The sequence below is a fragment of the Lynx canadensis genome, chromosome D2 (genome assembly GCF_007474595.2).
Source record: "Lynx canadensis isolate LIC74 chromosome D2, mLynCan4.pri.v2, whole genome shotgun sequence".
Lineage (NCBI taxonomy): Eukaryota > Metazoa > Chordata > Mammalia > Carnivora > Felidae > Lynx > Lynx canadensis.
In genome coordinates this window covers 87,088,554-87,160,642 of record NC_044313.2, presented here as the reverse complement: position 1 = coordinate 87,160,642, position 72,089 = coordinate 87,088,554, and the positions used below count along the sequence as shown (strand labels likewise).

The 72,089-nt window shown below is 49.3% G+C and overlaps 1 long non-coding RNA gene and 1 pseudogene across 1 annotated transcript; both read right to left on the bottom strand.

Moving 5' to 3' along the window:
* Positions 1-34,651: 34,651 nt before the first annotated feature.
* On the bottom strand, positions 34,652-38,910 carry LOC115527316. Its single transcript, XR_003972886.1, has 3 exons — positions 38,772-38,910; positions 37,934-38,106; positions 34,652-34,887 (listed from the first exon to the last, which is right to left on the bottom strand). It is a non-coding gene; the product is annotated as an uncharacterized LOC115527316 (long non-coding RNA).
* Positions 38,911-47,054: 8,144 nt separating this feature from the next.
* On the bottom strand, positions 47,055-63,875 carry LOC115526951 (annotated as a pseudogene).
* Between the last annotated feature and the right edge of the window lie 8,214 nt (positions 63,876-72,089).

The following is a 72,089-nucleotide window of genomic DNA, read 5'->3' as shown; positions in this document are numbered from 1 at the left end:
TGCCTAATCAGCAATCTGAATGTTAGCCGATTCGAGGTGGGGACATCGAGGCACAAGGAAGATCATGAGTTGAATCAGGGCTTACGAGAGAGCAAACTTTTCTGACTCAGCTCCATCTGCTGGTAACTAAAGATCCTGAGCCATATAACCCCTCTCTCCAAATTCCCATTCTACCTCTTCAGGCAAAATCACTTGTCTTGCTTGGCTCACAAGGGAGGGCATGATGGTCCCTGATCAAATCTCTGCTTCCACACTGGAGGTTCTACCTAAGCTTCCTTTCTTTGTGTTTTATATCCTCCTCAAGTACCCCCCTTTCTCTTATACTACACCTTGTGCCTCTGAAAAAGTCTCTGGAAAGATCTAGGCTTTGTTTTCTGTTATTCAAAAAATGTGGCTTTGGTCAGTAGAATCCTAAGGTGGTCCACGAGATGCCTGGGCCCTGGTGTAGGCCTGGCCTTTCTTAGTTACTCCATCGATGACTAATCTGGGTACCACTGGGAAGGGATTTTGCAGATGTTAATTGAGCCTCCAAATCAGTTGACCTTAACATAAGGAGACTATCTTAATCACATGAGCCTTTTAAATATGGGTCGAGATGTCAGATTCAAAGAAAGTCAGAATAAAAAAAGAAAAGAGAAAGAAAAAAAAAGAGAGATTCCAAGCATGGAGGAGATTCGATGCACAAGACAGTCTCTGTTGACAGCCTTGGGGATCAAGAGGCCACATAGTAAGTGGATGGCCTGTAGAGCTAGGACTGGCCAGCAGGTGACAGAGCAAAAGTCAATAGAAGGCCCATTCTTAGAACTGCAAGGAACTGAATTCTGCCTACAACTAGAATGATCTTGGGGGCGGATTGGTCTCTAGGACCTCCAGAAAGGAATGCAGCTCCAGCCAACATCAGGTCTTTCCTTTCAAGACCCTGAGCAGAAAATCTGTCACACTGTGTCCAGACTCCTGATCTACAGAACCGTGAGCTAATACATAGGTGGTGTTTCGAGCTGCTAAGTATGGGATAATTTGTTCCACAGCAATGGAAAACAAATATGGCAGCGTACCACAACCCAGCTTTAAAATAAAAACATTCCTTCCTCACCCAGTACTTATAAAATAAAAACATTCTGGGGCATCTGGGTGGCTCAGTCGGTTGAGCGACCCACTTCAGCTCAGGTCATAATCTTGCGGTTCATGGGTTCAGACTCCGCATCAGGCTTTCTGCTGACGGCTCGGAGCCTGGAGCCTGTTTCAGATTCTGTGTCTCACTCTCTCTCTGCCCCTCCCCTGCTCATATTCTGTCTCTCTTTCTCAAAAGTAAACGCTAAAAAAAAATAAATAAAAGAAATGAAAGAAAAGAAAAAACCTTCCTCCATTTATTTCTTTGGCTTTCAGTCACTATGCATACAGAGTATAAAATTTTTTTTTAATTTTTTTAACATTTATTTATTTTGAGAGACAGAGACAGAGCATGACTGGGGGAGGGGCAGGGAGCAAGGGAGACAGAATCGTAAGCAGGCTCCAGGCTCTGAGCCATCAGCACAGAGCCCGACATGGGGCTCGAACCCACAAACCATGAGATCATGACCTGAGCTGCTTAACCGACTGAGCTACACAGGTGCCCCAGAGTATAAAATTCTTAGCACGGGAACTCAAATACCATGGCTGTCTTAATTTTTTGAAATTAATTATTAAAGACTTAGTTCAAGATAATATTTATCACTAGTATGCCTCATGGTAGTAATATGACACTTCAGCCAGTGAATCTAGATCAGCAACTACTGAAATGATTTTTCTGTGCCACGTCTTACACAAAGTTAAATAAGAAAACTCTCAGACCAAACAGAGCTCAGAATTTACCCTACAAAATGGTACCCTGTTTGTCGGGGCACTAATTTATTCTGAGCTACTACATGAAGAAAGGCCTTACCACGGATATTTTTTTGGTATCAAATATCATCTAATATAATCCCCCCAAACTGCATAGATGAGAAACAAGAAAAAGGCTTTGCAAATTTCTTCTTATAACCCAAATTGTACACACACACACACACACACACACACACACACACAGATGACAGTCCTTCAATGTCACCAATTTCTCTGAAGCATTGTAACGGCAAACTCCTGAGACCCTGGCTATTTGCGACAAACTAGAAAAATGTAGATTCAGGAGGAATCTGGGGAGCTGGGCTTTCTGCAACAGACTGTAAGCCAAGTCATAAATTGAGGTGAGGTATGAAATAAAGGGGGAAAAAAGGGTGGACGTTGTGGTTTTGTGCCTATACACTTGGGGTCTGCAAGATAAATGGGCTGAGGATTTTCCTGTCCATTTCTGCTCTACATTCACACGATTAAAGTCATTAGTTAGAACACTCTACCAAGAAGCCACTGAGAGAACAGGGTTTTTCCCTTAAGGAAGAAGATTAAAAAGGAAGAAAAAGAAGGGCAAAGAAAATCCACGTGGAATACACAAAAATGTATGCAGACTAAAAACCAAGCCACTGGATGTCTGTTAATAGTCCTGGCTTAAAATCACATTTTGTACTCACAGTCTCTGCTTTCTGCATGCTTCAATAAGAGACTGTATTACCAAGGTGATACGGACGATGCTTGGCAAGGGGAGGGGGAACGTGGAGTGAAGTTATTCTCATAAATTCATTGGCTGGAAAATGTCTTACTCGCCCACTCCCCACAGGATGTCAGCTATTTGCACTCCCCTACACTCCATCAGTAGCCACGTCTTACTTCCACATCCTTCCCTGGCTTTGACCTCTACTATGTCTGGCCCGGACTGTAGAAGAGCCCGCCTGCTACCAGTTCTGCCCCTTATAGATCCACCCTTCTCACTGAAGCCAGAGTGCCCTTTCTAAATGCACATTTGGTCCCCTTATTATGTGCAGGATACCCCAGTATCCATAAACCTTCCCAGACCTTTCCATTCCCACGATGGTAAGATCCAGAGTCTTGCTGGGACACCCAAGGCATCTGGGATGTTATCCTTGGAAATCCAGTGTGGCCATCATTCCTCTCCCATGCTAGGCTCTGCAAGCCAGATCCACGTGTCTTCTCCCTCAGGGGCCAGATTTTGAGGATGCCCAGGAAGCGACAATGAGCAACAAAGTCCTCGTCTTGGAGGGATGACAGACTGGGGTGGCCAGCAGAATAGTAAAGAGCCACAATATAATCGTGGTTGTAGAGGATGTTATGAGAACAATGGTGGATGGAGTGGTACCCAACCCATACTCCAAGTTTCCAGGGAGAGGGGCTTTAGGGGTTCAGGCAAGTCTTCTGGAAGAGTCAAAGTTACTGGGAAAAGGGAAAAAGAACACTCTAGGTAGAAAGATCTGTATAAATTAAGACCGGCCTTTCAGATCTGACACCAGGGAGCCAAGATGGTGGACAGCTCAATGAATCAGAGGCCTAGAGTCAGGGAGGCTTGTGAGACAGCAGGGGTGTGGATGGGCAGGCTCATGGATTAGTGCAATTGCCATACAAGGGTTACAGACTCCAAAGCCTGGGAGGCCAGGCAGTTTCTATCATGAGTAAAACAGGCCTGATGAGCCCTATGGAAAACCAGCGGGCCTGTACCCCAGCGAGCGAGACGCAGCCCTGCTCAAATCCAGCCTGCTGGTCCCACTCGGAAGCACAGGCAAAAATGATGCCGGCCGGGCTTTCTCAAGAGAAGCAGGAAATCCTGGATGTGATGTAAAGTCTCCAATTTGTGAAATGCTGGCAACTAAATCATTCCACGAAGGAAACAAAAACCAGCAGTCCCCCAAAAAAGATACCTGTAAGCCATACACTGTCAAGTCTGGGGGTAGGGGCTGGAAAGGAGGATGGAGGGCCCAAGGGCTGAGAGGTTTTCTTACTTTTTACTCACGGATGAGAAAGCAAAAGCGAGGGAATAAAAAGCTGATTCCTAGGGAGGCGGCAGCAGCCAGGGCCCAGAGCGGCTCAGGGGGCGAGAATAAGGCTGGCTCTCAGATTCACTCCGCTGCTGGCCATTAGTTCATTGACTCAACAAATACTCATCGAGGACCCGCCATGTGCCAGGCACTGTTCCAGACTCAGAAAAACCAACAGTGGGCAAAACAGACAGAACTCCTGCCCTGAAGAAACGCACACTCGTGGCCTCTTTTCAGGGAAATGGGGGGGGGGGGGAGAAAGGGTGGGGGACAGTTTTCTGTGGATTCAGCAAAGGCTCCAGTAGACACAAGTTCACCCTTTCCAGCTTCAGTCCTAATCCCTTTTTTGAAAATCACACAGGATATACGACCAGAAGGCAGAAGAGGCCTTGAGGCTGGGCTCCGGCATCCCGGGACTAAGAAGGGTTTTGTCTCCCTTGTTGTCCGTTGGGTCCCCAGGATCTAGAATAGTGCCTGCACATTAGCCAGCTCTCGACAAACATCTGAACACACTGGACAAGCTGGGGCTTGGAAGTTAGCACTGAGATCCCAGGGGGGAAAAAAAATTCACTTAAGTTAAAAAAAAATTTTTTTTTCACATGAAAAGAACTTCTCATCTGCTTCTGGGTCTCTACTTGACGGTAGATAGCTAGAAGTGTATCTCAAAGGCAAAGAATACATCCCTCATTCTGTGAACAAGATTAGGCATTCAGGATAGGTGGAATCAAAACCTAGGGATCCGCTTCAAAATAGTAGGAAAAAAGGGGGTACACGAGCTTCTGACAATCTTCCTTCCACATTTCCATCACGCAGGACAATTACCCCCCTCGTCTGACTTGACTGTAATGTGTTTCAAACTTTGCCAATCCCAGGGAAAACAGATAAAAATCAGTGTCACACAAAACACGACTTAAGGTGGGGTTAGCTGGAATGGCTCCCTAACGCGTGGTGGGCAATGGTGACCCACCCCGTGTCAGTCTGGATATCTGCTTCCATTGATTTCAGGTACCTTTCGGATACTTTATAATCGTACGCTCACCCCAGCGCACATCCAATCGCACCGAGATAAATGAATCACCTCGGAGATGCGAACAGACCATTCCATCATAGAAATTCCCTGAGCGTTCCTGGTGCTCTGACCCCACAAGAAGTCGGCTCCCCGCAGGTCTTGATGATAAGATCCCCTCTGCCTCACTCGAACCAGAGCCTGACAGTGAGCCATATGTTACCAAGAGCCGATCGCTTCCCTTTCTCGTTTTTGGTTTTTTTTTCCTTTTCTTTTTTTTTTTTTTTTTTTTTTTTTTTTTTTTTTTTTCAACGTTTATTTATTTTTGGGACAGAGAGAGACAGAGCATGAACGGGGGAGGGGCAGAGAGAGAAGGAGACACAGAATCGGAAACAGGCTCCAGGCTCTGAGCCATCAGCCCAGAGCCCGACGCGGGGCTCGAACTCACAGACTGCGAGATCGTGACCTGGCTGAAGTCGGACGCTTAACCGACTGCGCCACCCAGGCGCCCCATCCTTTTCTTTCTTTTTAAAGGAGGAGGAAGGAAAGTAGCCTGTTTATTTCCAAACTCCCTTGCATCTGATTTGCAATAGGCTGGCATTTGCTGTTAAAGCAGAAAATTATAAGGAGGGCCTAATTGACCCTCCTGTGTCTTTGAAAAAGCCTGTCTGTGGTCTCTAATTGACCCTCTAGATACCTACGGAACAATGAATGAATCTTCAGGAAATAATGGAGGGCGATGATTAATAGCCCGGGTCTGGCTGGACCTCTGCCTCTCGAAGCTCTTCTCTCTGCACTGTGCTTCCTCCCTCCAGGACACTCGAGTCCCCGGATTTCATAAGCAGAGATTTATTATTATCGCTGAATAATACCCTGCAGTCGACGCTTTAAAAAATCGGACACATCGCGATTCTGTAGAGATTGGGATAACATTTATTTAAGCTGGCGTCCTCATTTTTCACCATGGCAAGGCTCGAAAGAGTGTTTCACTGGTAGTTGTGGGCAAAGTCGAAACAAGAGGCTTCTCTTAAGTTTCTAGGAAAATCACTCTAAACATAAAGTCCTTTGAAATTGTGAGACTTTTTTCTCCCCCCATAGAGTGAATATGTCCCTATTCCACCTGGTTCAGGTGAAGAATAAGGGTCTCCAGGAGTGAAGGGAATGAGAGTCATGATGATACTGGCAAGTGATGAGTGACATCCCTTTAGTGTCAAGGGTGTAATGGCCCCTCTTATACACTATCTTGACGACGACTCACAAAAGACCTGAGATGTAGATGATGCTATTGTCCCCTTTACTCAGATGAATGAGGTGGGGGGTAAAGACAAAAAGTAATTTGCCCAAAGTCACCAAACCCAAAGCTCCAGGTCTGTATGCTTCACAAATTTCAACAATAATTGCACCAAATGTACAATGTTAAAAAAAAAAAAATGGGACACATGGGTGGCTCAGTCGGTTAAGCGTCCAACCCTTGGTTTAGGCTCAGGTCACGATCTCACCATTCATGAGTTCGAGCCCTGCGTCAGGCTCTGCACTGACAGCATGGAGCCTGCTTGGGATTCTCTCTCTCTGCCCCTCTCCCACACTCGCTCAAAATAAATACATTTTGAAAGAAAGCAGAAGAAAAATGCTTTTAAATATGAGCAAGAAAATAAAAAGGAATGTCTTCCTTTTCTTTCAGCTTTGCTTAAAAATACTTCCTTTCTCCAGACAGGGTAGGAAGGTACATTTAAATTTAGACATATGTATGTCTCCAGAGGATTGGAGAAAGCCAGAAGATTTTTTTTTCTTGCAAATCCACAGCATTCACTATGTTTATAACTAAAAATTATTAAAAAGGAAAGAGGGAAAGAAGGAAACAAGGAAGGAGGGAGGGAGGGAGATACCAAAGGAGGATAGAAGGAAGGAAGAAAATGAGCCGCTAAAACGCTCCTTCTGAATTCTCCTTCACTCCTGCCTAGGTCTGCAACCTTCCTCAGAGCCTTCGATGGCAAGGGAGCCACAAGCTGTCAGCCAGGCCCCCCGCTGGGTGCGCTGGGGCCCCTCTTTTTCTTAGTCAGTGCTTTGTGGGGGAAGAGGCTGCCTACGCAGCAAAATTAATGCTTGGGTAAGGACTCCAAGTCCTGTGCAATCCGCGGTGCTCTCCTGCACCAGGGCCTGCTTCTGTCATCTGGAAGCACTGGGCCACCACTCGGCATCATGGGCTTTGGGTGGGCAGCGGGCATCAAGTCTGGGAGTCAGTAGGAGAGAAGAAAGGGGCTGAACGATCAAATCCGTGTGCACTGCATGGAGGACTGTCTCTCATGGAAAGTCCCGTTCAATGTCATGATTTTAAAGGCAAACAAGAAGGTCCTGGGGTCTTTTGTCCAGGCGCAAACCCCTCTCAGGGTTAGGAGATCCCTAGAGATGGGTAACAACTCACCTCTGGGCACACTTTTCAAACGTAAACCAGCCACTCTAGAGCCCACACCCCCACCACCTCCACCATGGGTCCCACACTCTGGCCACCATCCACCGGCCTGATCATCCCGTGGCCAGGTACCAGACAAGTAGGGCTTTGTGCCAGAGTCCCCCGAAATTATGCAAATTAGTGAGTCCTAAGCCTGCTTACCATCCTTCCCGGGTCCTTTCAGCAGAAATGACAATGAAGGCCCTTGCCCACAACGTCCCTTCCCCTTCCCCTTCCCCTCCTGGAGCCGACCCCTGTTGCCCCGCGGCACCGTGTGTCCCCTTTCTCTTGGGATCTGCGAGTATAATAAGCCATCTATTGGTGACTGCAGTCTCCTGACCGCCACACCTGGCAGTGAGAAAGCCCATCAGAACAGGAAGGAAAGGAGAGAGGGAAGGAAGGACAGGGGACGTAGGGAAGGAGGAAGAAAACAGGAAACTAATTAAAGAAGGAATTAAAGAATCGATGGATGACAGGAACTCAGAACCTGCTTTTCTTTTGGAAGACGAAAAACTACAAGAGTTGCGGAAGAAGCCTCCGCTTGGACTGGGGACGTACACGCTGGAGACACGGGTGGCAGCTACTCGTATGGCCGATCCGCCCACGAGAGACTCGTGTTCACTGCTTCTGAACCCCAGCCGCCTTGCTCAGGGGACCAGCAGAGAGGCTCACTTCCTTGTGTGGCTGACAGTAAGCATCCGATGTGGAGCCAAACTATAAAATACTATCAAACTATAAATAGACCCATACAGGTCCTTTTTACAGAACTCTCAGCGCTTTTATTCATTAAGATTCAGATGCTATGGAGGGTACAGACGCACCCTCCCCTCCTGGATCCCAAATAAAATACCCTGTATAGAAACAGATGGCTTTGTAAAAATCACATGACAGTCTGCGGGGTAAGACGACTTCATCAGAACGCTATCGTGGTATGATCTTTCTGGGGGGTGGGGAACAGGGAGGCCAAGGATGGCTAGGGCCCCACCCAGCCAGGGGCCCTCTCCTACTCAATCCTGGACGCCTCCCCGTGATCCCCGCTGCACGTACAAAGAGGCGGCTTTGCAGACGGGAAACCACAAAAGCGACACACCAGCTTTTGGGCACCTGCCCCTGGACTGGGAGGGGGGAAAGCGGTTTCCACTTATTTTGACGTCGAGCATCCAATAGAGAGCAAGCACGTTGGTCTGGTGGAAGGAGACGGGGCCTGCTTTCTCAGGGCTTCACGGGAGGATGGGCCACTAACAGCTTCGGGACCTGAGCGGGGGTGGCTGGAAGCGTCTGCTTCCGGCTGAGGGCATCCACCATCCAAGGCAGAGATGCCAGGAGCAAACGGCTACCACGTGTATTCATCTAGCTTCGGGGTATTCCTCTCCCTTGAAAGAGTGACAGGAACGTTCCAGCACTTGCAACAATATGATGGATGCCCCTGTCTCCAAGAAAGCAGGGAGACACAGCCTCCCATTCCCTGACTACACTGGGTCAATTCTGAGGGTTAATGCTTTTAATATATACAAAGAAATACGGGGTCAGATGACCACTGGCCCTCTTCTCTTTGAAAAACTCAGACCACGATCCACAAATGTTTAGTACACAAGTCACCTAAACAACAGTCGGGGGGAAAGACTGAGGTTTCTGTTTTCCTTAGGTTTCTTCCAAAACCAATAGCATGATTCCTTACTGCCTGCAGCATGGAATATACTGTCTGTTATTCAGAAGCCTAACTAGGTGGCATCTGTCCTCAAAAGACTTTACAACACACCCTTCTAAGATATTCGACAATTAACCCTGAGGCTTCCAGCCAAGTGAGGAGGCAAACCGTCTCCCCAATTCCTTTCTTTTGTCTTTGTCCAAAAAAAAAAAAAAATGAGGTCAGCCTTCAATCTTTTGGTTCCAAATCCTTATTCCAAACTCTTGATTTTTTTTTTCCCCCGAGTCGCATGAGTATAGAGAGTATCATGTCCACACTGGCTCTTGTTGTGGTTGCCGTTCCCAAAGGAGCCAAGGAGTAAGATGTTTGACGAGTAGTGCCATGGTTAACAAGAAATCCCAAAGCAAGGGCTTTGTGTTATGTCAGAAAGAAATGAAAATCCAAAAGACAAGCACTCATCCAAGATGGGAAATAGCATGTTCTTAAACCGCAAAAAATCAAACAAAAGTGATTTTTGAAATTACATCTCCCGAACTCATGCTCCAGGGGCCAGCAAACTATGACCCGCAGCCAAATCCTGTCCACCACCCATTTCTGTAAATAAAGTTTTACTGACCACACATCCATCTTCACCTGTTTACATGCATCTATGGCTGTTTCTACTTCGCTTCTCAGTTCAGCAGTTGTGATGGAGACCTGATGGGCCACAAAGCCCAAAATATTTACTAAGTGGCCCTTTGCAGACAAAGTGTGCAGACTTTGTCCTAGACCAAAAATCAGTTTCTATGACACTCTAGTTCGTAGGCTGGCTTTGTCACTTTTTGATTTTAAATAAAATGATCTAATAAGAGCATTTTAATGACAATATCAATGAATTATTACTCTGGAGTTAGGAAAGAAGAGAAAGTCAAAGAGCTTTTACAGACTCAACTATTCTTTTTGAGATACAAATCAGATATATGCCAGGTAACTGAATTCAACCACAAATATTTCTCGAACACACATCATGTAACTGGAGTTTTAAATATGGGCATTTCCCTTGACTGTGAGGAAAGAAACATTCCAGTTCTGCTTTCCTTTTTTTTTTTTTTTTTTTTCCTTTTCCCCCCAATCCATTATGCTCTTGTTTACTTTGCCTGGTCAAATGAAAAGCACTTTAAAGAGTCCCCGTCTGTGACAGGTGTCCTGCCTGACACGGGTTATGCATATACACTGTAGGTATTTGGAACCCTCAGGTCACCTACGAAGCAGTGCACGTTACCCCTAGGCTTGATATCCAGACTGTAGGATTAAGCCATTTAGAACGTACTAGATTCCTATAACATGTAGTGATTTTGTTCGTGTTGTTCGGTTTTATTTCCTGGCCCAGAATGATTTCCATTAGCTGGCTTGAAGATGAACCACCCCATCCCCTGACAAGAGAGCTTCGATCAGATGGTCTGGAGTGGCCCCATGGCTTGCTGCTACTGCTGCTGTCAAGGGACTGATTTAAGAGATGGATAAAAAGAAGACACAGAGAAGTCCAGATAGTGTGATTAATGGTCGATCCAACTTTCTCTGAACCGCATATCATGACTTCATGGGAAACCCTGAAGAGATTAAAGGGGGGAATTACATTACCATGAATAATATAAAAAAGTGATATTCTGTCTAAAAAGCTTTTGAGTGCAAGTGACTCGAACAAATATATTAACAGAGCTTACAGCAGATTCAATCAGGCTGAACGTTCCCCGGAATTTATTTTGAGATAAGCTTTATATATCTGAGATGTGAAGAATGAATCTATTCGTGACTGGCAGGGAAGCTATTAATATGCAGATTTTAATTCTGCCTTCGATGCTGCAGAAGTTCTATTGTCCCTCCCTTACCACTGGCAACCTCTCCCCACTACGGATGTAGTACACCTCTAAAAATCTCAATGCCCCAATTATGCTCTAGCAAGCTAAGATTTATTTCCCTCACTTTATTCTAACTTCCCCAGGTCAGTTCAAATTTGTATTACCAAGGCACCAATAAAGGTATTATGTTCAAAAGCACGACCTACGTCACTCATATCCATCCATCTGTTCGAAACCCCGAGTCAGGGGTATGACTGGGGTGGGGGGTGGGGCAAAACTTAGCAGTTAAGAGAGAATTCTGCTTTATAAAAACTAGGTGCACATTAACTTACAATTAAGCCATGATGTTCATGAGGTTACGGTATATGACGGGTTAACGGGCTGCAACCAAAGGCAAATATTGAAATGAAGGCGTTTATTTTCGAACCAACAAACCTGAACAGAACCATTACAATAAGTCCTATTAGCATTCCAGTTATTGGGCAAAATAATTTCCTCTCCAAAATTAATTAAATATATTGGAATGACCTGGAATCACTTCTGTGGCAAGCGGACAGAACAGCACTGCATGAAAGGCAAACTCATTTACAGTCAACTGGCCCATCAATTCCTTGACAGATTATGTTTAAGTTGATGGGAAGTGAAAGTTAAAAATATGATTCATCCAATAAGGCGGTGATGTGCTCCAAAGGAGTTTGCAAAGCAATTTTTAAAATAAACTCTGTTTTATTTTATTATTACTTCAAAAAAAAATAGGGATAGAATGCCTTTGGGCTGAGATAAAAACTATGTTGGAAAGTTCATAATTTAGAAAATTCTGATTCTGTCCTGAGTTGTCCACATTTTATTTTCCTAACCAGTCTGGACTTGTGTCTGTGGGGGGGAGGAAGATTAATAACACGTACGACAAGTAGAAGGAAGGAATGAGGTCCAAGGGCTTTTGCCAGGTTTTGGAAAGAGAATCAACGGCTGACTCTTGGTTCAAATCAGGTCCGCCATCCAAGCCTTTCTGGATCACCTAACGAACGGGATGTGAAAGTGCCTGAAGCCCTGATCCAGGCTCTGTGATCAGGAGGCACCGTTAGTACTAGTGACTATAGCACTTGAGAGTACACGAACTGTAGGGCCATTTGAACCTGGGGTTTGGGTGTCTGCTCTGTCACTTACAAGCTGTGTGACCTGAGAAGTGCATCTAGCCCCTCGGTCCCTCTCTTCGTTCATCTATAAAATGGGGATACTCACGTGCCCTCTTTTGTACGACTCTCGTATTAAATTCCAAAAGCTGACAGACACAAAACACTTCCCGTAGGGTCTCCAGAGTAATGGCTCTGCAAAGGTTAGTTTCACCCCCATCCCCATGGCTGGGGTCTGGCAGACAGTCCAAAAGGTCTGGTAGTACTCAACTTTGTGAGGCTTTTCTAAGTAACATGTTAACAGCTTGTCTCTTTATAAAGGTTGAGGTTCTGAGCCACTGAACCAGAAGAACCAGCAGTGTCTGCTGAACATACAGATTCCTGGACCCCATCCAGGATGTACCGAATTGGAATCACTGGAGAGTGGGGCCCAGGAGCTGATGTTTTTTAAATAGATTCCTAATTGAGTCTTGGGGACAAAGAATTTTTGAGAATTTCTTATTTCAACAAACGAGATCTAAACACAGGATCACAAACCATCACTTCTTGAGCAAATTAGCTAGCATTCCACAGCATTAGATGCGATTACACGAAGGGATGCAACTCTGGATCCCGTGTTCTTTTGGACCATCCCTTACCCTTGTTTTCCAGGAATGTGCCATGCAGGCCGCCTTTCAGTTCCTGGAACCAGCTGGAACAGGACCAGGCCTTAAGGTCCTGGTCACACCTACTGCTGGCTCTCCCAGTCGTCCTAAATCCTTCCCCTCCTGCTGAAACTCGTTTTTCTCCCTTTCATGCCTCAATTCCAAACTCACCACCTTAGGGAAGCTTTCTCCACCCCCTAGACAAAGTTAGAGTCACCCATTCTAAGCTGCACTAGGACCTTACGCTCCTTGTCACAGAATTAATCATCTTATGATTATTTAATTTCATGATTTTTTTTTAAAGGCTGTCTTTCTCTTCTTCCCGGAAAACTGATGGGAGGTGGGACTGTTTCTTCTTTACTAAAACATTCCTCATGGCCAGCACAGAGAATGGTATAGACTGAACTGTGTCCCTCTGAAATTTGTACAATGAATTCCTACCCCACAATGTGATGGTATTTGGAGACAAAATCTTTAAAGAGGTGATTAAGGTCAAATTAAGTCATAAACGTGGATCCCTAATCCACTGTGACTGGTGTCCTTGTAAGAAGAGGAATGGACAGCAGGGATGTGCCCAACAGACAGAAGGATTACAAATGAAGACACAGTGAGAAGGCAGCCATCTGTGAGCTAAGGAGGGGGGCCTCAGGAAAAGCCAACTCTGCCACCACCTTGATCTTGGACTTCCAGTCTCCCTCCAAAACAGCGAGGAAACAAATTCCTATTGTTTAAACCATCCAGTCTGTGGTGTTGTGTTGTGGGAGCCCTAGAAAACTAATACAGAGCCTGTTCCAGCCTGTATTGTAGGGAATCAATAGCTATTCCATGGCCAACGGCGACCATGAGGCCTCACTGGGTTCTCTCCACCTCCCTGTATCTGGGGAAATGAGACTGTTGAACTTCCTTATGAATGAATTAAAAGAAACAATGTGGTGACATCCCACGAGCAGAAGGCCATGGTGGTCCTGCAGGTACATGATTCCTGGAAGCAGAGCTGGGAACCAACACGGCATCCCGAGCTGGGACCTGGACCGTCACTTAGTGCCAAGAGCTCTCCTACAAAGCTTCTGACTCTGGTAAACTACCCCACCCTGCCAGAATGCTGCCACTGGGAAGGAAGTCACCACCTACTCAAACCACCCTCTGGAGTCCTAGGGACCTAAGACTCGGTCCTCTCAGGAATCAGCACACGCTTGTCATTTGTAGGTATCTGCTTAGAGAATCCTCGGTGTGAGGATGGGAACTGAATTCACATTTACTTTGTTGTCTTATTCGAGAAATCATCTCATTTTTAATAATCTCGTTTGAACCCACCGTGATTGCAGTGAGCTAGAAAATGGCTCAGAAGCCACGCAGTTCTGTCTCGACCACGGCTCTGCCACTTCACAGCTCTGTGACTTTGGCAGCCACGTAATTCAGTCAGCCATGGTTTCCTCATCGGCAAATGAGCAACCACGTACTTAGTAAAACAGACATGATGTCTACTCGATAAGGCTGTTCGAAGATTAAATAAGATAAGGGATGCAAAGTGTTCAGCACGGTGCTCTCAATAAATCACAACTATGATTGTATTCTTATTAAGGCGTCAGTTTTAGTATTAATAATTAATACAATAAATGTTAGCAATCACTGAGAGATGTCTACTGTTTAACAAGTATAACCAGAGAGAACACTAATATCAGTTCTCTGTTTCCTTACCAAAATATTTGCTCTCAAAACTCAATTTTCTATTCAGTGAAAAGAGCTTACGCTAGATCTTGGTCAAAATATGCAAGCCAATTAACTCATGGATATTTTGAAAGGAGAAAACACGGGTTTCTGGTCGACAACGTTTTTCTTACTGTAGTAACCTCCAAGCCCCACGACTGGAGGCTTTGAAAGTGACGAATGTAAGTCTAGGTAGGGATTATCTTTCATCACAGTGCTCTAATAATAATCTCTGCTTTGACAAGAAATTTATGGCAGGCTGCTAGAACGTTAGTTTATTGATGATTAAAGTATCAACTGTCCTTGATACAAATAAACGGGGTGTTTGAATCATAAGCAGTGAGACAGGGCACCCACGGGGCCCTGGGGCTATGCAATTTATGGGCATTCAATTCTCATCAATGTATTGTCAGTATACCCAAGGCATCTGACAGGTTCCTTTTTCGAGGATGGATGCTCTCTCCACACCCAAGGAGCACAAAAGAAAGCTAAGGTCTCAGCCTTAGAGTTTGGAAGCCCCCATTATCACCAAGGATTTCACATCAGGAACTGCCCTTGGCCCCAGGTTTTTCTATTCCAGGTCTTTCAGAATTTGGCATTCAATATAGTACTGAGGACAGGATTTGGCAACCGGTGGAAAGTTTCCATGATAGGGCCAGGCCTTCTGGTGAAGGTGCTGGGTAGAAGTTCCAATGACCAAGCAATGGCCCTCCGAGTTAACGCTGGAAAGGAGGGACCATCCTCACAGGCAGGGAATCGGCTGCCAATATGAAAGCCATGGGGGACCATGAGCAGATGCTCATGAGCAGATGCTGTTGGCTACCAGTTCAACAGCCATTATTCCTCCCTTCATCCTTGATAACAAATTTCCAGGCCCCACCCCCAGCCGAAAAGACTTCCTGACTTATGGGAGACAGTCTTGGTGGTCTCATTCCGGGCAGGTATGTGATACCATTCTGGCCAAGGCATCGTGGGAGGGGCTTCTACTGGCAGAGGCGTCTGGGAAGGTGCTCTTCACTCTTGAAAGTGGACCTGAGACAGGCACACTCTTATCTTTTACTGCCTCTGGTCATTCGTATGTGCAAGCGATTCCTGGGACTTGGCAACCATTTTGTGACTCTGAGCCTGCCTGAGAGGATAAACCAATGTGCTGGGGAAAACAGCAGAAAGTCAGAGCTAATCTAGGTGCCCGAGGATATTTTTAAGCCCTTGCATTAACCAAACCTGAAACTGCTTGAGCCCCAAACTTCTTTTGATGTGAGGTAATAAATTTTGCTATTGTTGTTGTTCAAATTACTTTTAATGGAACGTTCTCTTACTCAGAGCCAAAGGCTCCCCTTTGTAACATGACACCACCTTTCCTCCAAGGTTGAAAATACTCCTCTCCGTTAGCCCCAATACCTGTAACTACACAAAAGACTCACTTTCTAAGTGAAAAATACTCAGGTGAGTAGTAGCGAGAGTAGACATCCTAATTTAACTCGATTGCATTTGATTATTATTTCCTTCTTATCCAAGATCAGAAGGGCAGGGTGATAAAAAAAAAAAAGGGAGGAATGGCAAATTGGGAGCAGAGGATGCTGTCAGAAGCATGAGCCTGATAGGCACTATGGCACAGGACTTAGAAATCACACAATTAGACTCCTGGGAGGAATCCGAGATGTGGAGGAAAGGTACACAAATTCTGGACAGAGATACCAAAGAGAAACTTCCCCTAGCTTTAATCTCTCTGCGGATAGATATCTGAGGACATTTTGTGAGAGGGGTGGGAGAGACTCATTTCGAGGCCACTGGGCAGACCTATGGGTGGCAGTTCTCAGCCTGGGGGTCAAGCAGATCCTTGTGAGAGGCATAGCAAGAAAGAATGGAAAAATATTCATTTCTCCCTTTTCCTTAGCATCAAGAGGCTAATAATACAGTGGAGTAATGCCCTCAGGTAAACAAAACACAACACCTATATCTCCCAGCCTCCCTTGCAGCTAGATGTAGCCATGTGACTCATTCCTGGCCAATGAGATGTTAGTGGGTATTGGGCGGCACTTCCAGGAAAAATCCTTTGAGGGAACTGACTCAGCTGGAAGATTCGTCCTTCCTTCTGCCTCCCCCTTCCTTTTGCTTTCTGTGGCTTGGAAATCAAATAGAACTTAAGGGAAGAGGTTCCAGGAGCCATCTTGGATCAAGAGGGGAACTTTTGCGGACAGAAGCCAAATGGCTGAGAATGGTGGAACAGAAAAATGGAGGAGTCTTCGATGACTTTATAGAAACATCATGTCAGTCCTGGACTCGCTACTTCTTTTAGCTAGTAGCCATGGACTTCTTTTAAGTGGAAAGATAAACCCTTATGCGTTTAAGTCAATAATCCTTTGGGTTTTCTGTTGTGTGTAGGTGAGCCACGCACTAACTGAACAGTGGCATTTTTGCTATGCACAATGTCTGAGGCTTTTATTTGACTTCAACATTGGCTATAATACTGGCTCAGAATGTCTATAACATGTCTTTAAGACTCTTTAGGGACTCCTGGGTGGCTCCATCGGTTAAGCGTCCGACTTCGGCTCAGGTCATGATCTCACAGTTTGTGGGTTTGAGCCTCATGTTGGGCTCTGTGCTGACAGCTCAGAGCCTATTCCGATTCTGTGTTTCCCTCTCTCTCTGCCTCTTCCCTGCTTGTACTCTGTCTCTCAAAAATAAGTAAAAATTAAAAAAAAAAGACTCTGTAACTCTCATTCTTCTGCTAAAAGTCTGTGGATTCCAGATTCAAATGCTTCTTTTACTTTAATGAGAACTTGCAATGCCTAAGACCAAGCATAAGTTACACCGAACCAGACCCCACTGATCAACCAACCCCAGTTCCCATCTGTGCCAACAAGAAATCCTTTGTGGGGGTAACGTATTCTTCCTCCTCGAACCCACCTCCGGAGATCAGGAAGGTACAATAATCCCACCATAAACTCCTCACTCATGTATTCATCTTACTTTTATTTGAAAGTGGTTTTTCACACATGCTTTTGAAGTTATGAGTTTCCTAAGCCTACTATTCCCTGCATATGGTGGCACTTCCTTAGATAAGCCTACCTTTTGTTTTGTTTCCAAGTTCAATGGTACCAACCAACAGTATAGTCCCTTAATTCTTTTCTTTGCAGGCAAAAGGAGCATTGTTTTGGTAAAGACTTAAGAGTGTGCGCACACATCTTTTCTCTTCTCCTCCTAGGCCCATGGGGAGATTATACATCCCCTCCTTCTGCAAGGTCACGTGATTGGTTCTGACCAATAGGCAGGTGAGTAGAAGTGACATGTAGCATTTCAGACCAAAGCATACAATTGCTGTCAAGACCGACTCCAGGGGTGAGCAAAAAGGGCCCATCTGCCGGATAGTTTAGCTGTGACACAATGGAAATGTCAACCCGGCCCCCTCAGTGACTGTGTGTGCACTGTGCCTAAATAGCATCCCTTCCCCGTTCACACCCCTAATCTACACACACGCGGCACTCACATACACTTTTATACCAGGGAAGAAAAAAAATGTCCTGCTATGTTGCTTCTACTATCTTCCTTTCATTTCACTATTGGTTCTGGCTACAGAATAAGATTGGGCTAATGTCCTCAGGGATCAGACGGTGATGACTCCCAGGTCCCTCATCTGGGCCCTAACGGAGAGTCCCATCTCGATTTTCCCTGCATTAAGAAGGAAAGACAGAAAATGAAAGCATTTGGAGCTTATTATCTTTGCTTCTTGCAGAAATGCCTTCACTGAATTATGATTCAGGGTTATGCCAGTTTCGGAGGCTGATGGAAGAACTGTCTATTCAAAATGCATTTCTGTGTCTTGGATAAAATCACAGCGGAGTACGACTTCACCCTCCGGATCACCCAGGCCTCGCGTGTGGACCTGTGAGGGAGGTGCTTGTTCAATGTCAGGGAAAGCGTTCACCTCCGCCTAGTGGCTTGTGCTACACAGTTTGCGTTCCCTGACAATCGCAGGCAACACAGTTTGCTTCGGGCCTTACCTGTAAGGCAACCTGGGACCAAAGTCAAGGCCCAAGCCGAGAAACAGTTTTACCGTAAGTTCCAGCAACGACCACTGTGCCTTCTTCATAGTGTCTCTCTTTTTTCTTCTAATTTTCAGACTTGGCATCATATTGTATGTCCTCCAACTTGAGGAGCGCAGAGTCCTTCACTTCATACAAAGTCACGAGCCCATCCTTACCAAGGACCCACATGTAGGAAGTTGGTGCCAGAGCATCATTGCATAGGGCCATCTAGCCGGTATCGTTTATGGAGGGCCTGAGACGCCCTGATGGGGATTTGTCCTAGCCCACATTTTGCATCCTGAAATGTTTGGTGCCAGAGGAAATGTGAAAGATTTCCCTGGGAAGCATTCCTTGAGAAAAATCATGAAAATTAAACACAGGTGGATAGCGGGGGGGGGGGGGGGAGGTCTGCCTGATTCACACTTTTTCTATCCTCTGTTTAGAGAAACCCTCAGGTAACTGGCTTCAAGCAAGATGTCCGTGCATGAAAACGGTCCCACCAGCCCTTGACTGATTCTTCGAAACAAAACAAAACAAAAACTTTGACTACATTTTGTTCTTTCATATTAGAGAAGTAACACATGTTCACAAAAGAAGAGAAATCAGAGGCGGAGGGAAGGAAAAAGCACAAATGGTAAGAAGTAAGAAGCTGAGTGCTTTCTGAGCTCCTAGATCCGGGTCCAATCCACTCACATATCAGCCTGGGAGGCAGGGAAAATCACGAGTGTCACACAGCACATCACCTAAGGACTTAGGCGTGTACCAGCGCGAGCTCACTTATCCAATGTCCCGTCTCTCAGCCGGTTAGTGGTGGAGGCAGAATGTGAATCTGTGGCTATTTGACAAATTCCTTACCTTCACCCTGAAGAACTAAATGACACCTATGTAGCCGGCCCCACGGTAGGTATCTCGGTGTGTATTTTTTTTCAGTCATCTTCTGTGTGCATACCCATGTGTGTGTCTGTGTGTCACAAAAGTAGATGAATATGGTACATGCAATTTTGTAAACTGCTTTGTCACTTAAATTTCTCCAAATACGTTGAGATCTCTGCAGATTTTCAAAGGCCTCTGGAAGTCTAAATTAATTACATCTACTCACCACCCCTCCAACTCAGCTGACCATGACCAACTGTCTGTTCGTGGCGGACATAACTCTCATACAGATTTCTCCTGGATAAAATAAATAGGAGCTCATAGGAACTCAATGCTCAGGAAGGGAATCAGAAGCCCAGAGTATGGCTACTCTCCACAGATGTGGACACAGACATGTTCCATGGTCAGAGGCCCATAGTGAATAGCAGCATGAACGAATGGTTGGCAAATGGCCTCTTGCTTGTATGTCGAAAACAAAGCCAATTCTTTCCTCCTTTTACCCAAAATCAGTGGATCTCACGAACACCAATTATACCCACGACACGGACTGTGATCTATTTACAAGCACTGAGTGTGTGTGACTATCAGGCACAACACATATGTGCACAGCGAGGCTACCATCACACTTGGAACCGGAGCTCAGAATCAAGATTGCTCAGAAATGAATAAACGACTCCCTTAACAACTGACGTGGATAAAGCACGCGGATCTGTGATTCTTTTTTACTCTGGTTCTTCGCTGTAGGGCATTAATCCTGCGTAACATTCTATGGTTACTGCTTGTGGTTTTTTTTCTACCATACCTACATGGATGAATACAACCCTCCCCCAGACAGACGGTGACCATGGATCGGAAGCCAGAGAAACTGTGTTTTTGGAAAAAGGAACGAGGACTGTTGATTCTGCTTCTGAGACTGGATGTGTGGCTTGTAGCAAGAATGTGCGTGTGTGTGTGTGTGTGTGTGCCTACGCATGTGTGTGCATGTGTGCGCGTGTGTGCACATGCGTGCGAGTGCATGTGCATGTGTGTGGTATGTTGTAAGTGCAAGTCACAAATACTGGGAACTGGGAAAGCCCTTGTTTAAATGTAGTGCAGCGTTATAAATTTATATTGGATCTGATCCTATCTATGAAGGGAGAGTCAAATGCTCAATAGAGGTGCATTAATCGCAAGATAAAGAAAACGAACACATTCTAGCGTCAAGTGTAAATGCTCAGGGGGCCATCGCCTGTGTTAGATTATCTATCGCACTTCACCCCGACATTAGCATTAGTAATTAGCAGCTGCCTCTCTTTAGAGGGAAGGCATAGTTTGGTGAAGTGTAGAAATTCCATCTCCCGGAGGCCACTGCCAGTACAATCTGCACAGACTTGGCGGGTGTGCATCTGTCCGTACGTGGAAGAGAGTTTAGAAATTTGAAATAATGCATCTGTGTGCACCTTTAAATATAACGTCTTTGGACCCGAAGTCCTACTTCTGTCAACAAGAATTAACGAAATATCTTGCACTTATTCTGTGCCCAATTCTCATCAATGCAGAATGGCTTAATGGTAAGAGAAATGAGCTCTTTAAAATTCCACTGTACCTTCTCCCCCTAAATAATGCTCTAAGTTTTCTTTCCAGAACTCCAGTAGGTTCTGTGACAAGTGCACCTACTACATGCCAAGCAGAGAGGCAGAGCGCTGGGTATTATCACCAATTATTTCAATTAAGCCTCAGAAAACTCCTTTAGGGGGAGAACGGTGCTCACCGAGGCTCAGAAACGCGTCACCACATCACAGACCTACCGTGATCTTGTCTACGCACCTAATTAGAAATCCAAACGCTGCCATTCAGGTCAGCCCTGATGTATGGAGCACCTACTATGTGTGCCTTCCTGAGAAGGTCCAGGAAAATCGATGAAACCGTTGAGGTTAATAGGGGTACTAGCTTCTTAAATATCACACAACGCAAAACGATCATTTCTATCTCGAAATGCTTCTGTGGTCTCCCAACTGCCTCCTTACTCGGGCCTCTTTCCCCGTTCACCCCCCGGCTGGGGAAGGGCAGAGTTTGCTTGCTGTCCAAAGCGACTATTTCAGGTAATGGAAGAAATTGCAGCAGAAGAAACATATAAACAAGGTAAGTTTTCAAATGCATCTCTTAGGTACTATTCAGGACAAAATGAACGGAAATAAACAATCCTCCAATATCAGGTGACATATTTTATACTCTTTCGCCCCGTGTTTTAGGAAGGGAGCAGAAAGAAAAACGCTCCTAAATCAGGGTTTCAAAAATCAGCTGCTGGGATGAGAAACAAGATTAACCCGGTCCCTTAACAATCAAATTTATGACTAGTAAAGGGTTATGAAAGATTCTATCTCCGTGTCAGACGTAGGAAACACAGTCTTCGGAGCCATATAATGATACACGGCAGCCTGAGCGATAAGCTCGGGGAAGGGAGTGAGCGGTTCAAGAGTTCAGAGCGTGTTCGCCGGAAAGGTGTTCAGTTAAGGAGAGGGACCGGCTCCAGACAAAGGCACGGAAAGGTCATCTTTAGAGTCCGTTCGTCTTCATTACAACGGGTGAGCCTGTGGTGGGAGCACACACACCGCGCCTGGACCCTTGCACCACGATGAGGATGAAGACGACGCTCAACAAAAGTGAACACACAGCGGCGCTGGCGGTGGTGGCCTCGTACCGCCATCTGGCCTTCCCGGTGCGGGCCCGGCCGCCCGAAACACATGCGACAGGAACGGGTCCCCCCACCCCCACCCCCACCTTCTTCTTCTTCTTCTTCTTTTTTTTTTTTTTTTTTTTGGTGTGAGTGATAGATTAATTAAAGATTACAATCTATCTTCTTCTTCAAAGGCCAGAGAATTCGACTTGCAATCAGCAACTTAATTTTCTTTCAGGTAACTGCCAAACTTAAATTCATTTTCCCAAATAAAATAACATCCCCCATCCACGCAGCTCAAGATTCCATGTCCCAGGAAGACCGTGTTCCTGATGTGCCCTGCAACTCAACCCTCATCTTTCAGTTTTCAGGAATTGGGGGGAAAGGTGAATTGCATTTACTGATTATCAGCAGGCTGCTGAGAGAGAGCAGTGCTGTTGCAGTGGGAAAGAAAGCCCCGACCTGCGCCTGGGACAGCGTTCTGCGGGAGGCCGAGGCCAAGGGCTTGCCGTTCTGGGGTGCGCTCACGCGGCCGACGAGTCTCATCGTCCCTCCGAGCTCGTGCAAAACCAGCTGTCCTGACCCGGCCTCCTCACCACTCAAAAGGCAACCCAGCTCGGTCTCTGCCTGTCCCTCACCCCCACGTGCACTGTGGCAATGGGGGCCCAGGTACAACCCCAGTTCCCAAAGAACCGTAACAACAGCATAACTGAACTCCCCACCCTTGCTTGTGCATGAGTACAGGCTTTAACGTGCAGGTGTATTTCTAGCTGCAAGTGATGTGGTTTAGCCCCGGCATGGCAGCAAGAGAAAAAATGAGTCACAACGGTGATGAGGAGGATGACAACAACCACAGCTGGCTGGGCTGAAAGGCAGCAGGTATGGCAGGTATGGGCTCAGTATCCATAGTCAGGGAGAAAGCCAGCCCTATCTTAGGTCAGGTTATATCTTCCTAACCTTCCGACTACCCTCCTGGAGATGTACACCATGTATCACCAGGGTGTTTTGGGATTAAGGATTAAGTTAGTTTATAGATGGATAGACAGATGGTGAATGCATGGACGGACAGATGGATGGATGGAATGCCAGAAGGGGGGATGTTTGGAGGGAGGGAGGGAGGAAGGAAAGAAGGGAGGAAGGAAAGAAGGGAGAAAGGAAGGAAGGGAGGAAGGAGGGAAGGAAAGAGGGAAAGAAGGAAGGAGGGAAGGAAGGGAGAAATGAAGGAAGGAGGGAGGGAAGGAAGGAAGAAAGGAAAGAAGGAAGGAGGGAAGGAGGGAGGGAAGGAAGGAAGAAAAGAAGGAAGGAAGAAAAGAAGGAAGGGATAAAGGAAGGAAGGAAGGAGGGAGGGAAGGAAGGGAGAAAGGAAGGAAGGAGGGAGGGAAGGAAGGAAGGAAGAAAAGAAGGGAGGGATAAAAGAAGGAAGGAAGGAAGGAAGGAAGGAAGGAAGGAAGGAAGGAAGGAGGGAGGGAAGGAAGGAAGAAAAGAAGGAAGGGAGAAAGGAAGGAAGGAAGGAGGGAGGGAAGGAAGGAAGGAAGAAAAGAGGGAAGAAAGGAGGGAAGGAGGGAGGAAAGGAAGGAAGGAAGGAGGGAAGGGAGGAAGGAGAGAAGGAGGGAGGGGAGGAAGAAAGGAAAGAAGGAAGGGAGAAAGGAAGGAAGGAGGGAGGGAAGGAAGGAAGGAAAAAAAGAAGGAAGGAAGGAAGGAGGGAGGGAAGGAAGGAGGGAAGGAGGGAGGGAAGGAAGGAAGGAAGGAGGGAAGAAGGAAAAAGGGAAGGAAGGAGGGAAGAAGAGAGGAAAAGAAGGAAGGAAGGAGGGAAGGAAGGGAGGAAGGAGGGAAGAAAGGAAGAAGGGAAGGAAGGAAGGAAGGAGGAAAGGAAGGAAGGAAGGAGGGAAGGAAGCAAGGAGGGAAGGAGGGAAGGAAGGAGAGAGGTAGGGAGGGAGGAAGGGAGGAAGGAAGGAAGGGAGAAAGGAAGGAAGGAAGGAGGGAAAGAAGGAAGGAGGGAAAGAAGGGAGGATGGAAGGAGGGAAGGAAGGAGGGAAGAAGGGAGGAAAGGAAGGAAGGAGGGAAGGAAGGAAGGAGGGAAGGAAGGAGGGAAGGAGGGAGGAAAGGAGGGAAGGAAGGAGGGAGGGAGGGAGGGAGGAAGGAAGGAAGGAAGGAAGGAAGGAGGGAAGGAAGGTAGGAGGATATGGACACGGATATTTCAAAGCCCTAGCTGGCAGTTAGTACACAGCAAGTGCTCAACAAAAGGCTTCTGTTGTCACACTGAGCGCCCTGACCACACTACGGAGACAGGGAAATTAAGAAAAAATAATACACGTAAGCCTCTCCCTCATCATGTCATCAGCCTCCCCTCCTCTCCCTTCCCCATCCCGGTCACAGGCCTGGGAAGCCAGGCCTTAGCAGGCTAGGCAGGTACAAGCCTGGTCTGGGTGAGGTCGCACTAGCGGAGCGGGCCGCTGTGCACGCCGCTGTGCACGCCGGGATGTGTACTGGCAGCGGGACGTTGCAGGAAGGGAAAAGAATCAGAGCGAGCCTGAAGCAGGGAGTGAAAGCACAGCTGCATTCAAGGGTCACGTGGGTGGCCGATTGGTCAAAGGACAAAAGGCTGCAACTTCCCCGACCAGCCGGCCACCTGGGCCCACCGGGGGCAGCTTCCCCGCGGGACTTGATCACCCTCATTCTGGAAAGCCGTCGTGAACTCATTCGGCTGAGGACCTCGGACCCTGAAATCCACTGTCGGTGAGAACACACAGTCCCACGACGGAGAAGACACTTACAGTAAAAGCTTAATTTAGGTGGGACAGAAGGGAGAACGGTGCCAGATAATACCCAATGAGGTTTCCAGATGCAGGCATGCGCCCTGGGAGAGAACGTCACCCAAAGGCACACTCGAGATCACGCGGTGCGTGTTTCAAACTTCACAACGGCGGCGCTAGCCAGCTTTGGACGAGGGCCCACTGGATGCAAGGCAGAGGGGTAGGCGCTTCCCAGATGCTAGCTCCGAACACCGAGTGACTTTGTCAGGGCTCCCGCTGCGGCTACCAAGGGTGTGGAGAGCTGACACCTACCGGATGCTCAGTACTCACCAGGCACCGCGTCAGGCACTCTGCCAGCAGGAATTCACGACCGACTCTCAACCAACCATCCCCACCCTACCAGTGAGAAAACTGAGTCCTAGAAAGCCTAATCCTCGCTCGAGGTCACACCTCTCGGACGCAGTAGAGGCGGGCTGCCTCCAGCCCACGTCTGATCTCGTTCTGTCTCTGCCACAGCTGCCAAAGGAAGTCGCATGTCGGAACCGCTGAAGGCACGCCGGAGCGAAGCCCATATGCGTCATGGTTCCAGGGAAGAGGAGATCACGTCAACCTCCCTTACTGAACAACAACCTGAATGAGGGTGCCAGCGAGGTAGGCCTTTGCTTCAAAAGTGATCCAAACGTCTGCGGCACGAGACCCAAATGAAGTCTCACTCCCGCGGGGCCGATAAGGTCTCCTCGCCCTCAGTTTCAAGGCGGGGAGAGGGCAGGGCTCTCTCCACACACCGCATTCCTGTCCTGACTCCTCTTTGGAGAAACGGAGTCCTACCATTAGCTTCCACTGGGGCTGCTCTAGGACACGGAGACAGAGAAAGTTTGGAGTGATTCCCCATACCATCCATCTCCCGGACTCAGAAAGGGGGCCGGGGGGAACCTAATCCAGCCTCGGTCTCTCTCCATCACCGACCACTCAGACTCTGACGGCAGAGGCAGAAGTGACAGGTGATGTTATCTCCCCGAACAGACCTTGTCTGTCTGCGGCCTCTGCTCGTGGTGTGCAGACAAGCTCCACAGAGGGCTGTCTCAACACAGGGAGAGAGAGAAAGAACGAGACATAAACTAGCTTTGCAACTTCTGTAGTTGACATGAACTTGGGGGTGTCTATCTATAGTCACAACATAAAGCAATACTGTAGGGCATTCTCCCAAATAAGTGCTTTTGAGATAACTACTGTTTAGACCAAAGGGTAGAGACAAGTGGCGCCCGTCTAGGGCCATCAGCCCCCCACCGGTGCTCCCTTCTAAGATTCCGGGATGGTTTTTTGTGTTTTTGGCCATTGGCCTTGTCCTCTTCCACCCCTGGGTCCAATCATGCCAAAACTCTCATTGTCAAAATTTTCCTTTTTTACTGGTAGAGATTAGATGCTGTGGACATCTAAATCAAAATGGAGTCTCCAGGGAAAATACAATCGTCGACTTTCACCATGAGTCTCTTGAGGGCTTTTCGTGGGTTGTGTCAAGGAGGCCTCAGGATTTCAAAACACAAGCAGGATTTATAGTGACAAAGAACAGCTAGTGTTTGTTGAACACCTATACTGCGCCAGGTGCTGTGCAAGCCTATTTGTTCTGACCGGTTGACTTAATCCTGAGGAAGACAGCAGTTTTCATTGTTGATACTGGAGCAGCCTCAGAAAAGGCAAGCTTCCTGTCCCAGGGCACACACCAATACCTCTAGGATGTCCACACTGCAGATAAAAACCAGCTGGTTAATTCTAAATTCCTTCTAACTCAGGGATTCAACAATTCTCATATCCGTTTTCCCAGTATGACTTGAATTAGAACGCTGGCTTACATCCCTCTTTCTAAGAACTCTCTTAGTGTTCACCTTTTAATTTGGGCAAATATTTGTAGTGCTACTATTTGGTATCTGGCCTTACACCCACACCTGGGGAGTCCAGCTATTAACAACATTGATGCACACTTGCCCTTAGTGGGGCTCCTGGAGAAGACAGACACATAGACAAATAGGATGATCATTGCTAACAGCAATGGGGATCTAGAAAATTCTGAGGGAATGTTCAGGAGCAGCATCGAACTTCGTTCTCCAAGACCAAGGAAGGCTTTCGGAAGAAGTAACATTGAAGCTGAGACCCAAGGACGAGGGGGAGATAATGTGGACAAAGGGCAACTTCCAAGCAGAAGAACCCCAGATCTGCCGTTCAGAAGGACCCATGATCCTACCTCACTAGAAGTCTCCCACTAGAAGCCTTCAAGCTCACCTTAGAAAATCTCTTAGAAAACGTATTCGCTTTGCTACTGATTCATTTGGAATCCCAGATACCAACGTACAGGATGAGGACAGAGCCCTCTGTATGTTCAAAAAGGGGGAAGGGCCAAATGCTGGGTCACAAGGCAATGAGCTCCCCGCCACTGGGGCCACCCGGTCCAGGACTGCCTCACCCACAGTCCACAAACTGGTGCTCACCGACCCCAAGAAACCAACAGCCTGCCAGAGAAAAGGCACGCTTTACATCAGTCCCTCTCCCTGGCTCATTTTCCACATAGAGTAGATGGATAATGACAACCAGTTTTGAGTCCAAACCATGTGGTTCAAGTATCCTGTGTCCTGGTGATCTTGTCTGTTTCGAAGACAAATTTTAGAATATAAAATGGGATGGATGGATTCTCAGTGAGTACGGCAAACGTTTGATCAATGTGGCAGAGCAGGGACCCGAAGTTATAACCCCTGGCAAGAACTGCCAGTGCGGATATTCTCTGTTGCCAAATATGGGCAGAACCCATGAGCATTTGGCAACCAAATGAACAGAGGGACAATTAATATCCTCTTAAGAAAATTAAACAGGCTAAGCCAGGATATGCACTTGTATCGATTGCCCACCCATTTCTTCATGGAGGTGTCTAAATGGAATGCCCCTCATCTCCCCAAGTTTTATCTCAGCATGGCCACAGAACCACCTGGTGAGATCTGAAAAAGGAGATAGCAAAGTCCCAAGTCCAGGAGATTTTGCCTCAAAAGATCCAGACTGGAATAGGGAAATACGCATTTCTCTTTTTTTAAATTTTTTTTTTCAACGTTTTTTTATTTATTTATTTTTGGGACAGAGAGAGACAGAGCATGAACGGGGGAGGGGCAGAGAGAGAGGGAGACACAGAATCGGAAACAGGCTCCAGGCTCCGAGCCATCAGCCCAGAGCCTGACGCGGGGCTCGAACTCACGGACCGCGAGATCGTGACCTGGCTGAAGTCGGACGCTTAACCGACTGCGCCACCCAGGCGCCCCGGGAAATCTGCATTTCTAACAAGCACCTCTGCATGACTGTGATTCCGACTTAAATCCAAGTTTAACAGACAGTGCCAGAGTTCAAGGTCATTTTCTTTGAAAGGTGCAGGGTGGGAGGGCAATGAGCATTTTGACTGATACTCTGTGCACTTTGAAGTGTTCTTTTGATTAGCATGTATTAATCTGATTGCATTGCAAGCATATCTTTTTAAAGTATTTAATGTGTAAACCCACAATTTATAGTACTGTGCTGGGCATTTCACACTTCACAACACTTTCTCCTTAAACAAAATAACCTCAGGAAGCCTCTCTGGATAGGTGAGTCACAAAAAAATTCCAGGATTCCTTGCCTGACCACTAGACAGGTCTGGCCTAGCGTTACCCATGGTAAACGTCTGCAAAACATTCTTTCCGTGGTTGACCTGGGGACTGAGAGGCTGATAGATCAATGTATTACTTCGGCCATGCTTTGTTCATTTGAGGAAAGGACAATGTGTTTTGAAAACATAAATGTGCATCACAGTAAATCCAGACTTAGACCATGTCTCTTTGAAATCAGCTACTGAACACTCACGTGTATTCTGCTGGTAATTTTGTCCAAAGGAACACCTACATGTGCAACCTAAACTGAAATCCATTACTTGATTTTGCCCAGAGAGTTCATGAGAGCAAGTAGGTCTGGACAATAAGAGACTGACAGAGTTGCTTTAATGGGCAGGTTTTCTGATTATCCAACTTCACCCATTTGGGAAAAATTAGAAGAATTGGGAGCAAAACACACATTACTGTGTTTGTTTTTTTTTTTTAATAATTTACCTCCAAATTGGTTAGCATATAGTGAAACAATGATTTCAGGAGTAGATTCTTTAGTGCCCCTTACCCATTTAGCCCATTCCCCCTCTCACAACCCCTCCAGTAACCCTCAGTTTGTTCTTCATATTTATGAGTCTCTTCTGTTTTGCCCCTTCCCTGTTTTTATATTATTTTTGTTTCCCTTCCCATATGTTCATCCCTTCTGTCTCTTAAAGTCCTCATATGAGTGAAGTTATATGATTTTTCTCTTTCTCTGACTAATTTCACTTAGCGTAATATCCTCCAGTTCCATGCACGTAACTGCAAATGGCGAGATTTCATTCATTTTGATAAGGCACAGACCTTTCTTCCTGGCGGAAGGTGAGAGGCTGTTCACAGGTCTCTCTCTGAAACCCAGCGATCCACTGAGGAAATCCCAGGCATCTGGAGGGATCCGTGCGTAACACGATGAAGAGTAAAAACGTCAGGAGGACGTCTGCCGCCAGGGCAAGTCGTCAGGCGTGCAGACCTTTTCAGGACTCCAGGACATCTTCCCACACTTCACACAGCTTTGTGAAGAAATCCGAAGGAGGGAAGGAGGAAGTGCATTTGACTAACCAAATAGCTCAACCGGTTTTCAGACACATTGAGAAAACACAGAAAATGACAAGTTTCCAAAGATTTATAGCTGCATAAAGTTTTCTCTTCGTGCCAACAGAAATCATTACTGCAACCTGCCAGTGTACATCTTCTCATGGCCTCCTGTGTTTATTCCTTGTAAATGAGGACTTTGCTACAAGTGAAAAAAAATCTATTACTGTGAGTTAAACACATACTCACACACACAAACACACACATCCACACACACCCACCCACCCACCCCCCCCCCACACACACACACCACCTGCGTGACTAACCAGATTAAGCATCCAACTTTCGACTCAGGTCATGATCTCGAGGTTTGTGGGTTCGAGGCCTGCGTCCACCTCTGGGCTGTAAGCTGGGAGCCTGAAGCTTGCTTCTGATTCTGTGTCTCCCTCTCTCTCTGCTCCTCCCCTTCTCACATCCTATCTCCCTCTCTCAAAAATAAATAGACATGAAAAAATATATAAATAACCCAAGGAAACCTCTCTGAAGGGACCGTGATGCAGCTGAGAGACAAGCACAGCACAGGGAAGGCTGTCTGGATTAGAGCAGGGTGACTCAGGGAGCAAGGGAGAAGCCAGCTGCACTTCTCATGAACGGTCACTGCGACTGCAGAGAGACCAAGACACCAATTCATCAAGCCAGCGACTCCCACCGACTCCCACAAATGATACACCAACCTCGACAGGCACTGCATTGTTACGAATTACAGAGTAGAGAAATCAAGTCCTCTCTTCCCCTAGAAACCAGCCAGTGCCAAGCACGCACCGCTTACATCTGTGAGCAACTCTGTCACACTCAAGAACCACAGTTTCCCCGAGCATCACATCTACACATCCATTTGGTCAAGCATGTCACTGAGGACGGCCCAGGCTCAAGGGGAGGCCTTAGACTCCACCTCTCAAAGGGAGTTGGAGACAAGCAACTACCTCCCATCGTGACTTTGATGTCATCATGGGCCACGTTTCAGCAGGTCTAAGATGTCACCACTTGTAGGAAGCATCCTGATGTCACACGAATCAAAATGTGAAAGCAAGGTCAAGATGGAATTGCGACGTGTAGGACTTGCACGCTGATTTGTGATGGGAGACGTGTCTCCGCTGCCGGTGCAGCTCAAAGTTTGAACCCGGGCTACCTTACGTTCCAAAGTGAGGGCCAGGGAGCAGTCGTTCCAGGCTGAGACCATCTATCGCATGGATGGGATCCCTAAACAGCTACTAACGTTTCCTATTCTAGAAACTTCTGCACAAATGCCAAAGGAAGATGTACAGTAAACCCTCATGAATCCATCACCCATCTTCCACCAGTATCAACCCACATGGTCACTTAATCATTGATGCATACCCTGACCTAACCCAGGGCGTCGAATTCCCAGAGGGTGGGCGAATTCACGTGTAAATCCCGGGGCATAAGGTGGCACCGTGAGCCCTTGCTGTTGTCCTCCTTGCAATCAATCCACGTGGCTGAGCGATACATATCGCTTTATTACCTAGATGCCACTGGGTAAATCTGAAGTGGATGTGCCAGGGCTCACACTGAGCACACATGAGTTAGCAGGTAAGTAACGGGACAAAACGGTTAGAATACTATCGCATGGGGAAGGGAGGGGAGTAAGAACCAGGGTGGGGGCAATTCAGTCGCAGTTTTCCCTGAAATAATGAGTGTGGTGGCACTTTGAGCAAAACGTGAAAAACAGGAGCACCGCGGTGGCTCACTTGGCTGAGTGTCCAACTTCAACTCAGGTCATGATGTCACGATTCATGAGTTCAAGCCCTAGGTCGCCTGTTTGGTGACAGCTCAGAGCATGGAGGCTTTTTTGGATTCTGTGTCTCCCTGACTCTCTTCCCCTCCCCCAGTTGCACTCTGTGTGTGTCTCTCTCTCCCTCTCAAAAATAAATAACCATTAAAAATTTTAAAAGAAACAAAAACCAGGGTCACTCAGCTGCCACAGTCAGGGGAGTATACAACTCTTGATACCTGGGTGGTGGGTCTGTGCAGAAGTTACTTAACATCTTTAAAAATAAATCGAAATTAGGAGTACCTGGGTGGCTCAGTCAATTAAGCACCTGACTCTTGATTTCAGCTCAGATCATGATCTCTCTGTTGGTGAACAAGTTCCCACATCAGGTATGTGCTGACATTGGAGGGCCTGCTTGGGACTCTCTCTCCCTCTCTCTGACCCTCCTCCCCTCTCCCTTTCTCTCAAAAGATATCATTTTTAAAGTTTAAAAATTAACATAAATAAAAAAGAAAATAAGATGTTGGAGACTAAGACAACCTTAGCCCTCTATTTTTGCAATGTGACAATGCCTTACTCACTGCTTTAATTACGAGTGAAAAATTTTTTATTTTTGTAACTTTATTTTTGTAACCTTATTTTCAGACAGAGTACATGCGTGAGTGGGGGAGGGGAGAGAGAGAATCCCAAGCAGGGTCTGTGCTGCCAGCCCAGGGCTCGATGCGGGCCTCAAACCCACAAACCATGAGATCGTCACCTGAGCCGAGGTCAAGAGTCAGACGCTCAACCAACTGAGCCACCCAGGCTACCCTAATTAAAAAATTTTAAATTAATTGACATTATTGTTCTCCTGAAAATGTTTACAAATAGCTTTTACTTAATTTTCCGAGAGCATCCTGGCCTGAAAACCAGAGCCATGGCCCTGAAGCACGGAGGCTAGGCTGTGGGCCTCCCCTCAGCACCAGTGGAGAAAGGTTCTGTTCGCCTCCTCTAAGGATGGCTGGCCGGACGCACTGAAAACAATCCAAGCAAGTGGGACGGCAGCCACCATTTGCGCAGGAGAGGCTGACCTACCCTCCAACTGCTGGATGTGCTCCGGTGTGTGTGCCCCGAAACCCTGTGGGCGGCCCCCATGCCCGTGGCTCACAGCGGACGGAGGCCTTGGAGGCGGCACAGTGGGACACAGGCCTCCCTGCACCTGGCCCTCACCACAGCCCAGCCTGGCTGGCATCCTGGCGTCCAGGCCTGATGCTGCTTCCTCTCACGTGTGGGCAGGATGGTTTCCTCTTGCATCGCTGTCTCCCCTGCACGTCCTAGTGCCTTTCCAGAGTGGTTCCTGTCTCAGGGGTCCCTGAAAGTGCCTTCTACCAAAGCAGAGAACACTCACCCTCACCAGGCACACGCACGCTCGTGGCTAGGAGAGGCCCAGCACACTCGAGTGAGAAGATCAACCGGCAGTAATCCTGATGCACGCCAGAGGTCCTCTTGACTATTTTCCATCTTCCACTTTCTGCCTGGACAGTCTAGGGCCTGTCGTGTGACCCGAGAGTCCTCTTCCCCGTGGGAGGGTTGGGCCCGTCCTCCCCACCCTGATGCCTCCGGGGTAGGACCGGGCAGAGCAGGCCTTCTCCAGAAACAGGTGGCCTGGGGAGGTGGTCCCGTCTATGTCCAAATCTCTGGAACCTGTGCATGTGACTTTATTTGGAAAAGCAGTCTTTGTGAGTGCAGCTACGTGGAGGACCTGGAGACCACCCTGGACTCCCCGGGGAGGGGGCTGGGGAGTACACGGATGAATGTTCTTAAAAAGAGGAGTCAGGTAAGATACACCGAGAAGGGACAGGGCACGGGGGCCAGCAAGCACCGAAGCCGGGCAGGATGGAGCCTCCCTGCTCCCGCTGAAATCTGCCCACGCACCGGGTGGTGTGGACACAGCGCTGGCCTCAAGTCAGGACTGGGAAAGGTGCCGCAGGAAGACAAGGAAGAGAATCAGCAGAATCCACGCCACCTCTTCCCACCGAGGACTCAAGCGACAGGGGGGTAAGAGAAAGCAGAACGTCAGAGATGTTGAGAAACACCATCAAGTGAAGCTACATCATCAGGAAGGAGGCAACAACCCCTCCTGGGCGTGCGCCTGCTGCCCCTCTGCAGGGGCCATGGGGACAGACCCCTCCCGGTACCGCGGAGCACCCACCTGGGAGGTGGCAGGACTCGGCCAGCAAAAGGCGAGGACGAAAGTGTGAAGTCACAATTACATTCAGAACACTCGACGTGACACACAAGAAAGGACCTTAAGGGCAGCAGTGAGGAGGGTAGAGTGGCCTCAAGGAGGAGCGTGTAGCGGTAGGAGAGTCAAGGGTATTCGGTGGGACCTGGCGGGTCCGTGGAAAGGCCTACAAGCCCCGGAACATTCAGTATGGGGCGAGCACAGCCAAGGATGGCTGACGCGTGTTCTCAGAGAGGCCACACCCCTCGGACATCTGCTCGGTGCTTGGTCTGTTTCTCAACTGACATTTCTTTTTTAAGCATAATTGGATTCACCAAATCAAGTTTTAATAAACCATGTGCAACCTAATGTACCTGTGGGGAATTGGTCTGTTTCCAGAAACTCTCAGATGCCGAAGGCTTGCCCAGCTTTGGTGGGGAAAAAACAGAATCTTAGATGTAAAACGCACGGAAGCACTTTGTTGTTCCAAACCTCACACTGAACACTAAGGACTAGGAAGTGCAGAAACTAAAGATCAGCCAGCAAAGGTTCTGAACAGGAAGACACAGAATGACCTAACTATGCCCTGACAGAAAGGAGAAGGGAAGTCTTACTCCACAGAAAGAAACTATGTATGCTTCACAGTAGTAAACGATCGGCCCTGGCGGGAGAGACAGTACAGGAAGAGGAAATCCCAGCGATTGTCAGCTGTGCCCTCCACACAAGGCCCACGGGTCAGGGCGTCCATCCCTTGACCCAATGGCCATAAGCTCTCTGTGGCGGGGAGGGAAGGAACCATCCCAGAGTCGCCTGAGCTATGAGGGATCTTGTGCCAGAGCCTCCTGAGGTGGCCTCGTGAGGGCTGCTTCGGAATCTGTATCTTCTCCTGTCTCTGCCCCTCCCATGCTCATGCTTTCTGTCTCTCAGTAATAAATACACATAAAAAAACTTAAGGAAAATCTACAAATGGAGAATGAGGTCCACTCTTGAAACTTGTTCAAAAAAGAAATGTAAAACGTTGATTTCCGTAAGAACAGGAAGACCTTTATTAGAGTTGCACTACATAATTTCCAGGGTCTTGCGCCTTCCTCCTGGGTGCACACCCAGCACCCTGCCCCGCGGTGGGAGCCCAGTGCTTCCTGATTGGTCTTCTGAGAGTTCGGGTGCCAGGGAGCTCAGGGTGGGCGTGGGGCAGGGGTGGGGGGAGGACGTGCCCAGGTCCCCCCCGCCCAGGCTTGCCGCGGCCTCAGCTCCCAGGCTCTGCGGGTCACTCCAGGCAAGCTGCCCAGGCCCCCAGGACTAGGCTCTGATAGAGCCCACGCGCCGAGGACACCCACGATGCCTAGCTGTAGTAGGTGGAAGAGCACACTAATATTCAAGCAGATAAGCTTGATATCCAGTTAGGAGTCATCTTAGATCATTGAAGCCTGAGCGGGCCACAGCCTTGTTACATACGAAGTCGGCCATTCTCCACCATTGTTCACATTCCAGTCAAAGAGCCTCCCGTGGCGCCGTCGCCGAGGGGCTGGGGCAGGTCAGCATGTCACGGACCGACGACCAGCTGCATCTTCTTTGGCTGCATAGAGGACAGAGAGGAAGTGACCCAGAAGTCTGCAGGGAGAGTCTCTGCTGACCCAGCAGCTAAGTCACAAATGTCCTTTGGTCTACATTGTTTTCTCCAAGAAGGTGCCTTCCTAAAGTTTTGTCATCATCCAGAAATCAAGACTGATTGGAAATTGAAAAACAAAAGCGTATACTAAAGTTACCAGCCCTTTAAAATGACCTCGCTCTGCAATTTTGTTTACAGGTATTTACCCACACTCCTGACAGCCATGGGGCCCCCTGCCCAGAAGGCAGCCCCAGGGGGTAAAGGGAGACAGGGCCACACTTGTGCCAGGACCCTGACCGGGCACAAGTCAGCAGAGTCCTGGGCTGCCTGGGCCTGCTCCACTGTCTATGTGAAATCACCTTCCTGCCATAGAAGATACTACCTTTTCGTTTTCCAAATAGTCTCTGAGCTGCACACAGTGCCACACGCTGGGACAGTCCCACAGCACCCTTGCCCTTGCCCTGTTCTCCTCACAAGCATGGGTTCGTTCTTATGGCAATCACGACAGTCTTAAGTAGTGGTGTGGGAGGAAATCAGTCCTGGTTTTGTAGAAGGAGAATGCAACGTTTTGTGTCTTTTCAAATAAATAACTGAACATTCCCCCAGAGCACAGGGCCCTGGATTGCAGTGAGATATCCGGCTACCCCCAAAACACAACTTACAGGCTCTATTCCCAGGCTGCAACCAACGTATTATGATGTCAAAAATATTTCTGAAGACTATCAGTGTCAAATAGCAAAAAGGAAAGAAACCAAACTCCTCATCTCTGTGAAACTATTGGTTCCTCAATAGCTAATTGGTTTGTTTATTTATTTTTTATAGTTTTTTTTTTTGAAAGAGACAGAAACAGCAAGAGTGGAGCAGGGGCAGAGAGTTCGGGGGAGAGAGCATCCTAAGCAAACTCCCCACTGTCAGCTCTGCGCCCAATGCAAGGCTCACATTCACCCAGTGTGAGAACACGACCTGTCCCGAAACCAAGAATCAGATGCTTCACTGACTGAGCCACCCAGTCGCCCCTGTTTTTAGAGTTTGAGAGAGAAAGAGAGAGAGAGAGAACGAGTGTGTATGAGGAGAAAGGGGCAGAGAGAAAGGAGGAAGAGGACCCAAAGCAGGCTCCACGCAGAAAGCAGCCAATCCACACTTTTTGTTACCTCTCAACTTGCAAAAAGACATTTCGGGGAGCAGTGGGGTGGGAGAACCGGAAGGCATTACCACGAATCTTAGTGTTTTCATTACAGAAAGTATAAGGATGTGAAAGAAAACACATCAGCAACATCTAAGGGACAGAATTTTCCCAGCATGGTTCCAGGAGCAAAAGGTCTACTTTCAGTATCAAATTGCATACAGCAAGGTGGCAACTATCCAAGTTATCGTAAAACACTTTTATACACTTCAAACATAGGGACATTCAAAGCAGACCACTGTTGAACAGTTTCTACAAATTTGCATTCCCAGGGAACCAAAAGCCTGAGGGTTCCTACGGAATTGTGAGCAGTAACGGAAATAACGGCATTTCACCTGAAGTACAACTCAGGGTGCCAGTCATGATCGTTATTATGAGTTCTGAGAAGGAGACTACATTGAGGCAGATGGAAAGAAACCAACGGACAAGTCCGGGGGCTGAAGCGGAACGGCCTCTACGGGAAGGGGCTCCGTGGGCCCAGTGTGGACATGAGGCACCCCACTCCAGACCTCGCAGGCTCTCAGGGCACGGAAGAGCGGCCACAACGCCTTGCCTGATGTCTGGTGTATCACAGAGCCCACTGACTTCTGCCCTGGCTCAAGGCCCCGTCCCGTCGTCCCCCCATCTCCAATGTACCCGCGTGGCCCACCTCCTGCTCCACCCCGCTAGCCTGCAAACAACCTCTTCTGTTGAAAAGAGCTCACTTTTTTTAATCAGTTGTGGGATCACTGGGATATGGTTTCAACCTGCCTCCTTCACCCACTTAACTCAGCTCTGGGACACAGTCAACCCACGTGCGACATGCTCTGCAGTGGAAAGTCCCAGAGAGATATGCCCGCACCACTCCTCTGGGCCCCCATCCCGGGCATCACAGCGCCTCAGCTGCTTGGTAGCAAACGAAACCCACTGTTGTTACTCGTTGTCAGAATCAAGACCAGTTGAAAATAAGATGTACTGATTAGACTGCAAAGGTCAGAGTCTATTGAAGAGAAACTCAAACACTACAGGGGAAGGAAACACAGGGGCAGCCTAGTGAGGACGCCAGAGAGATCACCAACATGAATGACAGCTTCTGAATGCTGCTGACCAGGTCCTCACAGGGGCTGCAGTTACACATAATGTGATGGAGCTTCTGTGTTGAAAGTATCTCGTGGATATTTAGATGCAGACACTCCTGAAAGCCATGTGACGGAAGTGCTCCCACTGTTCCCAGGTAGAGGTGAGAAAACGGAAGCACAGGAATGCTAATATGGACTTTCCCCAGACCCCCAAACCCATCTGTGCAGGAGCCAGGCTCAGCGTCAAGTGCTCTGGGGCCACACCCTCACGTGAGCCACAACATATCCTCCCTGCACAACTTCTCAAGGTGCACTGGGAATCCATGTGAGTCCCTTCAAGATTTCATACGTGCTCTACGTCCTCCAGGACCCACAGTTTAAGAAGAACCTCAGGTTCAGCGTGGAGGACATAATAATGCTTTGCAGCTATAGAGTCTATTGAACAAACGAACAGCTACTGCTTTAAAAACAGGTACAGCTGAAAAGTGCTCCGCAAGGTGACAAGAAACACAATGCTTATTTGTTAAAGTTTTTGGTGTTTTTCGGCTTGTCCGCCCAATTTGCGGAGTCCCAGGGCACGCTGGGAAGGGTTTTCAACCTCCAATTCAGCGGCTGTGGGGAAGCAGAGTGATGAAATGGGAGGTGGGGGGTGTCCACAGCCACGTGAGGTCTCCCGACACGGGGAGGGGTCTGCAGGCAGAGAGACCACGGATCTAGAGGAATGAGGCCAGTAAGACCACCCACACGCTGGAAACACGCAGGGGACACCAACCTGGTCATGCAGGCTCGTCGCTAGCGTGGCTGGGGTGGACCTTTTGTCTTCGGGTGAGCAACCAGCGGACGGATTTTGTGATGCCCTTCTTCTTGGGGGCGTTGTTCAGTGAGTCCTGGCTATTGCTAGTTTTGCTGAGGCTGCTCAAGGGGCCATCCTGAGAGCCTGGGGATCTGGGGGACGCACAGGAGAGCATCTTCCACGCGTGCTCGTCACACGACACACCGCCCCACGTGATTAGAAGCACACTCCCCCAGCTTCTAGGGAGGGCTGCGCCCTGGGAGCTGACACTCTCTCCCTCCCAAGTATATCTGGAGTCCAAGCACCTTGGGTCGAGAACGCTCAGCACCCCTCCCTGGCCGTGACCCGGGAGCACGGAGGACATGCACACCTGAGCCACCCCAGGACGTGGTGCGAGTAACAGAGAGGCGGCTGGAGCTGCCTGGTGGGGGTGGGGGGAAGAGAGCATGGCTCCTGACAGCCCCACAGGGCACAGTGCGGCCCAGGGGAGGAGCCCTAGGGAGCATGTCACCCAGGATCCACCGGGAGGAAAAGGGAGGTCTCAGGACGGCTGGTGCGTAGGATCTGAGCAAACGAGGCTGCCCTACAGCCACCAGCATCACAAGACTCTGGTCTTTCCCACCTGCCTTTTGCTCTGCTGGCCACACCCAGGGCACCCAGGCAGGTATCCCAAGAACGCCGTGCACGTAAACTCAGTTCATCGGCCTCTCTTTGGAATCCCTGTTCCGACCCTTTCTCCCCCATGTAGAGATCAAAGGGTTCTCAGAGCTGAAAACCAGCGCACAGGCATGTCTCCTACGATGCCTGTGCCCCTTACTTTGTGGCGTCCCTGGTGTCCTCGTGGCTGGCCTTGTGCAGTGCCCCTTGCTGCAGCCTGTCCAAGCTCAGGGACCTCTGGGAAGAAGGAGCTGACGGTACACATCGTGTCCTTGCCGTGCTATCTTGTGACTCTTCCTCCAAAGGCAGCAACTGTGGGGTGGAGAGGAGAGTGACATGAGTTCACCGTGCACCCAGCCAGAGGAGCACACAGCCCTGAAATCACAGCCAGCAACTCATTTGAAAAGCTATGAGCTGTGCTTTGTGCAGCGTCCAAAACGACTTCCTAGGATCGGCCTAACGCCAGGCGAAAGGGTGGATTCGCGTCCGGGCAGTGGGCCCACTGAGACCCCCAGCCCATCTGCACCGAGGGGTGTACCCTCCCCAGGACCTCGCACCACCAGGAGCCCGGCCACAGAAGGTAGAGGCGGAGACCCAAACCATGTCACCATACACCACGGCCAGCTGAGAAGGAAGGTGTTTGTTTCCTGACGCCATTCAGGGCAAACCCTGGTGAGCACGGAGCCCTCCCATGCACGATTGTCCAAAGCTCTTTGTTTGGGGGAAGTGGAGCGAGCTTGTGGCCTAATCCACTGTCACTTCTGGTAGCGATGCAAGGCTGGAATCTACGGGGACGTGTGTAAAGTGACAAGGCACCCAACCCCCTGACCCCACCACACTCGGGTCTGACTTCTGCTTCTCGGGGCCATTTCGGTTGATGTTACAAACTGACGGACCCATCTGCAGCTTACAGACAGTCTGCTCGACACGGTGGAGACACAGTGTCCCTCGGCTGCCGTCACGACAAACGAACCCCTTCAGACTCCATTTTTCCTTCTGTGACAGGCTGTGGGTCTGCGGCTATGTGGCTGTGGGCCCTGGAAAGGACCGTGGGGCCACGGACCCGCCAGCGTTATGACCCTTGACAGGTCCTGGTGGTGAGGCAGGGCCGGATCTCACGAGACACACGTGTAGGACTGGCGAGACAGGCACAGCCAACTGGGTTTGTACCAGGACCTCCGAAGCTGCATGGGGCTCGGGACACCCATGGCGGCCAGCACCAAGCGGAGCTGAGCTCAGGGAAGACACAAGCTTCACCAACAGCTCCAGAACACCTGCCTCCTCTCCTGATTTCCTGACAATCATCAGACAACAAAAGGCTACCTTAACAGGCTACAAATTATCCACATAAAACCAAACAGGGTCAGACTCACTCAACACAAGTAGATTTCATACCCAGGTGGAAGCAAGGATATGGAGAAAACAAACCCAAAAGGGAACAGGACAGGGAGCCACACTAGCGACCAGGCTATGAGGTGAGCAGGGACGGAGGGTTCCGGGAGCACACCGTCCCCTGCGTCACAGCGCAGTCCACACACAGGCCCCCGCCCGGCACTGGGTCCTGCCAGACTCGTGCCTATGGGCCATTTCAGTCTCAACCAAAACGGGAGGCTCCCGCCAGGCTGGGAAGTGCAACGCCCGTGCTGGCCCTGTCCGCATGGACCTGACACCCACTGCCCGTACACCTAGACTTCATCCCCCAAAATCTCCAAACAGCCCTCCAAGTAGCCATCAGTGACCTGCGGGAGCAGGCCGTCCCGCCTGGGTGTTCATCACACGACCCTCTGGTCCTTGAGAAAGTCTTGCTACAGAGGAAAAGGCAGCACGAGCCAGCAGAATGCAGGGCGTGCTCTGTGCCCCGTCGCCGATGTGAGCTCCCGATCTCTGAGGACCGTGCACCGATGGGCAGGGTGTGGACACCCCAAGGGCCATGAACCTTTCGCTGTCCTCACTTACCAGGAGAGCAAAGCAGGAAAAAAAGACGGTGATGAATACACCCCGGTCACAAAACAACCAGTGACCGAACTGGCACTTGAACGCAAGAATTCAACTGAACGGACACACCATCTGTGCAGTGGAGGGGCTCCCCCAGCTGCCGCCCAGCTCTGTATCAGAGGCACGGCCCTGTCAGCGCATGGCTGGGAAGGTCTGGGATGGGGGTCCGGTCCAGGGAGCAAGGCATCCCAGTTATGAGGCGGACTCTCTGGTCGAGGGTTCCGTCCCGAGGCACGGCGCTTCCCCTGAGAATGGGCACACCCACATCATTGTCCTCTGGACACAGGAGGTGTCCTGTCCCGGCGAGGGGCACTGTAAATGGGAGAAGGGCGCCCGCGCAAAGGTGGGGTATGTGGCAGAGTGGTGTCGTGGCCAGTGTTTGCCCTGCAAAGTGTCCTCATGCACAGGACCCGGGCTCTCAGGCTCTGGTTGCACGTCTGGAAATGGGCTAACCACACAAGCTGTGGTTCGCGGGGATGTCTGTGAGGGCCAGGTCACAGGATCCTAAACCACTGCACACACCAGGTGGCGAACCCTAAGAGCTCTCTGAATGCTGCTGGCTACGGCTGTCAAAAGTGGTTATCCCAGGGGCGCCTGGGTGGCGCAGTCGGTTAAGCGTCCGACCTCGGCCAGGTCACGATCTCGCGGTCCGGGAGTTCGAGCCCCGCGTCAGGCTCTGGGCTGATGGCTCAGAGCCTGGAGCCTGTTTCCGATTCTGTGTCTCCCTCTCTCTCTGCCCCTCCCCCGTTCATGCTCTGTCTCGCTCTGTCCCAAAAATAAATAAAAAACGTTGAAAAAAAAATTAAAAAAAAAAAAAAAAGTGGTTATCCCGAAATCGAAACTCTATGCCTCTGCTTCAGTAATTTCTCTTCCTAGAAACTTCTAGGTCTCATGGAACTAAGTACGCAGCGCAGCGAGCAAGACACAAACGAGAGACAACGGCGAGCTCTGGTGGCCGTCGCAGGTACCGTGGAAACCGGCCGCCACGCTCCAGCCCCCAGTGGCTCCTGTACTTCCCCGCACACGCCAGCCGCTCGTCCTTACCCAGCTGTGGTGCTCACTGTGAAGAGACGGGCACTCTCCCCCACACCACACACAAACACAGCTAGGTTGCACTACGAAACACTTTTGCTTTCTCCGATGCTTCCTTACATCACTAGGCTGACACAGGCATGCAAAGAAAAGAGAAATCAGATTTACTGCACACTTGGAAGCTACAATTTCCAAGACCAAATGAGGCAAACACATTTTAAAGAGAACAACAGGACGGATGTAATGGAGAGAAGATTTAGAAACAACCACGACTGGACGCAGAACTTTGTTCCACCCCACATCTGAACGTAATAGGTTATACAATATTTGCCAGAGACACGACCAATTATCACTCAGGGACGTAAAACTCCGTTACAACATACACAACTTATTAAAACATGGCATCTTGTAGCACAAAGACTTCTAACAGGTGCCTATTCTAAACTTTCCTGTAACAGTTCTCCTTGTTGAAAACCAAGTTACACTTTTACAGTATCACCCTAGGGGATACCGAAGTTCCCGCAACACCTTGTATAACACCAAACAAACCCACTCTGTGAATGCCCTGCTGGACGTGAATGTGAAATCCTGACCTAGAATTTGATTGACAACCTCTCACGAATCACTGTGCTGGTTACAGGAGGGTGCCCTGGGCAGGTACGTGATAAAAACGGGCTTAGGGGCAGGTGACAGCTTCATGTTGTAGGAGTCCTGAGTTTCAGTGTAGAAGGCAGTACTTGTGCTCAGTAAGCCCATGAGATTTGGAGTCCTGAACACGAGTGTCGGCACCGCAAAGCGTGCTGTCTGTATCGAGCTTCCGTTCATCTATGCTCAGTGCCTTATCTCTTTTGAAGAAGCACTTCGTTTACAAACTATTATCTAGATCATACCCGTATCCACCTGTACTATACAGTGATACGCTAACGACAATTTATGACTATTGGGGCAAAACCCCACTCTCTAATGACAAATGAAGATACAGGAGAAACAACACGAGCCAGCCACGAGTGACCACAGACGCTCCAGGGCAAAACAGCAAAATGACAAAACACAAACCACAGAACTTTTACCCTGTGTCTCCTTCCAGCTAGCACTCCGTCTCTGCTCCCAACCAGAGTTCAAGTCCTCCAGAAAGCTGCCCCTACTGTGTCTACACAGACTCTGGAACTCGGGCGAGTGGGCTTTAGCACAAGGGCTCCTGGACCAGACCACGGTGGTCCTCGGCCTCCACCTTGCCGGGCCCCACCCAGCATGACCAGGCCACCGGTCTCCCTTTCCCTGAGCACCTGGCTCACTGAGCTCCTTCCACCTTGTGACCCTTGGTCCCTGCCAGTTCTGTCTCTCTCTCTCCACTGCCACACTGGGAATTGCCCAGAGAGCCACCCTTCGACTCTGGGGCTATCCACAGGTGCCCATCTAGGGACTTGTCAATCATCTGTCAAACAGAAATAGATAACTAACACACATCTCACCTTTTACTTCCCATTCGCTGCTGGTCTCCCCTCACTACACTGTGCACACATAGGGGTGCAGGCCTCGCCTCTGACTTTTTATCTATTTATTGTTTTCTTTGTTTTATTTCAAGTGGGGGAGGAGCAGAGAGAGGGAGAGAGAGAGAATCCCAAGCAGGCTCCAGGCGCGGTCAGCGCAGAGCCCCATGCGGGGCTGCTGGGCTGCGGGGCTCCGGGTCTCGATCTCACAAACCCAGAGATCGTGACATGAGCAGAAATCAGCAGTCGGACGCTTGACCGACTGAGCCACCCGGCGCCCCTCATCTGGGTTTTTCAGTCATGCTGCACTGGGACTGGGACTAGCTCTGGGACGATGTCTGCACCAAACTTGTTCCATGACTACAGGTGCTCAAAACTTACACAAATATATAAAAATATACGCGGCTGAAGAGACAAAGGACAAAAGTACTTAAACTCCAAAGGTGAATTCTCTGTTGTTTAAGGATGAATACACGTGTTCATTTAACCTTCATTAGCGTTTCAAACCCTTACTAATTTGCATTGTGCTGTGCTTAACACTAGGTCCTATCTTAATCCACATTGCTACTTTATACAAAGAAAGAACAAAAGCTCTCAAAAGTAAATTCTAAGGCAGCAAAAGAAGAATGGGGGAAGGGGAAAAGAGAAAGCAGCCTATCAGTCTTTTAGTTCCAGAAGAGCCTCACAGACAGAGGAAAAGGCAGGTGACACTGGAGCAGGCAGGTGGGTCCCACGAGAGCCCCCAGAGGATGGAGGTCCTTGCCTTGGAAGGCTCATGTCGCGGACGGGCCACACGGCCTTTCCGGTGGCGCCGCAACACCGCACTGCTGCTGGTGCTGCTGGCATCCGTGGAGCTGTCCGCCAGACGGAACCTGGAAACTGGGATGCTGCCGACGTGCGTCCGCCTGAAATATGGAGGAAAACAATCAAACAAACACACACACACACACACACCAAGGTTGTTATCTAAAGAAAAGTGGACTTTGTCAGCCAGGCCAGAACCCGTCAATTGGGAAAATGAGGTCACAGATAAAGGTCTCCAAGGAAGGCATCCTTGCCCCTGGCTCCAGTGCAAGCCCGCTAGCCGGGCCCTGTGCAGACAGGGTCTCCCGGGCCCAGCAGGTGCAACGCATCCCCACGGCCCAGACGTCCCCGAGGTGGACCAGCACCTGCCCCCAGTCAAGCTGTCGTCCTGCGTGTCTGCACCACCTCCTGCCCAACTGACCGGGAAGCACTCCTATACGCCCCTCTGGCCTTCACCTGCCATCGGCCCACGTGTGCCAAGGCCCTCGCTGTGATGCCAGGTGACCCCAGGTTTTCCTCCACCAGCCACTATCGGGCGCCACAGGGGCAGTCGCAGCAGGATCCTCGGGAACCACACCTCGCAGCTCCCGTACACAGGAGGTGGCAATGCGCCCGGTGTTTCCAAGGCAAAAGCGTCTCTGGCCTCTGTGCAGTTAGACTAACAGACAAATGTCCCCCTTGGCCTCAGAAGTCTCCAGAAAAGTTCCATGGAGCCCCGAGCCCCTAGGGTGGAGTCACTCAATTGGGCTGTCAGCTGATCCCCTCAGCAAAGGCTCTGGGCACGAAGCGGTCAGCAGCTGTGAAGGAGCACCCGCCAGCCCACGTGCCCGGCCTCAGCCACGGGTCACCCTCCACACTTGAACCCTGCACGGGAGTCCAGTGGCTCCTTGCTCTCTGGAAAAGAAGAGAGGCTGCCTTCCATTTCACAAATCCTTATGGTCTCGGGAGACAGAACACGCCCGTCTGATTCACATCAACTAAAGAGGGGGCCCCTGGCGTCACCCCTTGTGGCCTGGAGACAGAGCCACCGCGACAGGGCGTCTCCTCTGTGGTGCTTCAAGCTCTTCTCTGCGGCCTTTCGAGAAACGTCATTGACACGTGCTGCCTCAGGGTACTGATTGTTTCTAAGACAGCCAAGTCGGAACTGCCCGCTGGCCACAACCATCTTCCCCTCCTCTGGTCCCCCCATTCCCAGAACAACTGCTCACCTGAGCTCAGGTGGTCTAGCTTCACCGCTGTGCGGCCACGACACATCGCCAATCGGGGAGAGCCACACACGCCACCCCGCATGGGACCTGGGAAGGTTCGTGGCTCCTCAGAGGTTCACGTGTGTCCCCTGACTCTGACACCCTATCTCAGGCTTTCTGGCTCCCGACCCCACCACCCTGCACCCAGTCCTATCCCAGAGCTCTCTCCCATCTGCCCCGCCTGCGTGTGGAAGTTGGTCCGTCACCTTTCTTTTCCTCTGCAACCCAGACCATGTCATCTTGCTAGAGGAGGACACAAACAGAAGACGTGGCTGTGAGGTCGTGCCAGGAGGACTCAGCTGTCCAGCCTGCCTGCCGCCTTCTCAGTCTCGTCCCCACGGCCCCCGGCCGCTCACGGCGACACAGCTCCCACCAGCCTCTCTTCTGCCACCACACGAGAGAGCACTTTGTGAGACGGCTTCAAACAGACCGTTCCTCAGCCGGTCTCCTGTCCGGGGTCTTCTGACCACAAGGCCACCTGTGACCGCGGCCAATGCCTCCGCAACCACGGGAGCACTGCGATCCTCTCTATCCTTCTCCTTGGCCAGGTCACCTCAGGCGGGTGACGGGCGTGGACGTCCCTCTTATGGCAACTGCCCCAGGGTGCCACCCTCCAGGGGCCTGCACAGCCCCTTCCCTTGAGAACTCCAACATGCACTCGAGTGGCCTGCACCGCATCCACTGTTTGCTCCCTTGGCCTCCTCACACATACCCGTCTTCAAGCCCTGGAATGGTGACACTCAGCACACTGGTGTCTTGCTGGCGAGGATCTCCGTCAGCCAACCAAGAGGCTGCTCTGTGCCCGGATCTTCCTGTGTGCTTCTCTCTCCGGACACACATTCGCTGTGCCACCAGGAGTTCCGTGGACAGGGAGGGCCGCTTGTGACTCTACCTGCACTGACTTCTCTCTCCTACAAGCAGGCTCAACAAGGACAGCCACGGCACACCCTCGACTCTCCCGAGAGCCCCCGTCGGCAGCCGCACAGACCCCAGTGAGGCCTGAGTGGGCCTGCCTTTGGAGCAGGAGCCTGCTTCCTGCACCTAAGGGGGCCCAGTCAGCTACTCGAGGCACTGTCACACCAGAAAGACTCTCACATGGTACCCATTTCCTACAAAGAAGCAAGCAAACCTTTTCATACCTTGCTGACAATTACTGTCTGCCGGACGCAGCTCACAAGCCGGCTGACCCACTCCCTCACAGGCGACTCACCAACGTCCCAACAGAGTTACAGCGATTACATGTCATTCTCCAGTCTTTTCAAAAATATAAGAAACTGCGAGCACTGCGCTAACCCCACCAATGTCAAGGTGACCTTCACCACCATGGCCACGTGTCCACTCCCACGGTGACCCCACTGGCGTTGCGGAAGGGACCATAGCTTCCAGGGATGCTGGGCCGAACCTGGCACGCTGGACCCCTCCTAGCCCCACACCATCACTGCCACACTCGGTGGAGGGAGGCCGCAAATAAACCCACCCAAACACGAACAGAACTTTCCCTAACTTCCACTCCTCCTCCCATGGCTGCGAGCTCTGTCATGCCTCCCGGTCTCCTGAGATTCCAAACCTAACCTCTGGAATCAGGTTTTACTTCTCCCTCTTGCCAACTTCTAAGCTACCGGCCCCCCGAGCTACATCCAGTCACTCTGCCCATTCGGCCAAAGGATTCCTCTGCAAGATACACAGCAGGTGCTAACATATGTGTTTGTGAGGTGGTTCATGTTAGGTACGGTGAAGGGCAGTGTCGCCCCCAGCCCCGCCCCATCTTCAGTTAGGTGGTACCTGGAAAATGGATCGCGTCAGACTACAACACACTCAGGGTTGTTGTGTGTAACTCTGATCCGGTTTCGGTCATACCATAGCACACCCACAGTTCTACTTTGGAACCATGAGCTGGTTCGGGTCATACTGGTGACAGAGGGAAGCCGCCCCCAGCCGCATCTCAAACAGATCTGTGAACCGGGAAGTGTCATACCCATGGTGAAGCGAAGAGCCTCTGAATCTTGCCCGCTTTAATATGGCACTCAGTGCTTCCATTTTTTGTAGAAGCCGATCCTGCAAAGCAGCAAATGACAACGACACTCACTGCAAGCAAGGTTAACTAGTCTTTGCATCAACACAGAGCACAAACTGGTAGTGGCCAGAGGAGAGGAGAGTAGGGGCTGTGGGCAAAAGAGATGATGGTGATTAGGAGGCATCAGCATCCAGATATCAAATAAAGCCATCTCGGGGATGAAAAGCACAGTACAGGGAATACGGTCCGTGATACCCTAAGGACTCTGTATGGTGACACACGGTGACCACAGTGATGGTGACGAGCACAGACTCACGTGTGCAATTGTTGAAGCGGTATGCTGTCTACTTGAAACTGATACAACACTGTAGGTTCATTAGAATTCAAGAAAAACTGGAAAACACTCCTTGCATCAAGTGTGCTGAAATGCTGACCATCATAACCACGATGGGTAAATTCAGCAGTTACAAACCCCAAGACCATTCTCTCCAAGAGTCCTCCAGTAAACACCCGGATCACCAAGTGAACGTCCTAAACCCTACTGAACGGTTAGGTCTCAGGCATAGCAAGGTTACAGAGGAGAAACACCGAGCCACTAGGACTTCTTCCTAATTATGTAGAGAGGAGCAGGACTTTCTGGGCGGTGGGGGAACAGCCCTTCTGTGCCATAGGCATGTGCTCCGTCGTGGACCCTCTGCAGCCCAGCCTCACGTCTGCACACGCAGCGCCAGGGAGCAAAACCGACGAGGAGCTTCGGTCACACAACTACCCCCTAGGCAGTGCCGTCCCAGGCAGCAGACACCACCGCATGTGGCTAACTGAGCGCCCAAAATGGGGCGGGTCCCGACCACAGGGGATGGAACTGTGAGACGCCCCGTGGGTTGCAAGGACTGAATGTGGAAAAACATTGTAGAGTAGCTCCTTCATGTCTACACTATTTACATGATACAATAACATGCTGCCTGCATCGGGCTACATGAAAACTAACATCACCCGTCTGTTTGACCATTTCAAATGCAGCCGCGAGAACCCTTGGGATGACACCCGTGTCACCTGTTACCTTCCTGCTGGGTAACGCTGCACTCAACGAAAGGTTTACGTGAACATTTTAGCTTTCGAGCGAACCCGTGAAGGGACTCAGAAATCTGAACCCCATAGGCCGCTCGGCTCCAACTCCGCCACGTGCGTGCCATTCAGACTTGTGAGCGTGGGGCCGCTCGAAAGCACATTGGTGGCTCGCCTTGGAGGAAGTGTGAGCCCCAGAGGTCACCTGCTCCTTTCCAGTCTCAACCCATCACTGAATGATTGAGAGATGGAAATACCTTCTCACGTTGCGTTCTTGTAACTGTTTTTTTAGATTGCCAACTTCTCCTAACAGAGACTTCTGAGAAAGGGACTGACAGTCCTTTAGTGTTGATTCTTTCAAACGTTCCACATGCTAGAGCATGCCTACATTTCTCTTTACAATAACGCAGCACCACAGACCAGGCATGGAGCGGATGGCCATCCCAACGAACCGGGTCACATGACCACAGAGTGAAATGCTGTCTGTGAAACTGCAGTAACAGCCTTTACTCATACTTTGTCCACGTACAATTTCTTCACGGATCACTGTCTGACTGTAAGTATGACAAGTTCCTAAGTTTACTTGCAGCAGGTACACTGGTTTGTACTAGCTTTTAGGGTCTGTGATGCCTCAGTCACTTGGGAAACCTGACCTAAGTTTCGTACATATACTTCCAATCTCACATACAACTATTCTACCGAAAGGCTGGCCCCAGTGATCAAGGTAGAACCTCACGTGGGGTATAATAACGCACCTCACAATGGGTTTTACCCAAAACAAGCGTGTCGTGTAATTAGCATTGCTCACTGGTGTCTCCAAGTGCCAATCTTAGGGAAGATTCTGGGCTCATCTACAGGGACACAGGTGTAACCAGAACCGGTAGTATCAGGTCCGCATCCAACTGTCACCACCAGAGCTTCTCTCACAGAGATCCTATGATACTGCTTCCCTCCCGTTAACACCTCAAGTGTATCCGTTATGATGGTGTAAGAGTCCAGGCTTAGACTCTTTCCAACCCAGATGAAAAGAGGGATGCAGGAGATGGAACAGGAGATACCCTGTTTTCACCCGGTTAAATGCTTGACAGAACTGCGCACTCCTACCGGTCCGTCTGGACAAAAGAGGTAGAAATTAGCTCCCCAGACAAGAACCAGGCTGAAGGTTCCAGCACAGGGGCGGCAAACGAGGGCCTGCCGACCACATCCAGCCACCGCCGGGTCCTATCCACAAAGGGTTATCGGCACACGGCCCCTCCCCTTAGTTATATACTGCCTATGGCTGTTTCTGTGCCCATCTTGGATTAGCATGAAGCTAGCTCACTCCTCACGTCTCAGTTAGTAAAAGCCTAAAATACTTACTCTCGGGCCCTCCCCAGACCATACTCCTCTTCTAGACAGTGAGACGCACCTTCCCGCACACATACGTCGGGCAGGGACAGGACACTGGGAACTTAACGCAGGCAGTGGGTAACAGCCTGCAGTTTTTCCGCGTGAAAGAATCATTTCTTCTTTCTGCCGTGGCTGTTGGCCTCTGCTCCACGCTGCTCCTCAGGATCACAACGTGAGCGTCTCCTCTGTGAGGACGGGGGCACTCAGCCGCTGTCTCTCATGTCCTACCTTATCTTCCGCAGCAGCCATTCTCTCTTTCAGATGACGCTGAAGACGCTCGTCAGATTCGGAAAGGAGCTTGTCAATAGTGTTGGACAGATGTTGATTACTCTCTTCCTTCAGTTTTTCTCTCTGCCTTACCTGAAAGAGAAGACGCAGGCTTCAAGCCAAAGTGCGAACACCGGCTCAGGCGTGCGAATGACCAGCGGTGTGACCCACACGCACGCCATCCTCGGCTGCCCCTTCGCACGGCACTCTTTGGCGTGCTTGTGCGTCACTGCCAGCACCGACCTAGCGGGGCACAGAAACGCAGGAACCTGCTTCCCAGGGGTCATCACTTAGCAGGTCCCTTTGTTTCTGGGAAACAAAACACGCATGGGCCCTCACGAATGTCCTCATTATTAGCTCTCAGATGGGCTCAGGGGGCAGATGTACATGCAGGAAAGAGCATATTCTTAAGGGGATCAGCTGATCTACACACGGGAGGAGGCATATTCCGGGGCGGAAACAGAAGCTCGGATCTGGCCTCAGGGGGAAAGAAATGAATCCGTTGACAAAACCGAAAGATAAGAAAAAAGACTTTCACCTGTTTTTCGTGAAATTCACACATCTCCTGAACGTTTTGTAATGGAAACTTGCATTTACCTCAAGTAATTTCCGAACGTAACCGCAAAGTTCACGGGTCTGTGTTTTATCGACCTCTCATCAATCGTATGGTTTTCAAACTTGTTTCTACCGCATATCCTGAATTAACCCAAAACAGAAGCGGCGAGGACAGGCCGGCAGGATTCAGGGGCTCCTGCCGGGCGGAGGGCCGTGGGGTATGGAGTACACATGTGCCCTGCAGTCGGGGGGCCCAGGGAGGAGGAAGAGCCCACAGGACACACCCGCAGGCTAGGCAACGGACAGTCCCTCCAGGCTCGGGCTTCCTCATCTCTAAGCCACACCCGCTGGCACCTCTTTCCTTGGGAGCAGGCAACAGAAAGCACGACCACCACACCTCACACGCAGCAACGGCCATCACTTGGAAAAGACCCTGGCCACCCCACAAGAAGGGATCAGCACCCAAGTATTTTTCAAGCAAAGCAGCTTAAAAGTGTCCTTGGAATTGTCTCAGTTATAATGGAATCCTTATCTCAACACCTGTCCCTCCAAACTCCCATACAGTCCTAAAGGCAATGAAGTGCTTCTCTAAGTAGGTGAGGTCGAATTCTCGGCCCAAGAGGCTAGCGTCTGGTTGTGCTCGCTTGTGTGCATGTGTCATGGCGGGCTGGGGTCGGCCAACACGAGCCGTCACGCTGGCATCAGAAGCTTCACTCCGCGGAAACTCATGTTTTATTCTCTGACCCTGAGGGCCAAGCACACGAGTTTCTGCTGTAAGTTAAGGGTGAGTGTTTTGAGTTTTCTGGTGAAAACAAAACCCGATGGCCTTGGATGGACGTCCCAAGCTGGGGACGCTGCTGCCTGCTCTGTCTCCTGGGTGTTTCATGTTGACGTCCGACCAGCTCCCGCAGGGAAAAATCTCAGGGGATTCAGGGGACACGGGCCTCCCTTTCGTCAAGGCTCGATTACGCTATTCCTCTTCTTAGGAACATCTACCCGACCTGTGCCTTTACATCTCAAGTAGAAATTCAGGATGTGGGGACCAAGGTCAGGCCCCTGACCTGATTTCAGGACCTCAGTGTCATGTCCTAGGGAAGGAGACCCCTCCTCTAGGCTGCCCTACCCCAGGCCAGTACCTCTGCTTTGGCCAAGGGACACCCACGAGGTCCCGCGTCAACCGTGAGTAGCTGCTAATGAGCTGGTGGGCACGGTGGGCTGTGCGGGTGCCTCCACCCCTAGGTGGCACTGCCTACGGGGCCCCAGCGCCCAGAGAACATTGTCCACAGGCTAGGAGTGTTCGCTAGCGTCCAACTCGCACAAGAGTGCACTGTACCCCTGATGGGATCGAGAAGGGGCCTGGCGTCCACGTGGGGAGAAGTGGGAAACAAGGGACCACTCCCTACCCCCACACTCCCAGCCTGCGCCTCATCCTCAACCACTGCCAGGTGCGCGGCTGCTCCGCTCGGACACGTACCCGCTGCAGTTCTTGGTTCTTTTCCTCCAGCTGGGCCTCCATCTGGCACAGCCTTTCCTCGATGTTGCCACGCCTCTGCTCGGCCTGTGGGCGACAGCGGGGTCAGAAGAGCTGGCTGCCCCGCACCACACGCCGTGCCTACGCACGACGTGCTGTGAGCGGCCTTCTGCCTGCTCACAGTCCCTACCGGCCTCATGCGTGCCAGTGGGAAGCAGTGGGCTTCCATGCTGGTGACCGGGGGTAGGCAACGGTCTCGTCCCCACCCCGGGCCCCGGATCCTTGGACGGTGCCTCGTCCCCCGGGAGACACCCCTGGCCACTCAGCACGGACAGGAGGAAGCAGCAAGCGGAAGGAGCAAACAGGCGTGCTGCCTTCCTAAGCTGGGAAGTTACTTCCAACAATTTAGCTTCCTCAGCAGCACAGTGTCCAAAGACAAAGGGTCGGGCTGCACGGCTGACCAGGGACAGGAGAGAGGACAGGCGAGAAAAGAAACGGAGACTTGACATGCAGATCACAAAGGAGGAGAGGCTCTCTTGGAGCCTGGGCCTGTGGGCGCCCAATGCCGCCTGCCCGACTTGATGGCAGCCTTGAGGGTCATTATCCCGTGACGAACTCACCCCCCTTCCCACTGGGACCCTCACTGCACTGGAACCGGTGACACAGAAGCACCGACAGGCCCCCTGCTACAGGTTCCCTCAGCCCAGGTTCCGGAAGGACGGACTGGCTGCCCAGTCATGTGCTCCCTCGTCCTGTGTGCATCACTCGATGCCAACACCGACTACATCATGTCTGGAAACTACCTCTTCAACTGCTGCCTTCCTCTGTGGGTGGTGAGGGCTGTGAGAACTGGGAGGGCAGGGACTGTGTCTGGCACGTTCCTCGACTCTATTTGTGGAACCTGCGAGTGAATTCCTTAAAGATTTATTTCTTACAGGGGTGTCTGGGTGGCTCAGTCAGTCGGGTTCTGACTCTTGGCTTCAGCTCAGGTCATGAACTCAAGGTTGGGAGCTCAGACTCATGACCCTGATATCAAGAGTCCCAAGCTCCACTGACTGTGCCGGCCAGGCACCCCTGTCCTTCTCTTACCCAAGGCTACTATCTTGAGCTCTGAGTCGCTGGCTTAACTCTGAAAAGCAGTGAGTCTTAGATGCAGCCAACGGCAAACAGCACACGTCGGACAAAACCGGAGGGAACAAAACTGGGGATGATGTCTGCCGTTTGGAAAGCATTCCAATCTCAGACAAAGTAGCACCGAAAACAGATCTCAGCTGGCTCGCGGACTTTGGCACGCCGACGTTACCGGTGAGAAATGAGATACAAGAACGGACCGCCTTGAAAATGACATTCCCACCATGGGACCCAGAAGGAAACGGGGGCCCCACCTTGCAGAGGGTGGCCACCCTCTGGGCCGGCTCGGTTTCCACCTCGGGCAGCGACTTGGCCTTCCTCGGGGTCTGCTGCAGCTTCCGCTCCGCCACCTCCAGGCGCTCTTGCAACTGGCGGTTTTGATCCACAGTCTAGGAAATGAAGGCAAAGCATCAAAGTGTAGCAAGTCTTCTCTCCGTTTCCATTTTTAATAAAGTGAAACAAAATCTAAATGCAGAGATCTACTGTTAGTTCTGACTGAAGCCAACAGTTTGGCAGGTGCTTCAGAGTAAACCTTTCCTTTCTGCAAGGAGTCACTCACTGCCTTGGTCCTCCTTTCACCAAACATGTCTTGCCAAACTCTTTGCTCTTCTTCAGTATCTTCAAAGAAGTCTTTCCAAAGACAAAGTTCCCACACAGTAAAGAAAACCCATCTTCTGGAGGAGCTTGCTCGCTCTTCCTGACCAGTTAAGGAGAGAAGGGTTCGGTCCTAACCCTTCGTAAACATATTTATACTGTGGTCCGAGGGCTCGCTGCATAGGACACTCGGAGGTGGGCACATCAGCCAGCACAGAGCTTCTGAGAGCATGCCTGATGCCAGTTGAGTTCTTTTTGGAAGTGTACCATGATTCAACAAAAACACTCTCCCTCTTGACCAAAAACGTGGAAAACATCAACGTGGAAAACTTAGACACGAGATTTTTTTGTTAAAGGACTTTGAGGGAAGCCGAGGTGGCTCAGTCGGTTAAGCGTCCACCTTCGGCTCAGGTCATGATCTCATAGCTCATGGGGTCAACCCCGCCTCGTGCTCTGTGCTGACAGCTCAGAGCCTGGAGCCTGCTTTGGATTCTGTGTCTCCCTCTCTCCCTCTCTTGCCCTCCACTGCTCATGCTCACTCTCTCTCTCTCTCTCTCACTCTGGCTCCCTTTCTCAAAAATAAATAAGCATTAAAAATATATAAAGTCATTTTAAAAATCATGTACAAGGTGAGGTTTTTGCAAGGTTAACGTTTGTTCCCACAGACTCCTTCCATCTTCTGTGTGCATATAGCTCTGTGTGTATATACAGACTGCGTATCATGCTTTAAAACCCTAAAAAATAAATCACGTGCTGTACACATAGTATTTCACGATCTGCCCTTTACACTCGTGATTTGGAACATGTTACGTGCTCTCAAACAGCATTCCTCCATGTCATTTTAATGGCTTCCTAGTATTTCACTTTGATTATCATTTTGGGTCGACTGACACATTTGACAAACACACCAGGCAAACTCACTCTGTTTCCAAGAAGCTGGATGTGGTTTTCCTGTTCAATGCCGGATGACCTGAGACAACCAAGGAAGAGACGTGCTGCTTCCCAAAACACAGGGTCTCACATCCTCACACCAGACTACGCTTCTGCACCTGCCATTCCCCCCGATCTCAGGTACTAACCAAAATGGACAGCTGCCTACACATTCCCGGCCACTCCCTGCTCCTTTGGAAACAGGGCTAACAGGCAACAGAGTAACGTGCATGTAAGACAAGACAAAGAAGGAATCAAGGACGGGAGCCCCATAACATGCTTCCATAAAATTCGAAAGAATTAAACCCTGGAGGTTGAAGTAACCCCGCTGGTCAACACAAGATTCTAAGATCCTAAAACCTTGACATTGACACTTGGTCCTTAACTTGACTTGTAATTAATAAAAGTGGAATGAAGTTCAACGAAACCAACGACCTGTCGATGCAGAGAGTCCTTCTTTGCGATCTCGTTTTCAAGTTTATCCTTGAGGTCGTGCAGAGAGGTGGCTTCGTGCTGTGCCCTGAGGCAGCGCTTCTCAAGGGTAGTGATCCTGTCTTGCATGTCTTCCTTCTGGGCCATGGCCTACAGCAGGTATTTCAGAGGGAAAACAGGGAAAGAATCAGCGTACGACACATTAACACACTCCAGACACAAAAACCGGGCGAAATCCTCATTTTCCAAACAAACAGAAAAGTAGCATCCTCGGGGCACCTGGGTGGCTCAGCCGGTGTCGCTCTGTGAGTTGGCGCCCCGCGTCAGGCTCTGTGCCGACAGTGCGGAGGCTGCTCGGGATTCTGACCGGTTACCCAGGCTTATTCTTTCCCATGTGTTCAAAGACAAACGGATAATAAAGTCTCCCGGAAGTCACAACCTCGGTTGCCTCCGGACACCGTTGAGCTTTCCACAGAACAGCGACTTGCCTCTGGAGGCACACACCATGAGACAACCATCCTTTTTCCGGGGAAAAGGCGGATGAAATCTCATCCAATTACCACAAAGTTGAAGCAGCAGTGTTAACAAATGGAAGCCAAACTCCACCTTTCATGTAACTGGAAGTCATCTTCTATAGCCTAACCCTGTAACAACATTGTGTCCCATGGTATCTGACACTGCAAATGGAACCAGAACCTCCTGCCCTGCGTTTCTTGTCCAACACCCGAAAGATTCCTCTTCCAGCCCTCCGTGTTTACTAAGCAATTTATGTCAGCAGTCTCAAGAGTGAAAGTGATGAGTCCTAAGAAAGGATTTTCTAAATTCTCTGCATATTGAACTCTGCTGAGGGGTCTCTCCCCACCTCTGCCAAACAACAACTTCACTGAACTAGTTATATAATTTCTGCAAATACTTTCGTTTTAAATTCTGACACGACCTCACCCACACTAAGGTACTAAACAGACTGCTCGTGCACGTACACCCTCCAGGGTCTGACAGGGTCTTCCTGAGGTGGCATTGCCGGGCTGGGGGTGGGGTGTGCGGGGACTGTGCGCAAAGGGCAGCTCACAGTGACAGGAGGAGGCACAGAGAAACCATCCTACCCTTACTAGTTTCTGTGACAATGATCACATTCCCATCGACGACCACACGTGCAGAAGCGGCCGCACTCCTCCATGACCTTACACCAGGACCAGCGGGCTGCCCCTCGCTCACTCTGACCGCCACGACCAGGAGCACGGAACCCCTGGGAGGAGGGCAGGGCGGCAGAGGCAGCCGTGACGGCCCCTCGGCAGAGCCGCCCTCGCACGGTCGTGCCCCCGGAAGCGACCTGGCAGCACCACGCTGGTTCCTACGTGCCGAGTGTGTTCCCAAAACGGACCGAGAGCACGGCATGGGCCAAGCTCAGGTGGCCCACACTCCACACCCGAGGCCACTCTGCCGCCTGCCCGCCAGGCCTCTGCAGGGGAGAGCCCAGGGAGGACAGATTCCACCACGCAGACGGGAAGGCAGCCCGCCCAGGCCCCGGAGTCACGTCCCGTTCTGCCGCTACTTCTACCAAACTCCAAACGTTCAAAACCCGTGGGAGACGAAGGACACACTGGGCAAGGCCGAACCAAACACCCCACGTTTGGCTCGACGACGGCGTGGCCATTTCAACCGACACTCACTTCACGGACATCTCTTTGTAATATGGTGTTCATTGCTTCAGAAAGGATGAGGTCTTTCCTTGAGATGTCTAGGTCCTCTTCCAGCTTGGCCACGAGAGTGCACAGGGTAGCCAGGAGCTCTTTCATCTGGCTCTGCACCTTTGAAACTCAAAAAGGGAAGCAACATGTGAGGGCCCCCACTGCTAGTCTTCATATGTTGTTTTAAAAACAATGGATAAAAAGGAAACCCCCTCCGATCAAATCCTGGGATGATGTCTGGAGCTGAACTCTGCGTGTGGCCCCTAATTCTTCTTCTATGAAACTACACCCCTCCAGTGCCACACGTAGCTGCTCTCTCACCTGAAAACAAAGGGATTGAGTTTGTACACAGAGGTGTTTCATTAGTCCTTACTATACAGTTACCCTAAGATCCCCTTCGCCTCAAATAACATGACAGAATGCTGCTAAGGTTTTTCACGGATGCTCGTGTTGACAAACTTGCTTGTTAAGCGCTTTCAATTTTACATTGGAGACAAATCTTCCCCGAAATAACCTACATTATGCAATTTGTACTAGCCAATCGATACACACAACATTTCCACCAACTACTGCTTTTTCACCATACAGACCTGTCTTCTTACAAGAATTCAAGAAGATGAAAAGGAAACTCCAGTCACACAAACACACAAAGTGTGCCTAGAACACACAGCATGTGTACAAGTTGAGAACCGCCGTGGCTAGGCACACCGTTTCAGCCTCGGTTTTGTCCTTCTCCAATATGGAGTTGAGGACCTTGAGCACCTCCGCCTCACTGGACACGCCAGCCGGAGTCTTCGCCTGTCGCCGTATGACTGTTTTTTGAAGAGCTCTCTCGTGCCTGGAGACGAGGAACTCCAAATGTTCCAGCAGCAGCTGGCGGGAGAGGCAAAAGGAAAACCGTGTGTCAAGAACGCCTTCAATTCCGGGCCTCAAGTTCACCAAATGCAAAACCAAGTCTGAATCCCTTCAATTCAGTTCCCAGGTAGGGAGCCACCCCCTCGAATGTGTTAAAATAGCCTTACTCCTCCTCACGGATCAAACAAGGTTTGAGAACAATAGGTCCCAGCCAACTCCATGGGGACATGTGGACAAGGGGAGTGAATGGTGTCCTGTGTTTAAAGACACTGGCAGTGCGCCTACTGACCCTGGTGTTGTTTCTCTCCGCCTTCAGGTTGGCGATCTCCTCCTCTCTCTGCACGAGCTGCTCCCTGCAGGTGTGGAGCTCTGCAGCGAGAGCTGCACACTCCTGGGGGCGGAGAGGGGACAAAAGTGGAGAGACACAGGGGGTCTTTACCAGAGCACACCTGGCCTCCGTGGCCCTCCAAAGTCCCAGCACCCACCACCCTCAAGTAGCATCACACACACCAGTCCCCTCCTCACCACCCACAGGAGTCCCGGGGATTTTCGGAGGGACCGACACTCAAGGGGACAGACGTTTTCAGGTGCCTGGCAGGTCTAGGACTCAGGAACTCTGCTGACTCGGGAGCAACAGGCCGAGAAGCCTCCTGCCCATCCCCAGCCTCTGGCCTCGTCTGGCAAGCAGGCTTGTGGAGCGGCAGTGGGGAAAGGCTGACGGTACTCAAAAGCTGCTGTCTTAGCCTGAACCCCTGGCTCAATCAGACTCAACCACACCCGATGGACTTTGCAAAAATGATGGTAGGACTCTTGACGAAAGGGCGACTTTACGACTTCTTTCCTTAGTCAAGCAGGAAATATTATGGAGGAAGGGTTTCTGAGGAGAGTGATGCCAGGGCCCACCACCCCGCGTGGGGCTTCTCTCCCGCCAATACTAGGTGCCCGCCAAGGACATGGCGTACAGGTGGGCTCCAAGGAGGTGGACGCACACTCTCCAGTCAGTCGAGCCCAGAGCCCGGTGCAGGGCTCAATCCCTGAACCATGACATCATGACCTGAGCTGAAACCAAGAGTCAGACGCTTAACGCCCTGAGACACCCAGGCGCCCCAGAGCTTTTGGCTCTGTAGGACAAACCAGGGGATAAACGTTCACTTAACAACTGACATTCCAAATAAAGAGAGATGTTGATTTCAGCCATTCTAGAAAATCCAAGTACAAACTGGTGACATACTTCAAGTTCCTTCATAAATTAGCCCTTTCCAAATCAACGGGAATGTTGCCACAGAACTGACCACGTTCCTTGCAATCTGACTTGACAAGGTGAACCCACAGAAGCCTATCTGATCCTTGATGTAGGACTGTGCAGGCCCATTTCTATGTGGGGATTTTTGTTCCAATAAATACATTGGAAACTTTTCTGGAGATGTGTGACGTTTGGAAAGACTGGCAGATGAGCTGAGCAGCTACGAAGTATCAAAACTAGTAAGTAAAAGGGAGGCCACGAGTGCATGAAATATACGCAGATACTAGGCTATTAGAGCATTTCCTCTCCAAAAACATACACAAACCTAGCGTAACAAGATAAAACGTATCATTTTGCACACAGAAACTGACCGTACCTACATGGTGCCATCTGCAGTCAAGAGAAAGGCAAACAAATGTGGAGACGCAGGATTAAGTCCTACCCGCATAACACGAGCTGTAGCAGACGCTGTCCTCTGGGGGAAGGGTGCACCACCTCCTGTTGCTATTGAGGTCCCCTCAAGTGTTGCACGAATCCACGAATCTGCTACTCAGCTCTTGGGAAGCACTTCCTTTCTCCAGGAAATCAAGCACCACAGGAGAAGTGATTTCTCAGGGTTCCTGCGTCATTTTCACCGTGTTAAGGGCAATACCATGAACCTTAACTACACCCCGGCACCTGTCTGAAGTGTCCCCAGGGATGCTGGACGTGCTCCCGCGATGCAGAGAAGGCTCATGGCATGATAAGAAAAGGCTGAATGGCCTGATATGTAATGAGGTCCACAGCTGCAGCTGCCAGCTGGCCAGCGTGAGGACCGTGGAGGCACAAAGAAAGGGAAATTCTCGAAGCTCTCGCTGCGGCTACCCCAGCACATGCAAAAACCTGGTGCTATTGGTGAGACATCTTTGTGTCTCGGGTGGAAGATGTGGCATCTCTGTGGATGTAGGACTGCTGTGAGACAGGCACACCTGCAGACTCAACTCAAACTGCAAGACAAGTGAAGACCTGACATCACGACGTAAGGCAGAAGGAAGGGGAGGATCGAAAACTGGCACATTTCAATGCAGGCACAGGATAGCTTGGTGATTTTAGAAAGGGGTTTGGCTTTGAAAATGGTCCAGATGATAGGAGAAGCAGCTTCTACCACGAAGAGGAAGCACACGGTTTCCCAGACGCCCCAGAGAAGATTGCAGAGAAGCAGGAACTACCATCCACCGCATGTCAACCGCTCCAACACAAAAAGTGAAAACCCAAGAAAATCACTTGAGGAGACCACGGCTGCCTGCACAGGTTTTTCATGCAGAAGGAGGTGCCCTGTCGGGGGGAAAATGCCACAAACGACATTTATTCATGAGAAAGACAAGTGAGCAGCAAGATGTTGGGTAGGAAGGGGTGAAGCAGCTACTGACTGAGCGGATACAGGCAGGGGTGTGAGCAGGGTGGCTGGCCCTGTGTAGGAAGCTCACCCCAGGGTCCTGAAGGCAACAAGTCCCAGTGGCCAGTGGTCTGGCTGCACAACCAGAGCCCTTGCCCTGGACCAGTTCCATCCCGGCTCTGTCCCTCAACTCAGGAAGTACGCTGAAAGCAAGGGACTGTCCTCTAAAGTTCTTCTGACATTGGACAATGTCCTGGCCACCCAGAACCCCACGGGTCACCACCAAACGTGTCTTGGCGGCTCACTCGCTCTGGAGCGCAGCGGGTCTAAGTCAGCCTGCGGACCAGGGGCCACGAGGATCTGTGAGGCCCATGACACAGGCACTTTACAAGAAGGACAGTCAATGCTACCAAAGAGAACCGCCACAGAGTTAACATTATGAAAGTCAGGAAGATGCCAAGGGACGTTACAAAAAACTCTGGGAAAACCATCAAGCCCAACACAATCAAGAAATCCCTGCTAGAGATGACTGTCCATACGACGTGCGGGATTTCCAGGACCTATGACACAGCCAATCAGGAAACTCATGAATGAGACTGTGCATATGGCAAAAAGAAAAAAAAGAAAAAGAAAAAGAAAAAGAGTTGGGGGATGCAGGGATTCAAAATGCGTATCCTACAGAAGGTCACGAGCACAGAGAAAAGCCCAGAGGAGGTCACAGAAGAAGACAGCACAGAGAGGAGATCTGGCGAAGCAGACGGAGGGCGAGGAAGGCGGCATGGAAGTGGCATCGCTGGAAAGCACGCTGCCACCAGGAGTGATCCGGCAGAGTCTCGGCTCCTTTCCCACATGAACCCTTCCATCACAAGGGCGCTGGGACCAAAGCCAGCCAGCCGTCTATGGAAACATTGGCCGGGAACAGAAAGGCCCTTCTGGAAAGCTGCACAGACAGTGCCCGCCTCCACCCCCATACCGCCAGGCCCCAAGGCCCAAGACTGCCCCATCTAGCGGGTCCACCCCACCCCATGCAGGTCTGCATATCAGCACATTTGTGACGACCCACCCCCACTTTCCAGACAGCAAATCCTCACCAAGGTGCTCAGTGAACCACTTCGCCTGCCATGCACACGTCTGTGCGTGAAAATCGAGGGAGCTTGCAGCCAGGCCGCCCGGGGCGCATGTGTGTCACCACCACCTAAGCATTCATCAGGAGGAACATCGTGTGCGAGACTTGTGTGCACTTGCACAGCCTATCCTCACACGGGCATAAGGGCAGTAAGATCTGACATAAAACGAATAACGTGTCGTTCCGTAACCTGGCTTTCAAACAATGACATTTCCTTCTGGCAGGCCTCTCTCTGTCCCCGCCCAGAGAAAATGCCTCTCAGCCTACTATCACAGGCCGTTTTTGTAATGTAACAATGTGTCCAGACTGTATTAGGAATATGGCTGTAAAACTGCAGGCTAGACAAGCTTTGTAACCATGCATTCACCCGTGTATCTCCTAGGCCATGACGAAGCAATCGTACTGATTACACCAGGCCATCATGAAGCATTCACCCTTCATTGGTAATGCATGAATTGTGACACCCGTAAATACACAGGAATCTTTCCAATTCCTCCCATTTCTGATGCATAGTGCTAATGATACACGTAACAACAGCGTAGTGTGTCACCTAAGCCGGCACTGATGTGGGTTCTGATAGACAATTCATTCTAGAAACAAACGGAGAGTAAACTTAGGGATCAATACAGCGCAGAGCTGTGCACCTATTTCCCTGTGACGTAAAACTGTTTCTCTAGCTTACTTGACTCGAAGAATATAGCATATGACACATACAAGATACAGGTGCTAATGCACTGTTTGTGTTTCTACTCAGGTTACTGGACGACAGGAGAGTTTGAACAGTTAAGTGTTCTGGGGACCAAACGTTATACATGGATTTTCAATTGTGGGCAGGGTGGAACCCTGAACACCAAGATGTTCTACGGTCAGCTCTACTCATCCTTGGGGAAGAACGAAGCAAGCCCGACCTTTGTGAACAACAGAAAACAGTAAAATAGAAATAGATTTTCTGTTTTAATTTTTTAATGTCATTCTTTATTTCTTAGAGATGGAGAGCAGCAGGGGACGGGCAGAGTGAGAGGGAGACAAGGAATTGAAAGCAGACTCCAGGCTCTGGGCTGTCAGCTCAGAGCCCGTCTCGGGGGTTACCTCGCCAAGAAAAAGTTCATGACGGGGCCAAAGTCAGCCGCTTAACTGACTGAGCAACCTAGGCGCAGAAAAGGAGAAGTTTAGACGGTCCTTGTACACAAGGCATACGTGTTTCCCCAAAGGAGTTAGTGACCAAGTTGCTCAGCAACACCCAGCACTAAGGGCCAGCAGGCAGGACACAGGTTCAGGAAGAAAGGCCGTCTTCTCAGAGAGCGAGGCGTATTGTACACGGATGGGGCAGGAAGCCAGCATCTCTGCACAGCAGGAGGCGCCCCCCGCCCCACAGCCAAGCAGCTGCGAGGTGAGTGGGGCCGGCGCAGGGAAGACCGCAGGACTCGGCCCCTCCCCGACTCCACCCGAGTGATGACAGGGTACAGATCTCCAGAGACCTCACAGATGGCCTCTGAGACAGGCAAGCTCCACGCCACAGGACCCACGGAGCAGCAGAGAGAGGGAAGAGCAGGAAAGAGGCAAAGCCATCTCCCTGGCTTCTGACCACCGGACCAGGGAGCAAACTGCTCTGTTCCCAGGAGGAGGCACAGGTGTGGGGAGGAGGGTGGTGGCCCGTGTGGAACTCAAAGAGCCCACAGTCTGCCCAGATGGAGCTCCACTACGAGGTGCTTGGAAAGGCGTCCAGGAGACAGAGTGGGGTGCATGAAGGAGAACACAGGGCAGCCGAACCTCCCAAGGAAAACCGCCTCCCCGAGTCTGACCCACGCCGACCCATGGGACAAAACGGCCATCCTGCAGCCGCACTGTGCACACGTTCCCCCTATTCCACCGAACCACACACTCCCGTGCCCTTCTATTGCTCTCCGTAAAACCGCACACATCTCGGGGCGAGGTACCTGCAGCACATAGTGTTCAGCACCTAGTACCGTGCCTGCCATGCACTCCAGAACAGGTGAATACTTTAGTGTACGCCTTGTACCCACACACGTAAATATTATACACGCTGCTTTTAAACGTTACGTACTTCTGTATAGGATATAAAGACGCACACTGTCCTGTGCTTTATGTGATGGGTGATGTGAGGGGCTTGTACCTGTTGCCTAAAGCACGAATCTTAGAGCTCAACCCCCGCATTACAAGGAGCCACTCTACCCAATGACGTCTACACTGCATCCATTCTTGTCTCCTCCCCCAACCCACTATCCACACAGAACCAGCACCAGCTTTTAAAAAATTCAACAACATCATGCCAGTCCTTCCCCCTGAGGACACAACGACCCCAGGCCCTTATCTGAAAACCCAACCCCTTACAGGGTAGGTTCTGTCCCAACACCAGCTGCCTGGTGCCTCACCTGGCTCCGCTTCCCCTTCCATCGCTCACAACAAAGCCAAGCTCCTCCTTGACCCCGGCCCTTGGCCTCGGAGTCAGACTGCTGGGAGAGTGCTCGGTCAGCCTCAGCTCCCGAGCGACCCCTCCGGAAAAGGCCTCTCCGGAACCACAGTGCGCAAGTGAGCGACATCTCCTCCTAACCCCTTCACTCGTTCAGATACACTCTTCTCAGATGTGCCTCCACCACCGTCTCCGAGGAGCACAGCAGCCAGAGCCTGGCGACCACAATGGTGCAGAGTCACAAACGGGCTCAACAAGGGTGGGTGGTTGTGTCTCTGCAGATGATTCGGGTGCACCAACACAGAAGCCCTTTTTGTGGGGGCTACACTGTACACGTACGGACATCCTAAGGATTCTAAACCCGTATCTTTCTATAATAACACTGAATGTAAATGGACCAAATGCGCCAACCAAAAGACATAGGGTATCAGAATGGATAAAAAAAAACAAGACCCATCTATTTCCTGTCTACAAGAGACTCATTTTAGCCCTGAGGACACCTTTAGATTGAGAGTGAGGGGATGGAGAACTATTTATCATGCTACTGGAAGCCAAAAGAAAGCTGGAGTAGCCATACTTATATCAGACAAACTAGACTTTCAATCAAAGGCTGTAACAAGAGATGAAGAAGGGCATTTGATAATAATTACAGGGCCTATCCATCAGGAAGAGCTAACAATTATAAATGTCTATGCGCCGAATACAGGAGCCCCCCAATACAGAAAACAATTCCTCATAAACACGAGCAACCTTATTGATAAGAATGTGGTCATTGCAGGGGACTTTAACACTCCACTTACAGAAATGGATAGATCATCTAGACACACGGTCAAGAAAGAAACGAGGGCCCTGAAGGATACATTGGCTCAGATGGACTTGACACATATATTTAGAACTCTGCATCCCAAAGCAACAGAATATACTTTCTTCTCGAGTGCACATGGAACATCCTCCAAGATAGGTCATATACTGGGTCACAAAACAGCCCTTCATAAGTAGACAAGGATTGAAATTGTACCATGCATACTTTCAGACCACAAGGCTATGAAGCTTGAAATGAACCACAGGAAAAAGTCTGGAAAACCTCCCAAAGCATGGAGGTTAAAGAACACCCTACTAAAGAATGAGTGGGTCAAGCAGGCAATTAGAGAAGTAATGTAAAAATATATGGAAACAAACGAAAATGAAAAGACAACAATCCAAACGCTTTGGGATGCAGCGAAGGCAGTCCTGAGAGGAAAATACGTTGCAATCCAGGCCTATCTCCAGAAACAAGAGAAATCCCAAATACAAAATCTAACAGCACACCTAAAGGAAATAGAAGCAGAACAGCAAAGGCAGCCTAAACCCAGCAGAAGAGGAGAAATAAGAACGATCAGAGCAGAAATAAACAATATAGAATCTAAAAAAGACTGTAGAGCAGATCAACGAAACCAAGAGTTGGTTTTTTGAAAAGATAAACAAAATTGACAAACCTCTAGCCAGGCGTCTCAAAAAGGAAAGGGAGATGACCCAAACAGATAAAATCATGAATGAAAATGGAATTATTACAACCCATCCCTCAGAGATACAAACAATTCTCAGGGAATACTATGAAAAATTATATGCCAACAAATTGGACAACCTGGAAGAAATGGACAAATTCCTAAACACGCACACTCTTCCAAAACTCAATCAGGAGGAAAGAGAAAGCTTGAACAGACCCATCACCGGCGAAGAAATTGAATCGGTTATCAAAAATCTCCCAACCAGTAAGAGTCCAGGACCAGATGGCTTCCCAGGGGAGTTCTACCAGACGTTTCAAGCAGAGATAATACCTATCCTTCTCAAGCTATTCCAAGAAATAGAAAGGGAAGGAAAACTTCCAGACTCATTCTATGAAGCCAGTATGACTTTGACTCCTAAACCAGACAGAGACCCAGTAAAAAAAGAGAACTAGAGGCCAATATCCCTGATGAATATAGATGCAAAAATTCTCAATAAGATACTAGCAAATCGAATTCAACAGCATATAAAAAGAATAACCCACCATGATCAAGTGGGATTCATTCCTGGGATGCAGGGCTGGTTCAACATTCGCAAATCAATCAACGTGATACATCACAGCAAGAAAAGGAAAGATAAGACCCATATGAGCCTGTCAATCGATGCAGAAAAGGCCTTTGACAAAATCCAGCACCCTTTCTTAATAAAAACCCTTGAGAAAGTCGGGATAGAAGGAACATACTTAAACATCATAAAAGCCATTTATGAAAAGCCCACAGCTAACATCATCCTCAATGGGGAAAAACTGAGAGCTTTGTCCCTGAGATCAGGAACGCGACGGGGATGCCCACTCTCACCGCTGTTGTTTAACATAGCGTTGGAAGTTCTAGCATCAGCCATCAGACAACAAAAGGAAATCAAAGGCATCCAAATTGGCAAAGATGAAGTCAAGCTTTCCCTTTTTGCAGATGACACGATACTACACATGGAAAATCTGATAGACTCCCCCAAAAGTCTGCTAGGACTGATACACGAATTCAGCAAAGTTGCAGGATACAAAATCAATGTACAGAAATCAGTCGCATTCTTATACGCTAACAATGAAGCAACAGAAAGACAAAGAAAGAAACTGATCCCATTCACAATTGCACCAAGAAGCATAAAATACCTAGGAATAACTCTAACCAAAGATGTAAAAGATCTGTGTGCTGAAAACTATAGAAAGCTTCTGAAGGTAATTGAAGAAGATATGAAGAAATGGAAAGACATTCCGTGCTCATGGATTGGAAGAATAAATATTGTCAAAATGTCAATACTACCCAAAGCTATCGACACATTCAATGCAATCCCAATCAAAATTGCACCAGCATTCTTCTCGAAACTAGCACAAGCAATCCTAAAATTCATATGGAACCACAAAAGGCCCCGAATGGCCAAAGTAATTTGGAAGAAGAAGACCAAAGCAGGAGGCATCACAATCCCAGACTTTAGCCTCAACTACGAAGCCGTCGTCATGAAGACAGCATGGTATTGGCACAAACACAGACACAGAGACCAATGGAATAGAATAGAAACCCCAGAACTAGACCCACAAACGTATGGCCAACTCATCTTTGACAAAGCAGGGAAGAACATCCAATGGAAAAAAGACAGTCTCTTTAACAAATGGTGCTGGGAGAACTGGACAGCAACACGCAGAAGGTTGAAACTAGACCACTTTCTCACACCATTCACAAAAATAAACTCAAAATGGATAAAGGACCTGAATGTGAGACAGGAAACCATCAAAACCCTAGAGAGGAAAGCAGGAAAAGACCTCTCTGACCTCAGCCGTAGCTATCTCTTACTCGACACATCCCCAAAGGCAAGGGAATTCAAAGCAAAAATGAATTACTGGGACCTTATGAAGATAAAAAGCTTCTGCACGGCAAAGGAAACAACCAACAAAACTAAAAGGCCAACAACGGAATGGGAAAAGATATTTGCAAATGACATATCGGACAAAGGGCTAGTATCCAAAATCTATAAAGCGCTCACCAAACTCCACAGCCAAAAAACAAATAACCCAGTGAACAAATGGGCAGCAAACATGAATAGACGCTTCTCTAAAGAAGACATCCGGATGGCCAACAGGCACATGTAAAGATGCTCAACGTCGCTCCTCATCAGGGAAATACAAATCAAAACCACACTCAGATATCACCTCACGCCAGTCAGAGTGGCCAAAATGAACAAATCAAGAGACTATAGATGCTGGAGAGGATGTGGAGAAACGGGAACTCTCTCGCACTGTTGGTGGGAATGCAAATTGGTGCAGCCACTCTGGAAAACAGTGTGGAGGTTCCTCAGAAAATTAAAAATACACCTACCCTATGACCCAGCAATAGCACTGCTAGGAATTTACCCAAGGGATACAGGAGTACTGATGCATAGGGGCACTTGCACCCCGATGTTTATAGCAGCACTCTCAACAATAGCCAAATGATGGAAAGAGCCTAAATGTCCATCAACTGATGAATGGATAAAGAAATTGTGGTTTCTATACACAATGGAGTACTACGTGGCAATGAGAAAGAATGAAATATGGCCCTCTGTAGCAACACGGATGGAACTGGAGAGTGTGATGCTAAGTGAAATAAGCCATACAGAGAAAGACAGATACCATATGGTTTCACTCTCAGGTGGATCCTGAGAAACTTAACAGAAACCCATGGGGGACAGGAAGAAAAAAAAAGGAGGTTAGAGTGGGAGAGAGCCAAAGCGTAAGAGACTCTTAAAAACTGAGAACAAACGGGGTTGATGGGGGGTGGGAGGGAGGGGAGGGTGGGTGATGGGTATTGAGGAGGGCACCTTTTGGGATGAGCACTGGGTGTTGTATGGAAACCAATGTGACAATAAATTTCATATATTGAAAAAAATAAATAAACATAAAAAATTCAACAACATCATGCCAGTCCTTCCCCCTGAGGACACAACGACCCCAGGCCCTTATCTGAAAACCCAACCCCTTACAGGGTAGGTTCTGTCCCAACACCAGCTGCCTGGTGCCTCACCTGGCTCCGCTTCCCCTTCCATCGCTCACAACAAAGCCAAGCTCCTCCTTGACCCCGGCCCTTGGCCTCGGAGTCAGACTGCTGGGAGAGTGCTCGGTCAGCCTCAGCTCCCGAGCGACCCCTCCGGAAAAGGCCTCTCCGGAACCACAGTGCGCAAGTGAGCGACATCTCCTCCTAACCCCTTCACTCGTTCAGATACACTCTTCTCAGATGTGCCTCCACCACCGTCTCCGAGGAGCACAGCAGCCAGAGCCTGGCGACCGCAATGGTGCAGAGTCACAAACGGGCTCAACAAGGGTGGGTGGTTGTGTCTCTGCAGATGATTCGGGTGCACCAACACAGAAGCCCTTTTTGTGGGGGCTACACTGTACACGTACGGACATCCTAAGGATTCTAAACCCGTATCTTTCTATAATAACACTGAATGTAAATGGACCAAATGCGCCAACCAAAAGACATAGGGTATCAGAATGGATAAAAAAAAACAAGACCCATCTATTTCCTGTCTACAAGAGACTCATTTTAGCCCTGAGGACACCTTTAGATTGAGAGTGAGGGGATGGAGAACTATTTATCATGCTACTGGAAGCCAAAAGAAAGCTGGAGTAGCCATACTTATATCAGACAAACTAGACTTTCAATCAAAGGCTGTAACAAGAGATGAAGAAGGGCATTTGATAATAATTACAGGGCCTATCCATCAGGAAGAGCTAACAATTATAAATGTCTATGCGCCGAATACAGGAGCCCCCCAATACAGAAAACAATTCCTCATAAACACGAGCAACCTTATTGATAAGAATGTGGTCATTGCAGGGGACTTTAACACTCCACTTACAGAAATGGATAGATCATCTAGACACACGGTCAAGAAAGAAACGAGGGCCCTGAAGGATACATTGGCTCAGATGGACTTGACACATATATTTAGAACTCTGCATCCCAAAGCAACAGAATATACTTTCTTCTCGAGTGCACATGGAACATCCTCCAAGATAGGTCATATACTGGGTCACAAAACAGCCCTTCATAAGTAGACAAGGATTGAAATTGTACCATGCATACTTTCAGACCACAAGGCTATGAAGCTTGAAATGAACCACAGGAAAAAGTCTGGAAAACCTCCCAAAGCATGGAGGTTAAAGAACACCCTACTAAAGAATGAGTGGGTCAAGCAGGCAATTAGAGAAGTAATGTAAAAATATATGGAAACAAACGAAAATGAAAAGACAACAATCCAAACGCTTTGGGATGCAGCGAAGGCAGTCCTGAGAGGAAAATACGTTGCAATCCAGGCCTATCTCCAGAAACAAGAGAAATCCCAAATACAAAATCTAACAGCACACCTAAAGGAAATAGAAGCAGAACAGCAAAGGCAGCCTAAACCCAGCAGAAGAGGAGAAATAAGAACGATCAGAGCAGAAATAAACAATATAGAATCTAAAAAAGACTGTAGAGCAGATCAACGAAACCAAGAGTTGGTTTTTTGAAAAGATAAACAAAATTGACAAACCTCTAGCCAGGCGTCTCAAAAAGGAAAGGGAGATGACCCAAACAGATAAAATCATGAATGAAAATGGAATTATTACAACCCATCCCTCAGAGATACAAACAATTCTCAGGGAATACTATGAAAAATTATATGCCAACAAATTGGACAACCTGGAAGAAATGGACAAATTCCTAAACACGCACACTCTTCCAAAACTCAATCAGGAGGAAAGAGAAAGCTTGAACAGACCCATCACCGGCGAAGAAATTGAATCGGTTATCAAAAATCTCCCAACCAGTAAGAGTCCAGGACCAGATGGCTTCCCAGGGGAGTTCTACCAGACGTTTCAAGCAGAGATAATACCTATCCTTCTCAAGCTATTCCAAGTAATAGAAAGGGAAGGAAAACTTCCAGACTCATTCTATGAAGCCAGTATGACTTTGACTCCTAAACCAGACAGAGACCCAGTAAAAAAAGAGAACTAGAGGCCAATATCCCTGATGAATATAGATGCAAAAATTCTCAATAAGATACTAGCAAATCGAATTCAACAGCATATAAAAAGAATAACCCACCATGATCAAGTGGGATTCATTCCTGGGATGCAGGGCTGGTTCAACATTCGCAAATCAATCAACGTGATACATCACAGCAAGAAAAGGAAAGATAAGACCCATATGAGCCTGTCAATCGATGCAGAAAAGGCCTTTGACAAAATCCAGCACCCTTTCTTAATAAAAACCCTTGAGAAAGTCGGGATAGAAGGAACATACTTAAACATCATAAAAGCCATTTATGAAAAGCCCACAGCTAACATCATCCTCAATGGGGAAAAACTGAGAGCTTTGTCCCTGAGATCAGGAACGCGACGGGGATGCCCACTCTCACCGCTGTTGTTTAACATAGCGTTGGAAGTTCTAGCATCAGCCATCAGACAACAAAAGGAAATCAAAGGCATCCAAATTGGCAAAGATGAAGTCAAGCTTTCCCTTTTTGCAGATGACACGATACTACACATGGAAAATCTGATAGACTCCCCCAAAAGTCTGCTAGGACTGATACACGAATTCAGCAAAGTTGCAGGATACAAAATCAATGTACAGAAATCAGTCGCATTCTTATACGCTAACAATGAAGCAACAGAAAGACAAAGAAAGAAACTGATCCCATTCACAATTGCACCAAGAAGCATAAAATACCTAGGAATAACTCTAACCAAAGATGTAAAAGATCTGTGTGCTGAAAACTATAGAAAGCTTCTGAAGGTAATTGAAGAAGATATGAAGAAATGGAAAGACATTCCGTGCTCATGGATTGGAAGAATAAATATTGTCAAAATGTCAATACTACCCAAAGCTATCGACACATTCAATGCAATCCCAATCAAAATTGCACCAGCATTCTTCTCGAAACTAGCACAAGCAATCCTAAAATTCATATGGAACCACAAAAGGCCCCGAATGGCCAAAGTAATTTGGAAGAAGAAGACCAAAGCAGGAGGCATCACAATCCCAGACTTTAGCCTCAACTACGAAGCCGTCGTCATGAAGACAGCATGGTATTGGCACAAACACAGACACAGAGACCAATGGAATAGAATAGAAACCCCAGAACTAGACCCACAAACGTATGGCCAACTCATCTTTGACAAAGCAGGGAAGAACATCCAATGGAAAAAAGACAGTCTCTTTAACAAATGGTGCTGGGAGAACTGGACAGCAACACGCAGAAGGTTGAAACTAGACCACTTTCTCACACCATTCACAAAAATAAACTCAAAATGGATAAAGGACCTGAATGTGAGACAGGAAACCATCAAAACCCTAGAGAGGAAAGCAGGAAAAGACCTCTCTGACCTCAGCCGTAGCTATCTCTTACTCGACACATCCCCAAAGGCAAGGGAATTCAAAGCAAAAATGAATTACTGGGACCTTATGAAGATAAAAAGCTTCTGCACGGCAAAGGAAACAACCAACAAAACTAAAAGGCCAACAACGGAATGGGAAAAGATATTTGCAAATGACATATCGGACAAAGGGCTAGTATCCAAAATCTATAAAGCGCTCACCAAACTCCACAGCCAAAAAACAAATAACCCAGTGAACAAATGGGCAGCAAACATGAATAGACGCTTCTCTAAAGAAGACATCCGGATGGCCAACAGGCACATGTAAAGATGCTCAACGTCGCTCCTCATCAGGGAAATACAAATCAAAACCACACTCAGATATCACCTCACGCCAGTCAGAGTGGCCAAAATGAACAAATCAAGAGACTATAGATGCTGGAGAGGATGTGGAGAAACGGGAACTCT